The sequence below is a fragment of the Miscanthus floridulus genome, chromosome 15 (genome assembly GCF_019320115.1).
Source record: "Miscanthus floridulus cultivar M001 chromosome 15, ASM1932011v1, whole genome shotgun sequence".
In the NCBI taxonomy this organism is placed as follows: Eukaryota; Viridiplantae; Streptophyta; class Magnoliopsida; order Poales; family Poaceae; genus Miscanthus; species Miscanthus floridulus.
In genome coordinates this window covers 37,360,311-37,432,399 of record NC_089594.1, presented here as the reverse complement: position 1 = coordinate 37,432,399, position 72,089 = coordinate 37,360,311, and the positions used below count along the sequence as shown (strand labels likewise).

The following is a 72,089-nucleotide window of genomic DNA, read 5'->3' as shown; positions in this document are numbered from 1 at the left end:
GGCGCACCGCTGAAGCTAGGGTTGAATTGAGGATTCTAGCAACCAAACAGTCAACTTTATGTAAGTATACGTTTGGCTGGGTGCAGTGCTGTCCACATGCACGCTACCGAACACGCCCTAATTCGATGGGGTAGAACCTGATGAGTCCTCCTTAGTTCTTCAATGGGTGGTATATGGGTCTCTGCACGAGCGGCACCATGACAATTACGCGTTTTTCTATTTCCTAGTTGACTGGGTCAAGGGTCGATCTGGACCGTCCATCTAGGGATCCAACAGCTGAGATGTTTTTCTCCTTCCTCTAATCTCTGGGCATTCCTCAACGCAAGGCCATGGTGGCCAGATAATTTCACGTTCTGATTTCTGGATGGTGTGGAGACGAACTCTGATGGCTACGGAATTGTCAGGTGCGGCGGACGGGCTGCAGTCTGCGGACGCTCAGGGCCTGTTTGTTTGCCTGGACAAGGGTGGCTGGCTAGAGCCCGGCTAGATTGGGACATGCTCATCTCGTGCAACTACTCCTGTTTGTTTTTCCTGTACGAGACTAAGCCAGGTTGAGGGTAGAACATTGTTTGGTTGGCTGCGCAAGCAAATACGATTACCTTGCGTCAGCTCATAGGTAGAGTTATCCCTTTCTTCTTCCCTGCTCCTACCGCCATTCCTTTGAGACATTTGCACAGACACATTGTGGACATGGCACAGCTCTGCTCTTCCCTGTGAAACTGCAACCACGCCGGAGCTCGTCGTCGGAGAGGGAGGTGGTCGAGGAGCAGAGTGCCCGGAGGCCCAACGTGGCGGCGCCCGGAGGCGCCCGGAAGCTGCTCCTCTTCTGCTGCGGCGCGACAGAGGCGGCGCTGGCTGTGCGAAGCCCTACATGGCTGTGTTCCGCTTCTCCAAACCGTCTGGTGCCGGGTGGTGGAGCGGCATGGTTGTGGAGAGAAGAAGACGAGGTCGCAAAACAGAGGAGGTGACGGTAAGGGAGGTGATGGTAGCATCCTCTCATTCTTCGCGACGAGCCTGGCTCGTGAGAAACGGAAGAAAATTGGGGGAATTCTCTGTGTACCATTAAAAAGATCGCGTGCCATTAAAAAGATCGCAACGTTCTGTGTGCCCCTGGAAAAGTTCAGCGGTCTTCAACGTCACTGCTCTAATTTTTTTGTGCCCTCTATGCCACTGCCGTCAGGTTGGGCTCTAACGCCGTCAAGCTGCAGGTGTGAAAAGTCAAAAATACCCTTAAGTTTAAATATGTCATTAATTTTTTTTGAGTATCTTAACAACTTCAAATGAAAAAACTCAAAACTAGAAAGTTGTAGATCTCGTCGAGATCTATAATTTTCATATAAAAATTATCTTTATTTAATTCTGAAAAAAAAAAGATATAATTTTTCTAATATATGTTAATCATATCAAATCATATTTTTGGGAGTGACTGAGACACAATAACAACCGAGAGATGAATAGAAATTCTGTTTTTTTCCAGAGTAAAGGACAAGGCTGGGCTGTTCGGCAGCTGCTACTTGTCCGTTTGGGGGCAGAAGCGTCACTAGCATGTTGGCAAATTAGTGTGCACCAGCTAGCGTGAAGCGTGTTGGTTTGGCTATTGCTATCCTCTGTACAAGACGTAGGTTTGAACCTAGATTGCTATTTTTTTTTTGTGATTTTTGATTTTTTTTTCCATAGTGCTATCATTGGTTCGCAAATATTTTACCGAAAATTAAAATGCACATTAATAATTTGATGAATTTTTTAAAATATATATTTTTTTACCGAAAATCAAAATGCTTATGCTTAGATAAGTATTAGAAGCTTAACAAATATTTTTTTTACAACATCTCTACATCGCTACTGATGGATGATGAAGCTGCGTCTAGTTTTGTTTTACCTTAACTTGTTTTCAATATATATATGTATGATTATTAATACGCGTTGCAACGTGTATAAATTATGCAAACCATTTAAAGCATGTCTCTAAGTATCATTTTGAGATGGCTTTAGTATCGCCTCAAGAACATCTTTAATTGGCTATGGACCATTTTCTGATATGCATTGTGACTTGTCTAGATGCTATTGACAATTAAAAACATGACGTTTTCAATATCATTTTAAAAAGTATCTACAAATGCCTTTTGACACTAGAAGCGTTTGTAATGACATGCCATGCTGTTATGTTCACAAAATCATGTTAAAAAACATCTTTACACGACCATGTAGAAATTTTTTTAGCATGCATTACTATAAAAGTGTGTCTAGAGGCTCTTTTCCCATAGAAGCGTTTCTAATGACATGACATGCTGTTATGTTCACAAAATCATGTTAAAAAACATCTTAAATGATCATGTAGAAATGTTTTTAGCGTGCGTTACTATAAAAGTGTGTCTAGAGGATCTTTTCCTGTGGTACATGGACCCACTTTAGAGACTCCTTATTCTCGCCATTCAACACAGAGTACTCTCATAGCTACCACTTGCACCAATAAAATTGCGAACGTTGTTTTTTGCGGATGATGCAACACTATTCATCAACCCAAAACCAAATCGTCAAGAACATCCTTGAGGCATTTGGTGGGCCATCCGGCCTACGTATCAACTTTGAAAAAAAACAGCGCACCCATTCTGATGTGAAGATGTGGATCTTCCGCTTTAGTATTTCCTAGGATCATGTGGGAACTTTTCCTTCTCATTACCTTGGTCTCCAGCTTCACATCCTCTCCTTACACCTCGGCTTGGACATGAAGTGTCGCACAATTACATGGAAATGGATGCCGAATGGCATTTACTCAACACACTCGACATACTGCATCCAATTCAAAGGTGCTTATGGCAGAAACAAGTCCAGCTTGATCCAGAAAGTGCATGCAGAAAACAAATTCAAGCAGCCTGTTCAGCTAGTGCTGATACGATCGTATACGATCGTAGATTATTACTGCTGGCTGGTTTGGTGTGAGAGAAAAATACTGTTATGACTGAAAATTTACGATCGTTTACGACCAAGCGAACAGACTGGTATTCATGTGGACATTTATACAAGACAAGATCCTCACAACAAATAACTTAGCAGCTCGAGGTTGCCCACACAAAGTTTCTTGCATTTTATGCAATGGACCGCGCTGAGACCGGCCACCACCTGTGCTTGCTCTGCCCTTTTAATTTGCCGAATTAGTTTTTAGCCAGGTGCAAATTTGAGAGGGTCACAGCTTGGGGCAGCTCGTATGTCTATAGGACTTTGCTACCATCGGTGTATGGTGGGAGGAGGTAGCCAAACAAATTCACAAAGGCCAACGATGCAAATTTGATGGCACTGTGATCTCTTTTGGAATATTTGGAAGGAACAAAACCATAGAATCAGCTTCGAAAGCCAATCATAGTCGGGCACAACAAGTGACATTGTGGGTGAAGGGAGACATTGAGCAGCATAGAAGAGCGTTTAGATTCTTACCCATGCATGTAGCCCGCGTCTCTCCCTGGTCGTTTGTTTTGGCTCGGTTTCAGCTATGGTGTGTCTAGGCCACAGACTGGACTTGTGTGTGGTTTGAAAACTCTCTTTCCGATCTTAATTGAAAGGTCGCACCACTATTCAATTGGTGAATTTAGAATAGGTTTTATGTCGCAATAAAATTTACTCATATACAAACGAAAACTCTAGATGTTATACACACTAAAGAATTGTTTGAAGCAATTATCTAAAGAATTTTGATGAACATGCATTTTGAGGTATCATGAAAGTTACTCATATTAGACTAATGCAATAGACCGAAATGTAAAAAATTCACAAACTATATGGTACATAATAGACGGAAAAAATATCCCAAAAGCCAAAATGCCAAAACTATTCCGTCTAAAACCTGTTTCACAAATCTATAATTTTATTGGCATAGGTATAGCTGTATCGCAAACTACACTTCTAGAACCAATTTCACAAAAATATAATTATTTCCTTATCAGTTCACTACCAGAGCACAGGTTTCTCCTGACGGCCAAAACTACACCATTCCCACTTTCGAAATATTCTTACTGTGGAGTAAGTACAAAAACCAACAACCAAAGTTGTGTGCAGAATATAATACCATGTCAAACAAACTGTGTCCAAAACCGGAACCAAGAGAGAGTTGAGCCAATAAAAGCAACAATTAGCATTGTCGTAAACTCATTTAAGCAATCAGTATATATGTTTTTAACTTAACCTGATCACAACCTCACAGGTGCTGTAGCATTTGATCATTATGTCTAATCGAGATTAGGTTTAGTTCTCCATCAGTAGAGTAGCAAGGAGAATCACACACAACAATACACATCACAATAATCAGTTATGGAACCCAAGAACAGCAAGAGGCAACAGCCAGCTTCCTTGGGTCACAGTTCGCTTGAAAAGCTTCTCATGCATGCAGTTTAGAACTGATGAGGGTTATTGTTGGCAGCGTCAGAGCCAGGCGGCGCCAGTTGGTAGCCGAGGTTCAGCTCGGTGGCGAGCATCTGGCGTTGCTGTGCCGCCGCCGCCTCCAGCATCTGAAAGCTGCCAGGGAAGAAGCACTTCATGTCCAGCGTCGCGAAGGGACCGCCAGGGAAGAAGTATTTGGTATCCATCTCCAAGAATGGGTTCAGCTCCACGTTGGTGGCAGCAGCTGCTGCGACGGACCGGGCCACGGTCACCTGCTGTAGCTGTTGCTCTCCCTCCTCAATCTGACAAGACAATTGGCAAAATGTTCAGCTACCATACACGCAATGTATAATTCTCAAGATTATTTATATAGTATTTCTTTACTATTTCAAGGCTGGGTGGCTATATATATGCAACAAAAAGAAAAGCTTTGGTTCTAGTTTGTGACAGTTACAGGCAAGCATACCTTGGTCCTGAGGTTCATGTGGTCATTCTGAAGCTCAGTCTCCTGCAGACAAGATATGATGCAAACGAATGAATCCAAACCCGATTAGCTAAAATGAATGACAGCTGAGGTTTATGTAGGTGACATGTATATGTTACCCTTTTGGCCATGTAATTGATCTCCGCAGCCAGCAGCTCATTCTGAAATAAATTAATTCAGCAATAAGAGTCTAACAACAACTTAGCCACCACGAACTCACAATTAAATTTGCCTAAAAAACTCACATTACATCAGAACTTGAAGAATTATTGAAACAGAACCATCTTTTGGGAAGGAATTAATGGTCAGATTGTGTACTATATGAAGGATTAAATATCAGTTTGCTTGAAGATGGTTTGGCTAATGTTATACATTTCTTACCTTCCTGGCCCTGACCTTAGAGATGCCTTTCTCAAGGCGGCTCTCCAGCTGCTTGAGCTCCTTGAGTGACAGGTTTCCCACAGAATCACCAACCAAGTGCCTTCACAAGGGAGAAAAAAAAATCAAAATACAGGCAGTGCGTACTTTGAGTCACTTATTACAATAATCCTCTTATCAGTAGCATATAGAAAGTAAATACTGTGAAGACTGCGCAAGTAAGGCTCCTCTACCTGTTAGTGTTTTGCAGCATCTGGATTTGGTTGCGCAGTTTTGCGGATTCTTGCTGGTAGAATTGCTTCAGCAGATAAAACAAAGAGTTGGAGGAAAGGGTCAGACGGATCTCATAATTTGTACATTATCCAATTAAGGGCCAAGGCCAAATTAAGTAAAAGGAATATTCAGTTCCAGACAGTAACCAGAGGGGTCTGACAATACTTTGTTTCAGGTGTATTTCACTTTTAGAAATTTCCTTTTCATTCTATCATATTTCACTGTTTGTTCTGACACAAGCAGGCAGGCTCAGCATGATCATAAAAAAATGTAGATTTAGTAAATACATCAGGACATGCTAGCTGCACACATGTTTAATCTACTCATGCACTATATGTCTATATAGCATGCACTACATACAGGATACAGCCTAGTATACTAATGTCAAAGTTACTTTCAGAAGAATCTTATGCAAACTCTCAATACATACCTATATGGTTGGCTTCAGTACGTGTATGGAAAACAGTTGTAAATCATAAAATGACCACCATATATATTTTAATGTAAGAACAGTAAGGTATATATAGCTGGCATGAGTTGGTATTATTATTACCTGGGCATTGTGCTCTAAGAGCGGGGGCCCAGAGGAAGAGCCAACGGTGTGTGCCTTCTTGTACCTCTCAATCGTAGCCTTCACACTGCAGCCAACCAGATCAATCAATGGAAATTGAACAAAGCAAAAGGCATGGTGTCAGAGTATACTGAAGTGACAATGCAGCTTCCATCTGTGCTCTTGCACACTGATAAATAACAAGGCATATATATATGTTCACAAGACAAAAGACCACAGCAGTAACAGTAACACGAAACTGGTGAAAGCCATTAATTGTGAAGTGAAATTTACATGTGTATATGAAACGTGTACCCATCAGTCAATGCATGTGAACAAGTGTCCCGGTGCAAATTTGTGCAAAGAATAAAATGCATGCAGCTGAGCTATCATCATTGCTTCTGCTGTTGAAAAGCTTGCTTGCTTGGCAGAATGAAGCACAGGAGAGGAATGGAGCATCGTGTGCATTTGTTGTTGATTGACACTTTGCATCAGAGAAGGGAGAGCAAACACCGCGAATATGGGAGGAAGGGTGAGTTTGTAAGACCGTGCAAGTTTGCAGATCGACGAGGTGAGGCGTGTACGTTCTGTAGCAGGAAGTTTAGGGTCAGGTCAGTACTGTGTACGTTGCAACGTCGACAAAGTATAACAGGGAGACCTGCTGGGGATATGACATATCCTTATTTTTGGTGTTCTGTGTGTGTGAGAGACCGAGGAGCATGTAAAGGCATTTGACAGGGCAGAAGACGTGTGGACAAACTTTTTCATCTAGGCAAAATGCATTCTTGCCAATCGGATTGAACCAAAGGTGTGATAAATGAGAGACAGATTAAACTAGAGAGCATGGATGCTTTAGCTCTGAAAATGTAAATAACATTTTTTTAGATCATGAAAATTAAATATCTGGTTTTATCCTCTAGGAAGATCGAGGAATGAGACCAATTTATTACACAACACATCAAACAACTGGAGAGAGTTTACAAAACAAATCTGACTAAAAACACAAATCTGACTCAAAACTCAGTTCTAAAATTAAAATGTAAATAACAAGCATTTGAATAGTAAATAATGCATGAAAGGAACTTTAGTTTGCACAGTTCCAATTGATGCGTGAATACACGGGTACACGGTCAATCAAGTCCTTGTGTGTATGCACAAACAAGATATAACAGGACAAAATATAATTACCAATTTTATAAAAAGTGGTAGGTCAACAAGATAAACCATTATAACATTTGATGCATGGATGGTAAGAAGTGGCACAATCATAATAATCAACTTTATATTAGCTAACGCACAGATGAAAAATCCAGTAAGATTATATATGCATGTGCTAGTTTTTTGGTGACTTTGCATTGTAATAAAATGGTTGTCAGTGGGTATATTACTATATATATGATGAACGCTGTGCCCTTCCAGTCGATCACATAATTTTGAAAACATTATTCCTAAATATGGATGATCTGATCACTGATCACATAAGACATCTTCACACATGTATGAATGAACCAAAAAAAAACTAAAATGTGTATATCTTAGAGAAATCCTTACTAATCAATTTATTCATGAACTACCAAGGAAGAACTAAATCCTACGATCCCACGAGCGCCACTGCACTACCAATGAATCAGATTTGATTTTTCTGCTGATTACTCATCTCCAGTAGACATGAGGCAACAGTCAGCAAGTCGATCAACTTGAGCATGCATTGACATGCTAAAAAAAGAATCAAGCATTCACCAGGCTGCCTAGAGCCCGAGATGCAAGATCCGCAGCACCTCACGCACCTGTTGTTGGCGTACTCGTAGAGGCGGCCGCGGCTGGAGAAGACGATGAGCGCCACCTCAGCGTCGCACAGGACAGAGAGCTCGTACGCCTTTTTGAGGAGCCCATTGCGGCGCTTGCAGAAGGTGACCTGCCGGCTCGTGTTGTTCTCGATCCTCTTGATCTCAATCCTTCCCCTCCCCATGCTGGCCGGAGATCTCAGCTGAAAGCAGCCAGCAAGTTTATTTTTCTCATGAGAGCAAGAGAATTCAAGTTGTATATATATTATTATCTGAACTCGATCTGAAGCAGATCAAGGGACCGAGGAACTAGCTTGAAAGATCTAGCCACAGTAGTACACTAGGAAAAGGAACACGGATCGATTCAAGAATTAATCCGCCCGAGGCGACAAAAATGACAGAAGAGAATACACGCAAAGATGACAAATTTTCCATAATTTGACAAATGGACAGAAACTGAAGATATATACGAAAAAGCGGATGTTCACGACTGGACAGATCGATGCCTGGCAGACTCGATCAGTTAAGTTTCTCTCGAACCGGAAAAGAACACAGATGCTGGGCAAGCTAAGACGATCATGTAAACGAAACCAGCCACAAGAACACAAGATCTACGAGTTCGTTTGTTCAGTTCGGCGGGAAATATAGATGGGGAAAAGAAGCTAAAACAAACACGAAACAACAACAAACCAGCAATAGATGGACAACAATAAGGAGCTGCTTCTTTTTCCTTGAAGAGAAAGCTCATCTTCTTCCAGCTTCTTCAACTGGAAGAACTCGTGGATCGCTCAGAAGGAGATAAAGGATCAGATGCGAAAAGAAGCAACAAAATCTTGCAAACAAACTTTAGACAATTCTAGGTAGGCAAGAATATAATCAGGGCAAGTTGAATTATCATCACAAAAGCAAGAAGCAGCCGGGAGCCGGATATATATGTGTGCTGCAACTGCATATATAGCGTCTTGCCTTTTTCTTTTCCTCCCCCATGTATAAAAGATCAAAGATCTAGTCATCGAGCTGCTACTAGGAGGGAGAAATCTCTCATCAGAAGCAAAAAGTTGAAACCTTCCAAAGCTTAGTAACGCAGGGAAAGACAGCACAGATGCATACATAGAGCTAGAAAGCAGGAAAAACGGAAATCAAGTGTAAACAAAGAAGCATCATCCAAGTAGTCAGCAGAAGCCGGCATGGTTTTCGTTCCAAGAACTCGAAGCACAGAAAAGGGGAGTTCTTTCCTCAAAGGGAGAAAGTACAAACGACGAGATCGATCTCGATGGGCTAGCTGAAACTACATACCGGATCACAAGATGTATCACAGAACTGATGCAGAAAGAAATACGGCTGGAATTTTTAGCATGTAAAGAGATAACCTAGATGGAAAAGCGATACTACTCTACCTTGTTCCTCTCTGCTAGTTTCTTGGACTTGCAAGCAAGCTAGGAAAGGGAGCTCTACTCTTACTTTGGTTCCTCCGATCCCTCCCTTCTGCGTCGTCCAGCGTGAGGGGGGTAAAGTGGTTTAATAGCAGGCTGGCCAGGCCACAGGCAATGCGCGCAACGGAAAGAAAGGGTGGGAGTGGGATGGGATCAGAAGCGAAGCTGCAGCAGGAGAGAAAAAGAGGAGAGAGGAGCGAGAGAGATGGCACAGCAGGGGCAAAAGGCCAATACCACTGATGACCAGCGCCTGCTATCTTGCTTAACCATATATAGCCATTTAGACATCTTTACATATATTCTTAAAGCGTTTTTGTTTATGGCCTCTCCTTTTTTTCTATCCGTGTGTTTTGTGTCTCCAAGAACTGGTAATGCGCAGTTCGATCAGTATATATAAACTGAATATAAGAAACCCGTTCCGTTCCGGCCGTTGTATATATATCTAGGGCAGCAAAATCTGCAGTTTATTTGCGTTTTGGTCATGCCATGCATGGTAATTCCAGTGTTAGCGTAGCGCCGAAATGTGCAAGAAGCAAGTTTAGATGGATATGGATGCTTGTTATTCCCGTTGTTATCACATGTACGCGCTGTTACATATATAAACATGCATGTTTTCAGCATAGATAGAGGCAACAATTGTAACTAGCTAACAAACGGTGGTACGGTATATATAATCAGCCGTATATATATGGTCAAATTTAGTTAAATTATATGATGATGGGAACTTGCCGTGTTTTTAACAGGCAGATTTGGAGTTTCCTTATTGGTGGCAGAAATAAAAGGTGTTGATCTCTTAAAAAAAAGGTGTTGATGCATCATGAAACATACACAGAAAACTATACAACCATTTAGCATATACTATACTACTAGTACTTTTTGGTTGTATCCTTTGGCATGTGCTATGTATGCACAATTGCACATATGAGAAGCCATGATGATGGATTTTATTCTGTTACATCTATCCATGATATGTGTGCTATACATGCCATGTATGTATGGTAGTCTTCCAAGTCCCAATTGCCTAGCATTGCACACATGCATGCATGAAAAGCACTGGTACAGCAGCAGAGCAGCCAGCGCCTCTCATCTTATGAGGATGAGCTGCAAAATAAAACATGGAGAGTTCTTGTGCAAGGTAGCAGTCACATGCATGAATATGCAACGCAAACCCTGTTGCTACTCATTACAACTCACGCAGATGCAGTTATTGCATGCAACATCTGATGCACAGAGATTTGACTGCCCCCTGCTTGCTGATCTTGTGCTAATGCTGGTGGGGTAGGATGGAGCCATGGAGGAGAACAATTCCGCCCATGCTCATTATGCTTCAAGCATTCAGATTGGGCGCTGTGGTGGTTAAAAGCTACTCCCTCCATTCCAAATTATAAGACATTCCAAGAATCTTGGAGAGTCAAAGCATCTCAAGTTTGACCAAAATTATAGAGATAATTGTAATGATTTATGACATTAAATAGGTATACTATGAAAATATAATTGATGAACAATCTAATGATACTTAGTTGGAATTATAAATGTTATTATCTTATCATATAAATTTGGTCAAACTTGAGATACTTTGACTCTCCAAGATTCTTAGAATGACATAATTTGGGATGGAGGGAGTACTTTGGTTGAAAATTATAGTTTTTACTTTGGTTGTGTCAAAAGTCAAACTCCTCCATCCTTGAGTGTTAGTCGTTTCCGCCAAGAAAAATTACCATTTGCTTAAGTGTTGTTATGAACCACCAAGAAAATTGTCACTTCGTTGGCTGCTTATAGAAACACCCAAGGAAATTATACTTTTTCTTGAGTGTTGTCGCAAAACCTCCAAGGAATTTGCTTGTAACTAGTCTTTCCTGAGTGCTACATGAACAATTGTTTTCTCCTTTTAATCTGCAGCGAAATTTTATAACTAGTCTTTCTCTCTCATGCTAACTCCAAATGTGGTGATTCTTTTTGCTAAATGTTTCTAAAATCATGCTCTATCAATTCATGACGTTCCTGTTGCTTTTTTTATTATTTTTTATTGGTCATTTTATTTCTCAAGCAAATGTAGAATGATTGTAAAAATTAAGTAATAAAATTCAAATTTTTTAAAACGGTCTTGGATGGAGAAATGATCAATATAAAAGTTGTACATCTCAAAAAGTTATAGAACTTTGTTGTTTACAACTTTTCCATTTGAAATCATTTGCTACTTCAAAATGTTGTTTGAAATTCAATTTGTAAATTATTGAAGAACTCTTATTTCTTTTTTTTAATCTCTGGCGAAAACTTGTAACTAGTCTTTCTCCCTCATCCCAACTTCAAATTTGATGATTTTTCCTAAAATTTTCTAAAATCATGCTCTATCAATTTATTATGTTCTTACAGCTATTATGTTTGTCATTTTTTCATGTGATTTTGTTCTATCAATTCAAAATTTGAATTTCAATAAATAGCAACTTCAAACAACATTTTGAAGTAGTAAATGATTTCAGTTGAAAAAGTCAAGAAAAAATATTTCCTTGGCGGCTGCAACATTTTCTTGGCCATTCAACAAATTAAGTATGACCCTAGTTTCCTTGGCGGCCGGCCTCTAAGGAAATAATCCTTGAGTGCCAAAACCGCCAAGGAAACTAATTTTCTTTGTTTTCTATCCTTGAGTGAATTTGTTTGACGGTTTGTGGCCAAGTATCATTTCCTTGGCGGTTTACCCCCTTTCCTTGGCGGTTTTTGGCACTCAAGGCAATTCGGGACTGTGGTAGTGTAACACGTCTTTTTTTTCTTCTAAAAACTTGGTCAAAGTTATATAAGTTTGACTTAGTCAAAGTTTAAGTCTACTATAATTTGGAATAGAGAGAAGTAGCTTGGAGTTTAACTTGACCTCTAGAACACTCTTCTGATGCATGCATCCGATCCCCGCTTAGAACAAAATAAATCAGTCAAACTATCCCGAGCTTGAGCAGCTTGCTCTTTTCTATAAATTTGGCCAAACTTAAAGACAGCTCTAGAAATTGATTTGCCTGGAGCATTTTTTATGCATGATTTATTTTGATTTGATTGGTCAAAGTGACGTTGTTTATAGTAGAGGGAGGGGAAGTGTTTATGTTGAAGAAAGGAATAAACTTGTTCTGTGGACCGTATTGCATTGCTTGGTACGGTACGGTACTGCATTATTCTAGTGTTGTGTTTATATAGCCACAAATTAATTTGAAGATTAAAACACGTACTTGCGCTTTAAGCAATGTATAGCAGTACATGCTTAGCCATATACCACACATATTTCCATTAGCATTTGGAACAGTGGAAGGTCACATACTACTTACTGTCACTTGTTGATGGATCAGGGTGCGTGGAGGACAGAGAGAGAGAGGACTGAAGATGTCAAAAGATTTTTTGTTTTGTTTTTGTGATGATAAGCTAAAAGGTGGAGAGAGAGAGAGAGAGAGGTACAACAGTATGGGCCAGCAGGCAGGCAGGCAGGCACTGGGCCAATGGAGAGTGACGAACGGGCGGTCGAAGTCGAGTTGCCGAGTTTGGGAGGGCAGCACCTGATCCCGCGCCACAAGCCTTCCCCGAACCAGACACCCACTTCGGTGCTACGCATCCGCTCGCTTTCTTCTCCGTTGTGCAGGCAGCTGCCCAGCTGCAATCAACCACCACTACGCCTCTGCATCCTCTGCCTCGCCTCGGCCTAGCTGCCTGCTGGTGCTGGATGACGTGCCCGGCTGCCCATCACCACTACTACCTCGTCTGCCATGCACTTTGATGACCGGATCATGGACCGGATGGGGCTCAACGATCTCTTGCACTGCAGCTGCTGGCTGCTGCAACATACGCATCGGCTAGCTCTAGCATCACTCACGCACCGTACCTAGCAGCTAGACCACACGATACCACTGTTGATGATATATACAAATGATGACGACCCGCAGCCGCTGCTTAATTCTCCTTCTCCCTTCCATCAGAGACCATGTGAAAGCAGCTGCTTGCCGTGTTTATGTTAGGATGCAGAGCAATAATACAAATATATATATATATATATATATATATATATATATATATATATATATATATATATATATATATATATATATATATATATATATATATATATATATATATATAGACACACACACAGACACAAATCAGAGATGCACATTACTGAGGCCAGGGCGGCGACAGCGGTACTTTTAAGGAATTAATACATATGTTTTCTATAACAAAATGAATATGTATTGCATATACTAAAATGTTTAGTTCTACTGGTGCTTTTAGTTCTTGCTGTTATGGAGAAAATTGTTCTTAAAATACCCTAGGTAGAATCTTAGCTCCGCCATTGATTGGGGCCGTATTATCTTGCAAGTCCTAGGCGCCATGTTATCAGTCCGAGGCTAGAAGACCTCACCATACAAACATATATAGGCCCTGTTTGGCTTATCTTATAATCCACACTATTCAATTTGTTTTTTCAGTCGGAACAGTATTTTTCTCTCACAATAATTCAACCAAAACAGTGTTTTTCAGCCAAGTTTCAGCAAGCCGAACGGGGCCATAGTTGCATGATGAATGCGCTTACATTGCACCAAAATGGAAATATTTTTTTTAAAACAAAGAAAGGAGCTCTACACTTAATTAAGACGAAAAAATTTGTGTACAAGAAGGCTAGCTAGACGAGATGCCACACAGGGCACCCGAGGGGCTAGCCAACCGACGCAGCATGACTGAGTACAAACACGACACGCTGCCATGGGTTATCTTTGTTGAGCATGGAAGCAAAACTGCTAGCAACTCCGACATCCCATAGTAAGGCACCCACGAGCCAAGCAAACTGCCCCAACCATCAATGTTGCTAAGCTTAATCCCCCCCCCCCCCACACACACACGAAGAGCATCTCCTACTTCCAATTATGAACCCACGCGTTGCCCCCAGTGGTTGCAGACCCCCACTAGAGCCCCAGCCTACGATGAGGGGGGAGGGGGGACAAGCCGTGTGTCATCGTTGCCGAGCCACGTCCCCGACGCAGCAGCTCTGACTTCACGTTCCAATACCCGCCCCTACGCGTCAACCAGGCGCTGAGAAGCAAAGAGCAGCCGTCGAAGGGGGCATCGAAGTCGCGACGATAATCCAAACGCGACGCCATTAGGAAGGGAGCGACGCCAATGGCACCTTCGTCGCACATCCAAAGTGGATCGGGTTTTCACCCTTGCATGACAATACTAGAGGGGAAACATGACGCCCCTAATAGGGAAAGCGGCTCCCATCAACGTCGCTGCCACCAAGGCTTTCGCCCAAGGAACCCTCTAGTACGAACGTTCGGCCAAGAAATCGGACCCCTTGCCAGCCAGCACCGCCATCGTGTAGGGTCGAGATGGCGGATAGAGGGGAGTGAATAGTCATTTCTAAAATTAATTGTGCCAGCTAACCGAAACAAATACGGATTAAAACTATTAATCTAGCCAAGACTACACCCCTCTATCTAAGTTCTCAAACACCTTAAAAAGATCCTAATTAGGCAACAAAGGTGCCGGGCTAGCTAGAGCTCACCTAAACAATTCTAGTAGCAAGGTCACACAAACCTATGCAACTAGTACTTTGGCAACCGGGGAAGCTCCTACACAAACTAGCAAGCAAAAGCACAAAAGCTCCTAAGCTCACTAGCAATACTCACTAACAAGGCTACACAAGCCAAATTAGAGAGCTCAAATCACTTAGCTACACAAACTAAGCAAAGTTACTATCAAGGCTACTCAAGCCAATTAGTCACGCAAGAGAGCTACTTCTATGCTACACAAGCAAGAAGGTAACTAGCAAGCTACACAAGCTAACTAATTATAAGAGCAACTACACAAGCACAATATATATGAAAGTAAATACGAGCTTGTGTATGGGATCGCAAACCAGCGGGAAGATGATGACATGGTGTGCAAGGTGATGGTGACCATGACCTTTGTACTAACGGTTCATACGCTAAAGCGACGGTGATGTTTACCTCTACACAGACATCTCGGCCGTCGAAACGACAGTGAACCCGCACCGTAGACAGTTGGGTCAAAGTACAAGGCGACGGTGTTGGTGACCACTACACAGGCGATTGATGTGCCCACACAGCGGTGATGATAGCCTCAACACAGGTGGATCATTTTCCAATGCGGCGGTGTTGAGATTTGACGCAGTTGGTTCCTAGTCGTCCATGATGGCTTCGACTATCACTGTCGAGTGAATACTGTCGAGGCCAAAATTCGGCTATGATGGGGGGTTATGACATGGCTATGATAGGTCTGAATGTAGTAGTGCCTGGCAAAGGTGCTGGACCTAACAATGGTGCTGACAAAGGTGCTAAGAAAGATGGAATAGTTATGGCTTGTTCTGCTGTTTGGAACCACACGGATCAAGTATTGTCATCCATTTTAGTTAAAGAGTTTGGCTGTAAAACATCAAACATGGCAGAGGTCATAGCTATGTGCATACTTCTGAAAGATGGAATAAGGTTGGGCCTCCACGAGTCCTTCTTTCTAGGTTGCTCGGATAGAAAGCTCGTGTTTCGCATATTGTGTGGGCTTCTGCCTAGAGACCCGAATGATAGTAGTTTAGCTACACATCTAAACAGGTTGTTGAAGTACATGAGGAAGTACTTTGATAAGCTTTTGCCAAGATGGGAAAGTCAGGAGAAGATGTTTTTCGTTGATAGAGTCATGAGAGAAGCAAGATGTCATAACATGTTCGCCAATGAGGAGGCTTTGGAGATTCGGTCTCTTGTTGGCAAGACTGTACACTTTATATTCAGAAAATCTTGTATTTACGTTCATTTAGAAGTCAACCGTTGCCAGTAGTTTACATAAAAAACATCAAGCCCTCTTGATCTACAGTTTGAGAATGCTTGTTATGTGGAGGTAGATGAGGGGCACAAGATTGATGTGCTATGGCACATCACTTCTGCATTGCGTCCTATGAGGGTCCATATTGTGATGTTTGATTTGCAGTCAAGGGTGGATTGCAACAAAGATATCAAGTATTTATTTGGTGACTATGTTGTGAGGAGAGTTAGGAAGGAGGGGTATTCTTTTTATACCATTGACGTGATCAATACTAATTTCCCCGATTTCAAACCAAAGGGCCCCCAATGAAAACTTTTTGATCTATTTTGACGCAATAATACCGCAACAATAACCCAAAAAGTTGTTCTGGATCCCAGATGTGTTTACTGTGCTTCTTACAAATAGCAAGTGAAAGAGATCATCATCCAAGTTCCATGAGTTTACAAATAGCAAGTGAAAGAGATCATCATCCAAGTTCCATGAGTTTATCCCCTTGAGCTTTGTCTCATTTCATCAGGGTAGCTCAACATACAAGAATGGAGGTGGCAATGACAAAAGGTGCAAATTTTTTATCTCATTCCCATGACTTTTGCAATTTCTAAGCTACTCCATATTGCTATAGAATTAATAAAATATGCTACCTTTTCTAAGTCTTCTCCTAAGCATATTAAGATAGAACACTGACAGTGTTCAATCTGTTCTCAAGCAGGGTCGATGAAGTTCAAAATGCTGATGATCTGTCACTTGGACCTGATGATGAAGCAAAAGATATCCAGTTTATTCTGTCAGTTGGACCTAATGATGAAGCAAAAGATATCTAGATCATTCCCTATGTGCACCATGCTATCAAACTATTATAGTTGGATGGGCTAGTTGCTTAAAAGTTTAGATATGAACTGTGTTTTTCTTTTGTTTAGCTGTCTTTTGTCAGTCTTAGTTTGCCCAATGCAACTTTGCAATGTTCCACTAGATATATGGAATTGCGTTCTCCTACATTTGAAGGTGGATGGGATATTTCAATGACACATTCTCTCTTACAAAAGTGTTGGGTTTGTATTTTCTAAGCTGATGAGTCTCATTGTGTGCCAAAGCCCATGTGCTGCTGCATGCTTCGTTAAGTTATGAAATCCATTTGCAATATGTAGTCTCCTATTATTGTCTGTGCTAATGACTCTTTGTATATATAGTTACTACTACAGTATATGTTAATATGGTGTGTGGCTCCTAGCAGTAGGCAATGCATAGAGAGTTTTGGATTTTACTAACCTTGGGGATCTAAGAAGATAAGCACTCACTCCATTAGTCGAGAGGTATATATAGACACTCATATGGGCCATATGGGCCAATAGTAGATGTGCCTTCACTTAACACCCCCCTTCAAACTCAAGACAGAAGTGGAGGATCTGAAGTATTGAGTTTGAGCAAGTGAAGCCGATGTTGCTCTCGAGTCTGTGCTTTAGTGAAGAAGTCGGACAATTGCTGCTTGGATGACACATACTGAAGAGCAATGGTATGCTGGTTACAATAAGACTGAGTAAAGAAAGCATCGACACCAATATGCTTAGTAAGTTCATGCTTCATAGGTGTTGGTATAAATTAATGTACACAGAATAATCCGCAAACGCACAGATATTATACCAATGTAGCATTTCACCGGGAGTACCCAGTTTTATATCAAACTCGAGGAAACATGTGAGAATAACCAAATCTAACTTATCCCAACTTCACAGTCAAGACTAGATAATAGGAGCGTAGAGGAGACTGCTAAGGTCTTCTAGTTCTAACTTCGGTAAGCTTTGTCTTCTATTGTTCAATTTTAGGGATATTACTAGAGAAAACACAAGCAGAGTATGTCTCTTATAGTAACAATGTCCTGCTAGGCCTACTAATGGGAGATGGACTACAGAGGATTCAATGAGGCTATAAATGTCACCCTCGCGAGCTACCACTGATCTAGAAAATAGGGTATATCCATGAGTAACCAAGTCTAAGCACCACACTTACACTATGAATACTACTTTAACCTAGGAGTTACAAAGATTAAAGTACTTAAAAGAGAGTCGTAAACCTGAAGAACAATATGAACAAGATGCTTACTTGAATTAGAAGTCGATTATCAGAGAAATCTCAGAAGCAAGCTCAAGAAGAACATGATTCCGCTAGGGTACAAGCAGTAGAGAGAGAGCACCGATAGACCAGGACTTCTCTGAAACTCTTCCCTCTCACTCTATCTCTCTATCTCTAATACAAGACTAAATCCTATAGAGGACTAATCTTTTCTTGATTGCTAGCTCTGATCCTGTGGACATATGAATTAGGGTTTCTGGCTTCCCAGTTCTCATTATCAAAGGAGGCATGCCCTAGAGAGGGGGTGCAGGCTGGTATATATAGGCCGGAGCATCAATCCTGAACCCTTGGATCAAACCAGCTTGAATAAATGGTGTAGATGCATCCTAGGAGGCGGTGGAGAACTGACTTAGCAATGAGGCTGATAGGTGGGACCCACAGGCACTGGGTGGCCTACATGTGGGGCCGACCAGCCCCACATGTCAGTGACATGTGTCCTGCTTTGGTGGAGAGCCTCCTAGAGTCTTCCCACATTGATTACGCTACGGAATTACGTGATTTCCTTTGACCAATAGGTCCTCCTTGGTGGTTTTCTGATTAAATCCTGCTGAAAATATAGATTCACCAAAACTCGTAGAATTTGTGAGTTAAAACCCCTAAGTCTATGTTAAGCCAAGGCTTAGCATCTTTCTTAGTAAGGAGATATTTAAGAGTAGCATGATCAGTGTAAACAATAACCTTTGCTCCTACTAAGTAAGATCTAAACTTGTCGATTGCAAAAACAACAGCTAGGAACTCTTTTTCAGTTGTTGCATAATTAAGTTGAGGTCCTAACAGAGTTTTACTAGCATAAGAAATTGTATGATGCTTTTTATCTTTCGTTTGACCCTAAACTGCCCCCACAGCATAATCACTAGCATCACACATGATTTCAAAAGGTAGCAACCAATCACTAAGTAAGATCTAAACTTGTCGATTGCAAAAACAACAGTAAAGAGCTCTTTTTCAGTTGTTGCATAATTAAGTTGAGGTCCTGATAGAGATTTACTAGCATAAGAAATTGCATGATGCTTTCTATCTTTCGTTTGACCAAAAACTACCCCCACAGCATAATCACTAGCATCACACATGATTTCAAAAGGTAGCAACCAATCAGGGGGTTAGATAATTGGTGTAGAGATGAGTCTTTTCTTAAGAATTTGAAAAGCATTTAAACATTCATCATCAAACTCAAAGGGAGCATCCTTGGCTAATAAATTTGTAAGGGGTCTAGCAACATGAGAAAAATCTTTTATAAAACAGCGATAGAACCCCGCATGACCAAGAAAACTTCATACCCCTTTGACATTTATTGGAAGAGGTAGTTGTTCTATTACTTCCATCTTAGCTCAGTCTACCTCAATCCCACGTTCATACACCAAGTGTCCAAGCACTATGCCTTCTCTAACCATGAAATAACATTTTTTCCAATTAAGGACTAACTGCTTTTCCTCACATCTTTGCAAAACTCTGTGTAAATTTTCTAAGCAATCATTGAAAGTTTTTCCAAAAACAGAAAAATTATCCATAAAAACTTCCATGATTTCTTCTATCATATCAGAAAAAATAGACATCATGCACCTTTGGAACGAAGCTGGAGTGTTCCACATCCGAAAGACATCTTGCGATAGGCATATGTTCCATAGGGACAAGTAAAAGTAGTTTTGCTTTGGTGATTAGGATGGATCAGGATTTGATGATAACCCGAACACCCATCAAGGAAACAGAAGAAAGAATGCTTTGCAAGTCGTTTCAACATCTCATCGATGAAGGGTAAGGGGAAGTGATCTTTCCTTGTTGCCTTGTTAAGTTTTTGGTAATCAATGCACATCCGCCATCCTATGACTATTCGTTGTGGGATTAATTCATCTTTTTCATTTTTACCACTGTCATGTCCCCTTTCTTTGGTACAACTTGTACCGGGCTTACCCACTCACTATATGGCATAGGATAGATTATCCCTGCATGCAAAAGTTTCAAAACCTCTTTCTTAATAACTTCTCTCATTGCATTATTAAGCCTACGTTAGGGCTCCCTAGAAGGTGAATATGCTAGATCTATGGGAATGCGATGGGTGCAAAGGGCAGGACAAATCCCCTTGAGGTTTTCGAGTGAGTAGCCGAAAGCAGAGCGATGCTTTTCTAAAATGGTAAAGAACCGAAGGGTCTCGTCCTCAGAGAGTTTATCGCTAATAATCACAGGTGACTCCCTATCATTGTTTAGAAAAGCGTATTTCAAACCTAAAGGAAGGAGTTTAAGCACAATGGGGGGTTTAGCGGCTCTTGAGTTCCATATAGAGGGAAAGGATCTCGTGGTTTTTCTTTGTCTTGGATAAAATCCTGGGCATCTTCTTTGAGATGTTTATCAGAAGCTTCTAGAAGAGAAGCTGCCATAATCTCCTCCACTAGATCTTGCTTGGGACTCAACTCTATCTTAACATGTATTTAGCGAGTGATGGGAAAAGAAAGGTTTATGCTTTTCTTGAGACTTACATTGATACACCCCTTTTTTCCTTCATGTAGGAGTCTCTCTATTGGATGCCCTATCAAAAGATTGAACTCCCAAATATTGAAAACATAAAAACTAAGACACACCTTGGTTTCGTCTACTTTGATAGGGATAAGGTGAAAAATCCCTTCACTAGGAAGGATTTGCCCTGAGAGACTTTTTTAAGAGTGTGGTTGTTGGAGTTAATTGCATATTTTCACGAAGGGTGTGTGCAAAAAATTTAGGCATAAGATTTACTCCTACAACCGGATTATAAAAAGCATCGAAGGAGGTTTTATGAATCTGACAATGAATGGAGGTAGAGGGAGAATCTAAACGAATAACTTTAGGAGAAAGCTTGGATTCTCCCAACCACTCATTGCTTACAATTGTTGTCAACTCCTTCACAATCTTTTTAAGGAACTTCTCTTCGGTTGGGTTAGGAAGATGCTGGTTAGGTGCTGATGATGCCGAAGATTTCCTTATTGCATAATAATTTGAGGTGTTTCCAAAGTCGGAGAAAAGATCTTCCTCGAATTCAAACATATTTTCCAAAGGAGGAATTTCTTCCTCCTTCGGTGGTTCAGGAACTTGGAGGACAGTTGAGGCTTCAAGTGGAGTAGCTAAAGGTTCAAGCTCAACTATCATAGGTTCTTCCTCTGGAGTTTTCTCAACTACGTCTTCTGGGCCATCATCACAAACGCTGGTGTAGGGGGTGTTTTCTAGGATTTTTCTCCCTTCACTAGCGGAACAATGTAAGAAGGCACCTTTGAAAGCTGTATCAAGAAACTATGGATCTCCTCACTAAGACCCATATAAAAGTGTTGTAGAAGCATAGGGTCTTTAATGGTAAGGTCAGGGCCAAAATTGACTAGGTCATTAAAACACGCCCGTGCCACACCAAGATATTCTTTTGCTTTTTGTTTGAAAGATAGAACCTCTTTTCGAAGGCTAACCACTCCAGAGATGGGAAAGAAAGATAAGCAAAAGCTAAAACATAAGGCTTCCCAATCTCCTCGTACACAAGTTTGCTCAAACTCTCATAGGTGGGTATATGGGTTTTCATCGCCTTCTCCTGAGAACGATTATTTCTAGACCATGTTTATTAAACACGGATGCAATTCATAGCCAGGTGTAAGGATAGGTTTCGATGATTCTTGTGGCTCTAGTTGTGCGCCCGTGGGAGCAGCGAATTGATTAATAGACGTAATGTTATCCATGCTTAAAAATAAAAGATACAAGGACAAACCTGGTTCGACGAAATCATAGCAATCGTTTCCCCGGCAATGGTGCTAGAAAACTTGTTGACACCTGTGGTGGCACACAGAGACAAAATCCACAAGCGCACGGGTATCAAACTAGTTTTCACCTAGAGTATTATCGAGTATTGTATCCACGGGAAAACGTGTGTGTTGTCTATTTATGGTTTATCCAGGGATAGCAATCAAGGTATAAGGTATGAGTAGAGAGGATTCCTATGGTTATGACCCTATGCAAAGCAATGCTTATGATTCTAGTGTTTACTTCGGGACGCTACTTAGACGGTAAAGCACCGCTAATAGTTAACTCTACTGACACGACTATGATCCTACTAATTAGAGAACATGCTCAATTCGGAGTGGACTACGGAGGATAGATGGGGCTGTCACCACCCACTACTACCACACAACCAAGGAGCAGGAGCAAACATAGGTAGCTGATAGCCTAAGCACCACGCTTATGTTAATGATTACTACTCTAATCCAGCTAGCAAGAACTAGAGTACTCAAAAGAACTATGAACCCATGAACAAAAGAGCACAAAACTTACTCTAAATAGAAATCAATTACTAGAAGTATCTTGGATGTAGACTTGAAGAAGCCTAGATCCATCAAAGTACAAGCTGTAGAGGTAGCACCGACAGGCTGGTACTTCCTTCAAATTCTTCCCTCACTCTCTATCTCACTATTACTATTTACAAGACTAGATCATATAGAGGAATAATCTTCTCTTGATGCCCTAATCCTGAGATGAGGATATGAATTAGGGTTTTAGGATGGCCTCAGGGAGGGGGTAGGGGCTGCTATATATAGGGGAAACCATCAATTCTGAGCCCTCGGATCAAACCGACTTGATACAACAGTGTAGATTTTATCTTTAAGGCGGTGGGAAACCAACGTACTAAGGAGAGACCGACAGGTGGACCCACTAGGCCGGTCGGCCCCACTTGGTAGCCTCTTGGCTCGATCTTTGGTGGAGTCTTCTAGAGTGTTCTAGAGTCTTCCCAAGTTGGTACCATCATGGATAAACGTGATTTGCTTTGATGAATAGGTCTTCCTTGATGGTTTTTCTGATTAAATCGTCCTGCATTCACAGATTCACCAAAACTCATAAAATTTATTAATTTAAACCCTAAACCTATGTTTGGTGATGGAATTAAGTATAGATGCAGGTTATGTTGATGGTTTATTATTGATGTTAACCGTCAACAACCATGCAAGCAAATTTTTGATAAATAGTGCACAACTAAGAGCGATGTTTCATAAAGTAAATTCAAGTATATATCGAGAATGATCATCAACAAAAATGACATGGTATTTATGACCACCTTTAGTAGCAAAAGGTGCAGGACCCCATACATCAGAGTGAATAAGATCAATAGGTCTAGCCCAATGAGAATCACTAGTGGAATATGGGAGTTGCAGCTGTTTTCCAAGCTTGCAACCCTTAAATTGAAAACTAGACTCAATGGATGTAGAACCTAAACAACCCTTTGTTTATTAAGGTGGACAAATGAGACTCGCATAAATGGCCAAGACGATGATGCCACTTGGCGAAGGACAAAGTCAATGGAGATGTACTGGATGATGATGCAGCGGATGACACATGGGCGGTAGAGTGAGGAAGGTGCAAGGTGTCGAGAACATAGAGGCTATGAGAACCTCTACGGCAATGGCCAGTCCCAAGTACAATCTTGGTGTAACGATCCTGAATAAAACAAGATGAGTCATCAAATCCAACAAAACAGTTGTGATCATTTACTTGACCGACTGAAAGAAGATTCATGAACAACTAATGTACAAATGAGACTTTAGGTATAGAAAAATTAGAAGCGCAAATAGAACCCTGATGAGTAATGTGACAGGATGTACCATCTGTTGTCTGAATAGAGGCACCATCGATAATTGGCTTGCGGGCAAAAAGTTTTGACTGATCTGATGACATGTGAAAAGAGGCTCCTAATCAAGTACCCAAGAGGAAGGAGCACTAACAGGTGAGGCAACAACAACAGACACGAAGCTTGTAGGGGTGGAAACTGCGCCACGACCATGAGCGGCACATCATGCATGACAGCTAGCTTCTCTGGATACCAAACAAAACAATTTTCTGAACGGTGAGAAGTCTTCTTGCAATGCTCACAAGGCTCAGAAGAGCTGTTGTCCTTCCCTGTGTTTTTCTGAGTGGCTGCTAGAATACTATGAGGTGCTGCCATAGAAGGTGACAGAGAGCGAAGACGTGTCTCTTCAGCAATCAAGGCAGATAATACATCAGCAATAGATGGGGTGGTGGAAGCATTCAACAACTCTTTATGGATCGACTCAAAATCAAACCTCAAACCATGATAAAACTGATATATGAGGAATTTCTCAATGAACTTGTCCTTTTTAGCATAGCAACATGAACACCCTTGCTCACATTTCAGAACCATAGAGAGAAAAGGTCCCATCACGCGATCAAAAGCGGTGTAATACTCCTCAATAGACATATCATGCTGCTGCTGCGCATCAAAGTGAGTGGAAGAGCGCCACTATTCTAAATATATCACCCCTACAGATAGTCCCACATGTCCTTCGCAGTCTCATGGTGCTCAAGACTCATTATCAAAGCAGGCTTCATACTAGTCACAATGGCACTCATCACTCAGCCATCATCATTTGTCCAAGCCATGACTTCAGCAGCCCCAGAGCCATCCTCGGACTTGTCAACTAGAGAACCGTGTGGAGTGTGATGGAGGCACGATGAAGAACTAAACGGACGGAATGATGAAGGGCCACGAGGATAGTGCGACAAGGACCACACGGGCGGAGGGCCGTGTGGACTATGTGGCGAAGAGCCGAACATGTGGACAACGCGGCGACAGGCCGCGCGACAAAGACGACGCACGGACGATGCGGGAAGGGACGCACGGATGGCGCGAACGACGCGGCAACGGGCCGCACGGACAGAGGCAGGCTGCGTGTGAACTGAATGGATCCCAAAGGAAAATAAAAATGGATTGTGGGTGAATTAGAGAAGTCTAACCCAAACCCTAATCTATGGCTTTGTTACCACATTACTAACCTTGGGGATTTGAGAACATAAGCACTCACCCCATTAGTGGAGAGGTATATATAGACATGCACATGGGCCATATGGGCAATAGTAGATGTGCCTTAACTTAAACATTGGAGACCTGGGCAACTAGGTCGCCTGTGGTATTTAAAAATGTTTGGAGTTTCCAGAGAGCTCGGAGACCTTGGCAGTTGGCACTGGGTTTGTCTATGGTACCCAAAACATCTCTGCACTTTCCAGAGATTTTGGAGGCCTAGGGGATGTATGTGCTTCGCTTGCCTTTGCCTCCCACCGGCCAGTAGCAGCACGAATGCATGATTCAATTCAATGACCCACGAGGAGGGAGTGCACAATGTTAGGTGCATAACAGGATTACTAGCCATAGATCTAGCATATATGCTGACATTTGAATGAATAGCAAACTCTAGAACGTGATCTAATGTGAACAAAACAGAGAGAGAGGGATGCGGGTGGCAAACCATCAGCCGCCTTTGTAGAAGATGAGCTGGCCATCACGGTGCTCGGTGGAGACTTGGTCGAGGCATGGTGGTGAAAGGCGGCGGTGCAGTGGCGACGTTGACGGTGGCAGTGCTTTCCGTCGCTGGCAATGCCCCTCACTTAGATTAGCTTAGGGTTAGAGGTGTAGGTGGGGTGTCTGGTGGCGTAGGTGATTCTCGTACCTTGTGCTTCGGCCCCCACCTCTCTTTTTATGGCGTTGTGCGATGGAGGCCCACCAACCATGGAACGGTTGGGCGCCCCCGATTAGGGTGCGGATCAAGGGCCCAATTGGCCATTGGGCCAAGTTAGTGGAGATCAACTTAACATTCCCCCTTTGATCTCATCTTATGACTTAAACTTAACTTACTTACTTTATCTTGTTTCCATTCCATCATAGATCAGTGCGTAGAGCGTGCCTCATCGTCACGGTCAGTTGCTATTAGATTAAATAGCTACAATGCACCTCTCTGTTTTGAAACAGATTCTTAACTACGCCCTTATTGTCCAGGAATCATAGGCTTTCCCTTAAACCCATGCTGGCTAAGTGTTCTCTGAACACGCTGGGTGGTAAGCCTTTTGTAAGCGGATCCACGATCATATTTTCTGTTCTTATATGCTCAAGACTAATTATATGATCCCAGACTTTATCTTTCACAACATAATACTTTATGTCAATGCGTTTGGCAGCACCACTTGACTTATTGTTGTGAGCATAACATACTGCTGGATTATTATCGTAGTATAACTTGAGTGGCTTATGTATGTCGTCTACCACTTTTAACCCAGACATGAATTTCTTCAGCCAATTCACCTGCCCTGTGGTCTCATAACATGCTACAAACTTAGCATACATTATGGACGATGTAGTGATGGTTTGATTGGAGCTTTTCCACGATATAGCTCCTCCTGTGAGAGTGAATATGTATCCTGACGTGGACTTTCTGTCATCTCCCACATAATCAGAATCTGTATATCCCTCTATGCGCAGGGAATCAGATCTTCTATACGTTAGCATGAGACCCTTCGTACCTTACAGGTAACGCAAAACTTTCTTTACTAATTTCTAGTGTTCTATTCCTAGATTACTTGGATATCTGCCAAGTAACCCAGTAACAAATGCTAAGTCAGGGTGAGTACACACTTGAGCATACTGTAAACTTTCGACAGCTAAACTATATGGAACCGCTTTCATTTGATCGATCTCATATTGGTTCCTATGACATTGAAATTCTCCATATCTATCGCCCTTGACTATGGGAGCAGGTGAAGACTTACAATTTTGCATACTATATTTCTTTAGAACTTTTCTAAGTATGCCTTTTGTGATAATCCTAAAACCCTATTTTCTCTATCCTGGTGAATCTCTATTCCTAGGACGAACGAAGCTTCACTAAGATCCTTCATATCAAACTTCGAGGACAAGAACTTATTTGTTTCTAGTAGTAGATGAACATCACTGCTAGCGAGCAAGATGTCATCCATATACAAGACTAGGAAAATGTATTTTCCATTTTTGAACTTTCCATGAACGTAATTATCCTCTACATTTTCTTGAAACCCAAACTTTCTTATTATAGTATCAAACTTCAAATACCACTGTCTTGAAGCTTGTTTCAATCCATAAATGGATTTCTTTAGGCGGCATCTCATACGTTCTTTTTCTTCCACAACAAAACATTTTGGTTGTGCCATGTAAACATTTTCCTCTAGATCCCCATTTAGAAACACGGTCTCTACATCCATCTGATGTAATTCTAAATCGTAATGTGCTACAAGCGCCATTATGATTCTAAAAGAAATCTTATATGAGACTGGAGAAAATATCTCATTGTAATCTATGCCTTCTCTTTGCGTGAAACCTTTTGCCACAAGTCGTGCTTTAAACCTTTCTATATTCCCTTTGGAGTCATGTTTAGTTTTGTAGACCCATTTACAGCCTACTATCTTGGCTCCTTTAGAAATTATTTCTAAGTCCCAAACACCATTAGTTTTCATTTATTTCATTTCATCTTCCATGGCTAAGCCACTTTGATGAGTGAGCGCTTTTTATGGCTTCTTCAAATGATGTAACACCCTAAAAATTGCTATTTTTGAAATAGGGTTAAAAGATTTAATTTGGTATTTTTGTGCTCATAAAAACATAGAAAATAAAAATTTTCATTAAATTAAAATTTATCATAAGGCTTAGCAACATTTTTGTGCATTCATGCTGATGCATACTTATTTTTTGTGATGAGTGGTTTTGTCCAAAATTCAAAATAATTTCAGATATTTTTGAAATGGTTTGAAAATGGATTTGAAAATAGAAAAGGAATTTTATTTTCTTCTTCTCCCTTTCTCGGCTTTTGGCCCGAGCAGCCCACTTCTCCTCCATGGCCCACCTGCTCTCTCCCCTCACTAGCCCAGCATGTGGCCCGCTCCCCCGCTCGGCCTTTCCCCTTCGCCGCAGGCCGTTCCCTCCCCTCTCCAGCAGGCTGACCTAGTTCCCGCCACAGCAGCCCAGCAGGACGGCCTAGTCGCCCGTGCTGCAACTCTCCGTCTTTCTCTGCCACTGGCCAGCCAGACCCACATGTCAGCGTGCCTTCGTCTTCCTCACGACGTAGCCACCCATGACTCCATCGTCGCCAATAGAGTCCGCCTTCGAGCCGCCGCGTCATCTTGTCGTGTACTCCAAGCTCCCCGCCCCCATAAATATCAAGCCCGCACGTGTCGCTTCCATCCTGAGCACTGTGTCACCTCCCTATTCCACCCTAGCATCAGCCACCGCCTCTAATTGAGCTCGTAGCGCCGCCGCCGAGCCGAACCCTAGCGCTGCCGTTGCCGTCGCCTCGCCGAGCCGCCTGCCTTCGATTTTGTTCGTGATGAGTTCGTCGTGCCCTGCTCTCCATCCCTGTGCTCTTGGTTCACTCCGCCATGGCCCATAGGCCCTTCCCCATGTACGCCGGCAAGCTCCCTCATCTCCGGCCATGTCCACCATCGACTTCTCTTTCTGTTCCGGTAGCCAGTGACTCTCTCCCTCCCCGATTCTAATCTGAGCCGTCCATCTTAGATCTAACGGCTTAGATCTCACCATACCCCTTCGCCTGTCACATTTGCAAAAGAGCCCCCTCTTTTCTTATTATCCAACCCGCAGTCCATGGCACCTTTCGAGAATACGTTTTTCTATTCTGAAAGCGTAGTTTCTTTCTAGTAGATTCAAAATACGCTTTCATCTATTTATAGTTTTGCCACTAATCTTATTTTAGCCATAAAATCTTTATTTTAACTCCGATTTAATCCGTTCAAGTTGCGTTAGATTCGTAATTGCGTAATATACATATTTATACCACTGTTAAATATATTTTCAACTTTTGAAATTCGAGGTTAGATTTAATCTATTATTTTATTAAAGGAAATATTGTTTAATTCATAACTTTTTTGTTATAGCTCCTATTAGAGTGCTTTTCGCGTATGTGTGTTCGTAGCAAAATGTAGAACATCTTTAAAACCTTTTTACTTGCTAGTGTACTATTCTAATTTAGTCCTATTGTTTTCTTTGTGTATGACTGTATGGATGTTTGTGTGGTGCGTTATGATCATGTCTAGTCGGTGAGCTATGCGTGGTGAATCTAGAAGCAATCCTTTGAAGGTTTGGACTAGAAGAAGGATCAGAGTTTAAGGCAAGTATAGCATGGGATCTTCCTTATTGTCCTATACACCTTTAATCATTTAATTCATGTTGCATATGTCTACCTTGACTACCTCTAAGGATTTCCTAGTACTTTGTGCCTTGTTCCTTGATTCCTATCAGGTATTACATTGGGTAGTATGATGCTAGTGCTCAATTAAAGATCATGATCTTATAACTTGACTAATGGTATATGTAATAAATACTAAAAGATGCTTTTTACAACATGGAACAAGGGGGCTAGAGCATTGGGCTATTTTTATGGTGCTCTAGATTCATCTCTCTAAGGATTTATCTATAAGCGAACATCCAGGACTTACAGTACAACTGTGAGGGCTACATGGCTCTGGCTTTAGCTCAGTATGAGGACCTTTTATAGCTTGTTAGAGGTTACCTTTATGACGTAAGAATGGCTTGACAAATCGGGTATAGGACAACCTTTACTCTTATGTGTATAGCCATGATGGAATTGTGCCATTTCATAGAGGGGTTCCTATATCTGTTTGCCGAGTGAATCTAATGGCCCGAACTTGTTAGACAAACCTTTAAAAGGCTTCATAGTTAACCCTACCGACCTTCCTTGGTAGTGGGTCAAGAGGTTGGCCGCCTTAGGCGAAAGGGTAAATCACGACTCATAGTGAAAGTGTACAACCTCTATAGAGTGTAAAACTAGTATATTAGCCATGCTCACCAGTCATGAGTGGCCTTGGACCCTTACGGAATAGATGATGAACACTGATGGCACTGATGATAAAGACGCTCACTAATGATTACTATTTATTCTATTCATTATTCATGTTTACCTGATCATGTGCTTATATGGGCTTGTGAATAAACTTGTTGCCACCCAATTGCTAAAAGATGACTCATTAAAAGCTAATCGCAGTTAAACCAGTGTTAGCCTTTTGAGTCTCGCGAACCCCATGTTATATCTATTGAGTATGACATGTACTTACGCTTACTTTATTTTTTTCAATACTTTGGAAAAATCTCGGATGGGTACCAAATTGCTAGAGATTGGAGGAATTAGGCTTGTGATCAACCAGTCAGTTATTCCTGTGGAATTGGAGTCTTCACCCGAAGATCGGAGTTGTCTTTCCGCTGTTTGCTATCTAAGGTTATGTCCTTTATACAAAGTATGTTATACATTAAGTATTGTCTATTGATATTACCTTTATTCATAGCCATATGTCAGATTTGACTTCCTGGGCTCACATATCGTGTGTATCTGGTTTTGTCCTTAAAACCGGGTGCTACAAATGAGGTGGGATCACCCTCCATTTTGAATTTCCTCACATTCATAAACTTTGTAGTCATCAGGAATGGTTGATCTCCTGACTCTTTGAGACCTTCTATGGGCCTCATTAGATGACATTTGTTCTATATGAGGCTGTTGTTGCTCTTTCTCATGTGTGACAACATGTTCTAAGGGATCTTGAAAGACAGGTTCCTCATGTTCATTCATTATTGCCATAGGAGAACTAACAATAGGTGTTATTACTATAGTGTCTTGCACTATTGGTATAGCAATAACAGGTAGCATAAAGAATGGTTCCTGAACCATCGGAGTCAGCACGTATACCCGCTTCTCTTCAAAATTAATTTCTCACGCTACCAAGCTCCCCCTGATCATATCATCCTCTAAGAACATAGCATGTCTTATTTCTATAAACTTCATTTGTCTATTAGGACAATAGATGCTATAACTTTTTTACTTTTCTGGATAGCCAATGAAATGGCAACTGACTGTCTTAGAGTCTAGCTTCCCTATGTTTGGGTTAGAGACTTTAGCCTTAGCTAGACAACCCCACACATGAAAATAGTTCAGTGAGGGTTCCTTTCCTATCCACAACTCATACGGTGTTTTGGGCACCGACTTACTTGGCACTCGATTAAGAATATGAATGGCGGTTTTCAACGCCTCCATCCATAAACTTATTGGTAAAGAAGAGTAACTTATCATGCTTCTCACCATATCCATTAAGGTATAGTTGTGTCTTTTAGCTACTTCATTCTGCTGAGGCTCGTTCGGTGTAGAATATTGGGCTACTATGCCATTTTCCTATAAGAACCTTGCAAAAGGTCCAGGAACTTGTCCATTGGGGTGTGTCGACCGTAGTACTCTCCCACACAGTTGGATCTTACTATCTTAATCTTTAAGTTATGCTGATTTTCTACTTCAGCCTTAAATATCTTAAATTTATCCGATGCTTCTGATCTTTCCTTAATTGGATAAATATAGCCAAAACGAGAATAATCATCTGTGAATGTTATAAATGAATCATAACCATCCACACTCTTCACAGGAAATGGACCACAGATGTCTGTGTGAACTATTTCTCAAATTCCTGCGCTTGTATCATGAACTGTCTTCCGCTTATTACTTGTATTCATAGACGAGGAAGAATTCTCATTCTCGATGCTCATAGCATTCACATTCTCCGAAAGTGATAATAAATAAAGCTTGTTTTGTTGGTAGGCAAGACCAACACACTTATTACTATACACAATCCGACATTTGTCATTACCAAAATGGCAATCATAACCATTATTGTCAAGTCGTGAGACACTTATCAAGTTTCTACACAAAGAGGGTACATAAAGAATATCTGAAAGCTAAAGTCTAAAACCATCATCTAATTCTAGAGAGAGATCTCTAATGGCTTCAACTTCAGCTTTAACTCCATTTGCTACTTTAATTTTTTTTCTCCTCTTTGCAGGGTCCTCTTCGTACAGAATCTCTGTAATGAATTTGCAACATGAACAGTTGCACCTGAATCAATCCACCAAGTAGATTTTGCATAACTTAAATACAAGGACTCATCTATGAATGTAATGTAGTCCTCACCTCTCTTCAGAAGGATCTTCAGGAAGTCTGGACAGTCCCTCTGGTAATGTCCATGCTTCTTGCACCATTTGCACTGATCCTTTTCAACTTGGGCATTGTTGTTCTTCTGATGGTGCTTAGTCCGAGGGGCTTTCCCTTGGGGTTTGGCATTCTTATTGAAATTCTTCTTGTTGTTGTCCTTCACAAGTTTAGCAGAGTCACCCTGTGAGCTTTTCAGCCTCTCCTCTTCTTGAACACACATTGCAATGAGCTTCTCTATATCCCATTTATCGGGCAGCATGTTGTAGTTCACAATAAAAGTTTCATATTCTTTGGGCAAGGAAGCAAAAACCAAATGAATCAGGAACTTATCCTTGAGCCCCAAATCCATTGGCTTCAGCTTCGGAGCCATGTTGCTCATCTTCTGTATGTGCTCTCTAATACCGCCACCAGTGTATTTCTTATTGAACAATTTCTTGATCAAAGTACTGACATAAGCCTTTGAAGAGCTAGTGAACTGACTCTCTACTTTCTTAAGATACTCTGTGGCGGTATCACAATCTAGGATAGACCCCCTTATAGCATCTGAAATTGTAGACTCAGCCACCATCAAGCACTTGTGGTTTGAAATGTCCCATTTCTTACGTTCGAGATCATATTTCATCCACACTTCTGCATGATCTCGCTGCCGAGCAGTGAAATCAGCATCAGTCTCATTTTCTTCCCTTACCGGGTCCACTGGCTCAGTAGGACACCGGGAGGTAAGCGCTAGGTTATTTTCAAACAGCACAAGTGCTAGTTCATACTTCTCTCGCCATACCCTATAGTTGCCCCCTTCAAGAGGTGGTATGTGTGAGATAAATGCCATTGGGTTGTGTCCTGAAAAACACCATTAGAGATAGCGAGAAAATATGACTAAAAACTGCTCTTCAAAATAAATTCTCCCGTTGGTTTGAATTTAATTGGAAGATAATAAACTTTAGCATTGCAGTGGAAACATTAAAAAATTCTTTATCTACTTTTCAGAAGCATTTTACTGTACTCATCTACTCTGAAAAAATTATCATGTTGGTTCAAATTTTGACAGAGATTTAAACTGGACAAAAATCATCGAAATTTGCTTCTGAAAATAATAAAAAAAACTCGGAGTTCACAATTCATTTGACCCGGCCTTGTGAAACAGAGTGCGTCCGCGTACGTGGCCTAGTGGCGGCCTAGCGACATGCTTAACAGTGCGCGCCCGCTCCCCCGCCTGGTTAGTGAAACAGACCACAACCTAGGCCTGGGTCGGGAATCTACTCGCCCGCATGGGCTGATTCTGGCCCAAGTGACGCCGGCCGTCGGATCGCATCGGACGGCTATCCACACTCCTCGCGGGATCAAAATGCTGCCATGGCCGATTCACTCAAACCCTAAGTCCATTTTCCCCTTCCCTTTCTCTGTCTTTGCTACGGCGTCGACTTTCTCTCCCACTCTCACCCCGAACCACGATGGCCGAAGAGAAGCGTGGTGGTGGTGCCGCTATGGTGCCCTTCGCCAGTGCACGTGTTCTGCTGGAACCGCGCGCGGCGCAGTCAAGCGGCACCGCGGTGGTGCCCTTTGCTCCCCCACACGCGCTGTGGTGGTGTTGCCCTAAACCCTAGCTCAAAGTGCGGCACCGCCGTGGGTCCCCTCGTCGAAGCACGCGCTTCCCAGTGGGTGAGCGCGCCACCATCGAGCGTGAAGGGGACCGTGACGCCTAAGAGGGGGGAGTGAATTAGGCAACTTAAAATTCTAACTCTAAACTATGGCCTCTTTTTCTAACCTTAGCAAAACCTATGCAAAAGACAAACTATCTAAATGTGCAACTATGATTTTGCTAATGTGTTGCTATCTCTACCGCAAAAGGAGTAATGCAGTCAATGTAAAGTGGAAGCTAAAGAGCAAGGTAGAGATATGCAAACTCCCGTCGATGACTCTAATATTTTTACCAAGGTATCGAGAAGCGCGTAAGCTTCCCGCTAGTCCTTGTTTGAGTCCCTCGCAAGGAATCCCTCGCAAGGGCCAAGCTCCTGGTCGGGTAACTTCATGGATAGCCTCGGGCCTTCCCCATGCGCAAGTGGGTCTCCGACGTGCCTTTCGGCAAGCCTCTCCCGGATGCTCTCCGCCGTCTTCACTATCAAGCTTCTGGCCAAAATGCCGTGGGCCTTGTTCCCTCCGGTACACGGTGGTGGCCACACCACAAACGCGGTTGGTGTGATCTCGCAAGACTACAAGCCCCTCTGATGTACAACAATGGTGCTCGCAAGCACCAAGTGGTAAGAGGTATGCAAACCTCACTAAACACTAGGCCTAAACCTAGAGCAAGCGCATAAGCGGTGGTCTAATCAACCTAAGCACTTCACAAAGCACCTACGCTAATCACCTAATAAAACACTAAGCACTATGCAAGTGGAGATCACTAAAATGGTGTATCAACACCCTTGGTATGTTTCCTCAACTCCACTCTACTCAAATGGCCGGTTGGGGGTTGTATTTATAAGCCCCACTGAGAAAGTAGCCATTGGGGACGAAATCCCACTTTTCTGCTACTGACCGGACGCTGGAGTCATCCTGATCGGACGCGTCCGGTCGTCCCGACCGTTGGAGCCATGAACAACTGATCGGACGCTGCCAGTGTCCAGTCACTTGCCACCAGACGCGTCCAGTCGCAAGTTCACCGCTCTAGAACCTCTCTGTACTCGATCGGACGTTGCTGTCCTACGTCCGGTTAGTTTTGCCGCCAGCGTTCGGTCACTTGCTATCGACGAAATATGGTCGGTAGTCTACCTAGGGGTATGCCCAAGGTAGTAGATTGTCGGCAGACAGATGCGCAAGCCACAAACAAGACGGTGACGTAAGACAGACACGAGGTTTTATCCAGGTTCAACCGCCAAGAAGGCGTAATACCTACGTCCTGCGTCTGATTTGTATTGCTATATGTCAATGAGAGATGTTTTTTAGAGGGGTCCCCTACCCGCCTTATATAGTCCGGGGGGCAGGGTTACAGATCTGGAAACTAATTCTAGCCAGTTACAATTGCCATATGTGGCCAGATAAGGATTCCTATTCTAACCGACCAGGATCTTGATTGATCGCCAAATCCGCCTTGACTCCTTGCGCAGGACTCCGATCAGGTTGGCTGAGCCGCACGTCGTCTTTTGGTGGACCGAACCCACCGATCCGGGCCGGCCCAAGCTTAGCCATAAGGGTATAGGGGTTAATACCCCCACAGCTAGTCCCCGAGCACCATGTATTATGCCGCGACACGCCATTTTAACCTTCTCCAACAAGTAAGGCTTGAGTCCTCGACATCTCTGACCACCGTTGTCGCCGGAGAAGTAGGTTGTCCAAAGAATGGATGGTGCTCCTAAGAAAAAAGAAAAAGATTTCGTCCTAGGAAAGTGTGCCCACTTGTATTTCTGAACAGAAATGTAAGTGCGTCTTGAAGCGTAGCGTCCTTGATCATCAGAGGCATAGGGGTCGAAAAACAAACACATTCACCGCAAGGTGAAGTGTGCCCACTTAGTCCCCGAGCTTGGTAGTAGGTGACATAGGCACGTGGTGCTAGGGTCTAAAAAGAATTCCCAGTTAAGTTGAGAACCTAATTGTCGTACAAGCAATACGAGATGCACCGGCAGGTGCATCGTACCGATGTAGTCCCTGAGCTTGCTGGAAAGCGAAGTATGAGCCTTGTAGCAAGGTCTAAATAAATGTCTCTCAACTGTATGTGAGTACAAATCACATGTAGCCGAGAAGAACGATCTCCGAGCAGTGGTCGGGATAGTCCCCGAGCACGATAGTAATCCTTACAATCAGTCAAAGCATAAGGGTCGATTAAACAAACACATTCACCGCAAGGTGAAGTGTGCCCACTTAGTCCCCGAGCCTGGTAGTAGGTGACGCAGGCACGTGGTGCCAGGGTCTAAAAAAGAATTTACATTGAAGTTAAGAATCCAATCGTTGTGCAGGCGATACGAGATGCACCGGTAGGTGCATCGTACCGATGTAGTCCCCGAGCTTGCTGGAAAGGCGAAGTATGAGCCTTGTAGCAAGGTCTAAATAAATGTATCTCAACTGTATGTGAGTACAAATCACATGTAGCCAAGGAAAGCGATCTCCGAGCAGTGGTCGGGACAGTCCCCGAGCACATTAGTAGCCGGAGCAATCCCCGAATACGGCAGTGGTCGGAGCAGTCCCCGAGCACGGCAGTGGTCGGAGCAGTCCCCGAGCACGGCAGTGGTCTAGGGCGGTCCCTGAGCATGGCAGTGGTCTAGGCAATCCCCGAGCACGGCAGTGGTCTGGTCCATCATTGAGCACAAGACATGCAGCGAAAAAAAAAACGCCGCTTGTATTATTATTTGGTGTATTTATTTATCTCCTTACTCTGTCAAGTCCAATCTGCCATGTCTGGTCAAAAAAGCAGACGGATATAACACATCACTCTGCCTTCTTACTCTTTCTGGCAAACAGTCGCTTGGCGCCTGTATGGAGGTGCGTCAGTGTGGGCCCTCTCACATTATCAACGAAGAGGCGCGTACACTGGAAACGAAGAGGCGCGTTTATTGACGTAGATCTTCGAGGTTGTGAAAACAACCTGTCTACGGCGCGTGTGCACGTCTCCCAAGAATCTCGGGCGGATGAAACGATGGAGCTCTTGGTTATTTATAATATAGAACTGGTAAGTTACTTTTTACCGATCCCCATTGTCATTCACTGCCGCAACCTTCTTCTTCCTCTTGCCGAACCCTATTCCTCCGAAAATCACCAATCCCCCCTCCACCGCATCCACCCCCTTAGCAAGGGCAGATTAATGGCGAAGAGAGACGCCTAGAAGAAAGGCGGAGTCATGGCGAAGGAGTGGTGGAAGTCAAGGAGCAATGAGCAGACCATCGAAGACCTCGTCGCCATGGGAGTGCTCCACAACAAGGCACTCACGGGATGGCGTGTGCCTGGAAGGAGAAAGCTTCCCCGATCCACAACCAGGTGAGATTGTGGTTTTCGAGGATTTCTTCAAGCGGGGTTTTGGGGTTCTAGTGCACCCTTTCCTTCAGGGGCTCTGCTTGTATTACTGAGATTGGGATTTGCAATCTGCATCCCAACTCGATTCTTCTTGTCTCCACCTTCATCCATCTTTGCGAAGCTTATGGTGGCTTCTAGCCCCACTTCGACCTCTTTCGCCATCTGTTCTGTCTGCGGAAGAAAGGGAGCGGCGGCTCGAAGATAGCCGGAGGCGTATACCTCAATCTGCGTGACGGTATGAAGGCCCAATACTTGCACTGCCCCTGGAACACCTCACTGGACGAATGGTACAAGAAGTGGTTCTACATCTGCTAAGAGCCGAACACGATCACCCTATGCGACGTGGGGTTGATTCTAGAGAAGAAGAACAGCTGGTCGGAGAAGCCCGAGCACTTGGAGCAGATCGCAGAACTGCTCGGGATGATCCCATGGGGAAAGCTGGATGGTCCAAGTGTGGTCGGGAACTTCATCAGCCGAAGGATCCAGCCCTGCCAGAAGAGGGTACATCCTGGCTTCGAGTACCAGGGGAGCGCAGATCCAACGAGGACCAGAAAAGAGGCGCTCGACAAGATAGAAGTCAAGGCCAGGATTGGGGAGCTATTCAACCTAGCCGATCCCAATTATGTCAGGTTAAACGACATCGAGCACGCCTTCAAGCTGGCCCGACCTCCCCCAAAGGTAAATGATGCTTCCTTGTACCTGTAGAATTATGTTGTAACAAAAAATTGACTGTTGTCTCCTTTATGTTTCCCAGAGTAATGGTCGTGACCGGGCAGCAGTGTTCGTGTCTCCGCCCCCTGGTGTGGATTGGCCGCAAATTGCCGGCTCAACCGCCCAGACCAGTGCTAGGACCGAAGACTGTCGACTGGGCGGTACTCGGGGTTGGGGAGGATGCAACGGCCAGGGCTGCTGGCAAGCGGCCGGCTGCCAACAAACGTCGCCAGGCCATCTTCCCCTTTCAGACGATGAAACAGAGGATGCGGACATCTTCGACTCGTCCCTCGAAAGAGGAGGAGGCAAATGGGGTCGACGGAGCAGGGTGGCTCCTCTGTGCCAGCAGTGATCGCATCACCGACCACTGCAACGCAGAGGACAAGCAGGGGAAGTGTCGAGCACCAAACCCCGGCGCCAGTACCGGTGGTGGAAAAAGACCCGGTGGAACCCTCCGAGCACGTGGAGCAGGCGCGGTCGAAGAGATGCTCCTTCGCCATGTCATTCCGTGCTTCCAAGATGTAAGTATTGCTATACTTTGATGTAAGCTTATAATTTGTATTGAATACTATTGTCTTCTGAACTTTTCTCTGGTATATTAGGTCAGGCGTCCACCTGAAAATCCCGACCAGCTAGCCGGGTGTGGCACGCCTTCGCTAGTACTGGCGGAAAGAACTGCTCAGTAGCCGGCTGTGGAGGAACCTGTAGAAGAAATTCCACCGGAACCTCAGCAGACGAGCGGCCAGATGACAGTCCCCGAGCAGCTGGTCGAGAAGACAGCCGAGCAAAGTACAAGTGCTCTGAGCACTAACCCTGCTGAGGCAGGATACCTTGGCGCCAAGGGAACCAGACCAAGCCGAGGAGCAGGCAACCGGAGTTGGCACAGAGCACGCTTGCCGATGCTACGGCTCGTGGGAAAGCCATAGTGGTCGCGGAGACTACAGACTCCAGACCAGCGCCGCCCCCTGAACAAGAGGCCGAAGAGGACGAAGTCGAAGAGATCCTAGGCCATCCCCAAGACAAACGACAACATGTATATGTGTCGCGCTGGCGGAACGACGAGTGGGTTATGCATGAAGAAATCCCAGAGGTCGAAGAGACCCTAAAAGTTGAACGAGCGGCAAAGCGTCTGGTGACAGAAGTCCAGGTATGTTTGGCTTGACCACTTGACCCTGTTATGTAGTCGAACTGTCTGACTTAGCTTATTTATATGCAGGACTTGATGAAGACCGCAAAGTACCGAAAGAGGTGCTTCGACCAGATTGAGGGAATCACGGCGAACAATAGAGAACTGGCGGCCGAGGTAGAACTGCTTGCGCCGCCAACTTGAAGCCGCCTGACCAGGAGAGGACAGAGCGAGAGGCACAGAACCAGAACCTAGGTCGGCCAGCTCAATAACAAAGAGCGGGAAAAACAAGTAAGTTGTCATTTTATCACAGCAAGTGTATGACACGTGTTGTTGCGTTGTTGGTAGTGACAGCTGTAATGCAGGCTTAGAAGCTGAGGTAACCTGCCTCCAAGAGGAGAATAGCCGCGTGACCAGCAGAGTGTGGTCGCCTGAAGGAGGACAATGAGAAACTAGCGCACAACCAGTCTCAACTCCAGGACCACACCACCAAAATGAAGGAGGAACTGAAAGAGTAAGTATTCCAGACCACCTTTCTCATTCTGTTGCCCGCCTTATCTTGTCGTGCCATTACATTTGATGTCTTGTATGGTGTGCAGTTTTAAAAGTCAATGCCAAGAGGCATCTAGAAGCCATGATGAAAGAGCATGATGGCTGGAAAGCACGATGCCTCGAGGCCACCTGAGGATCGGGACACATGGAAGAACCAGGTGCCAGGAAGTGGCAACTGGCATTTTGCCCATCCTCGACCTTATCGACCCGGCGCTCACAGAGGAAGAGCCAAGGACGCCCTAGCTCGGACTGGTCGAGAGATGCAGACAAGCATGGGGATGGTTCCAAGAGTTCGTGAAGGAGGTGGGTGAGTACACGGGTGCCCATGTGCTAAGCATGGTGCGTGCCCACTACCCCCTGATCGATCTCAAGCGCCTGGAGGCTAGATACCCGAAGGAGGTAGACCCAGACAAGGCGGAGGAGCTTCGGATGGCCCAGCTGGACCTGTCGTCAAAGATAATTGGCGACATTAACCTATGTGGAGGTGGGACAGCACCTGTACAGGGTACGCCATCGACAAGTCAGCTGGAAACGCCATCAGTTGCAAGCCAACCGACGAAGCCGTGGTCTCGACCAGCCAGGCATCGGCGGGGCCATCCCCTTCAGCTCGACTAGCATAAGAGTCCCTGAGACTCGAGTAGGATATCGGAAGCAGCGAGCAGTAGGTGCCGCGCGCCCCTGACCAGCCAATGTAATAGGCTTAGAGCTGTAGAAGGAGGACATAGTTGTGTTATTGTAAACTTGGGCCTCTTCAGGCAAGCTTGTAATAACGTAACTGTATATCATTATAAGCTTGTTTGCTTTATATAAAACGTATTTAAGGCTTGAAACTTATGTTGGTGTAACTAAGTGAGAACATGATAACGTTCTGTTTAGTTGTACCATTTTGCTCGACACATCATCCCGAAAAGTTTGTGTGGCCCTAGTTTGCCATGTGGTCAGAGTGTGAGGTGCGTGACCTGTGCACACGCAGACGTGGACAAGTCAAACCAAGGGGGACCTACCGATCACCCATAACGTAGAGAGCGGATCCCATGCACGTGTTGGGAGGAACCGGAGACAGGTCCTGCTCCAAAAACCGTAGGAGTGGTGGTCGGCTTTTACTGGCTAAGTTAGAATAACCATAAAAGTCGAAGTGACACATTAGAGTGGTCGGAGAAATCATAATAGCTTTATTGAAGTAAATCAAAAGTACAAGAGGGGTACATATCTCAGTAGTTAAGCATAGAAACGTCTAAGCTTGTCGATGTGCCACGAGTTTGGTACGTCCGTACCGTCCAGGTGAGCTAACCTGTAAGACGTTGGTCGTGTGACCTCCTTGATCATGAAGGGCCCCTCCCATGGGGTTGCGAGTTTATGGACACCAGCCTGGTTCGTCTTCCACTTCAGGACCAGGTCCCCGACCACAAAGAACCGCTCTTTAACGTTCTTGTTGTAGTACCTACGCAAAACAGCAAGGTATTTGGCCGTACGTACACAAGAATCGAGCCGCTTCTCTTCTGCGCTATTCACTTCTAGCTCCCGTACTTCATTGGCCTTGCCTTCATCGAAGTTCTCTACCCTATGCTGATCTGAAAGCTATATCTACAGGGAGGACTGCCTCAGCGCCGTAAACCATAAAGTATGGCGAGACGCCGGTGTTACGACTGGGCTGAGTTCTGAGTCCCCAGACCACGGCTGGTAACTCTTTGAGCCATCTTCTGGGAGCTTTGTCATTTTCTCTATACATCCTCTTCTTCAACGCATCCAAGATCATGCCATTTGCCCGCTCGACTTGTCCATTAGCTCTAGGGTGCGCCACCGAGACGTATTTTACTACTATGCTCCTTTCATCGCAGAAGTCCCAAAAAGCAGTTCCCGGTGAACTGAGTACCCAGATCAGTGATGATGCTGTTGGGTATGCCGAAACGATGGATGACCTGGTCGAGGAACAGTGACAGCCTTTTCTGAGGATGCCTGTACCAAAGGCATGTATTCTATCCACTTAGAAAATTTGTCGATCAGCACAAAGACGCATGTAAATTTCCCTGGAGCCGGTTTGAAGGGCCCGATCATATCCAGTCCCCAGCATGCGAAGGGCCAGGAGGCTGGTATTGTCTGGATCTCATGTGCTGGTACGTGGATTCTCTTGGCGAAGAACTGACAACCCTCACAGTGGCGGACTAGCTTCTCTGCGTCGGCTACTGCTGACGGCCAATAGAACCCTGCTCGGAAAGCCTTGCCGACCAGCGTTCTTGAGGCCAGCGTGGTTGCCGCAGGAGCCAGAGTGGATTTGGTCCAGGAGATGTTCGCCATCCTCCTGGGTTATACACTTCATCAAGATTTCCTCCTTTGCGTTCTTGCGCCATAGCTTGCCATCGACGAGCAGGTACTGCTTACTGCGACGCATCAGGCGCTCGTTCTCTGTCCGATCAGTGTAACCGCTGCCATCTGTTAGGTACTTGATGAAAGGTATTCTCCAGTCGGGCTCATGAGTGGTCGGAGGGGGCTCGGCGGTGCTTGACGCCGGAACCGTAGCCACCAATTGCTGGTCTGGAGGCTTGTCTGCCGTGGAATCTTCCTCTTCGATGGAAGGCGTGAGCAGGTCTTGGACGAATACGCCATGTGGGATTTTTGCTCGGGATGATCCTAACTTTGACAGTGCATCCGCTGCTTGATTCTTGTCCCGGACCACGTGTATGTACTCGATGCCATAGAACCTGCCTTCCAGCTTTCTGATCAATTTGCAGTATGCATCCATCTTTTCGCTGGTTGTGTCCCAGTCCTTGTTGAGTTGGTTGATGACCAGAGCAGAGTCTCCAGTAGACGTAGAGACGTTTAACGCCAAGCTCAACCGCAATGCGCAAACCATGTAGGCATGCTTCGTACTCGGCGGCATTATTAGATGCTGGGAAATAAATCCTGAGGACGTACCGGAGCTGCTCCTTGGATGGTGACATGAAAAGGACTCCTGCTCCCGCACCGTCAATGTTGAGAGAGCCATCGAAGTACATCGTCCAATACTCGTCGGATCCGGGAGAGGCAGGCGTGCTTAAGTCTGTCCACTCGACGATGAAATCGACGAGTGCCTGAGACTTGATTGTAGTGCGGCTTGCAAACTCCAAGGAAAAGGGGCATAGCTCCATTGCCCATTTGACGATGCGCCCGTTCGCATCCTTGTTGCTAATGATGTCTCGCAGAGGGTACTCAGTCATGACCACCACACGATATCCGTCGAAGTAGTGTTTCAACTTTCGGGATGTTATCAGTATGGCGTAGATCAACTTCTGAATCTGTGGGTACCTGGTCTTGGACTCATTGAGTACCTCACTAATGAAATAGATTGGTCGCTGTACCTTGTAGACGTGGCCGGGCTCGTCTCGCTCGACCACCATGGCCGTGGAGACCACTCGATTAGTAGCCGCAATGTATAGCAGGAGTATTTCGTCTTCTCTTGGAGCAGTGAGGACCGGAGGTGACGTAAGGTATTGTTTCAGCTGTGTGAAGGCAGCGTCTGCTTCCTCCGACCACTCAAACTTTTTGGATGCTTTGAGTAGTTTAAAGAACGGTAATCCTTTTTCGCCTAATCTTGATATGAAACGGCTGAGGGCGGCCATGCATCCGGTAAGCTTCTGAACATCCTTCACCTTTTTGGGTGGCTTCATGTCCAAGACAGCTTTGACTTTCTCTAGGGTTAGGGCGTATGCCATCGTGACTGACGATGTTGCCGAGTAGTATGCCAGAAGGAACACCAAAGATGCACTTCTTTGGGTTTAACTTCCACTGGAATGTATTAAGGGCTGCAAAGGTGCGTTCCAGGTTGTCAACAAGGGTATGAGCTTCCTTGGTTTTGACAACTATATCATCAACATAAGCCTCGACGAGGTCATCTTTTATCTCGTCTTTGAGGCAAGCTTGTATAGCGCGTTGGTAGGTAGCCCCGGCGTTCTTGAGCCCGAACGACATGGTCGTGTAGCAGTAGGCGCCGAAGGGCGTGATAAAAGATGTCTTGATCTGGTCATCCTTTTTGAGAGCGATCTGGTGATAACCAGAGTAGCAATCGAGAAAGGAAAGGAGCTCGCAACCGGCGGTTGAATCTACGACCTCGTCTATGCGAGGTAAGCCGAAGGGGTCCTTAGGGCAGTGTTTGTTGAGATCAGTGTAATCAACGCACATTCTCCATTCATTATTCTTTTTGCGTACAAGAACCGGGTTGGCTAACCACTCCGGATGATACACTTCTTTGATAAATCCGGCTGCCAAAAGCCGTGTAACTTCTACCCTAATCGCCTCCTTTTTGTCGCGAGCGAACCGTCGTAGCTTCTGCTTGATAGGTTTGGCCTTGCCATTGACATTCAAGGAGTGCTCGATCAAGTTCCGAGGTACACCGGGCATGTCAGCAGGTTTCCATGCGAACACATCCACGTTGCTCCTCAAGAACCTGACGAGCGCGTCTTCCTATTTGGGATCCAGGTTGGCCCCGATAAGGGCCGTTTTGCTGGGATCACCGTCGACCAGCTGGATCACCTTGTGCTCCTTGGACTTGATGTTCTTGCGTGGAGCCTCGAGCTCCGGGATCTCCTGGTGGTCGGTCGAGGTCTTCTTGGCGTCGAGCATGGTCTCGGCCATGCGAATAGAGAGGTCGTGAGCCTCTGCTATTTTGAAACTGTCATCTTCGCAGGTATAAGCTGCGTACACGTTGCCTCGGAGGGTTAGAACTCCTTTCTCGGTAGGCATCTTGAGCACCAGATACCTGTAATGAGGTATGGCCATGAACTTGGTGAGCGACGGTCGACCAAGAATAGCATGGTAGGTGCCGTCGAAGTCGGCGACCACGAAGTTGACGTAGTCGGTGCGGAAGTGGTCCGGGGTCCCAAACTGCACAGGTAGCGTGATCTGCCCAAGAGGTGTAGAGCTCTGTCCGGGGAGAACACCCCTAGAACTGTGCCTCGTACGGCTTGAGGTCCGCCTGAGCTATCTTCAGGGCGGGCAGACTGTTCTTGAACAGTATATCGATGGAGCTGCCGCCGTCGATCAGTACTCTATCGAACTGAACCTTGTTGATACAAGGATCGAGGACCAGGGGAAAACGCCCTGGCTCAGGTATTGCGGCCCATTGGTCCTTTCTGCTGAAGGAGATTTCGTGGTGAGACCACGGAGGGAGCCGCGGATCGGTGAGGAGATTGTCGGTGTTGGCCACGTTCAAGCAAGCGCGGGCGAGCAGCTTGCGTTCTCGTTTGGTCTCGATGGACACTTTGCCTCCGATGATGGTGTGCACGCGATCGGTTGGCTTGACGTACTTGTGACGAGGGTCTGCATCATCGTCGTCGTTATCCTCGTTGCGCTGTTCCCCTGCGTCGTTAGGCTTGTCGGACGTATCCGGAGCCTGTTGACGCGTGTAGATAGACTTGAGGACGCGGCAATTCTCCATGGTATGGTTTGACTTAGGATGGAGCTGGCAGGGCCCTTTCAATGCTTTGGCGTAGTCGTCTTCATAGTTACGACGTCCGCCACCCTTTTTAACGGTGTTGACCTCGCCGTCGTCTTCCCGAGCACGCTTGCTCCTGTAATCGTCACGGCGGTTACGCCGCTGATTACGTTGGTCAGCGGTGGTCGCGGGAGTCGTTGCGCTGGTTGCGGCGGTCAAAATTGTCGTTCCGACCACGGTTGCCGCGGTAGTCGTCGCGGTGTGGGGGGTGGTCGGAGCGTGGAACCCTTGCTGCTTCTTCAATAATTATCTTCTTAGCGTCGTCGGCGTCCGCATATTTCTTAGCGGTGGCCAGGAGCGCTGTGACCGATTCAGGTCTCTTGCGGAGGAGCTTGTCCCTTAGGGCGTCGTGGAAGCGGAGGCCAGTGATGAAAGCCTCGATTGCCTCGTTGTCGGAGATTGATGGGACCTTGATGCGCATCTCCGAGAAACGCCGGACGTACTCGCGCAGTGGCTCATCTTTTCGATCTCGAATCCAGTTGCAGATCGTATTTGTTGCCTGGTTGTTCACAAGTAGCAATGAAGTTGTCGATGAAGGCTTGCTTGAGCTCCTGCCAAGAGTCGAAGTAGTTCGCCGGCAAGCTGACCAGCCATTGGTGACCCGCATGGCCAACAGCGACTGGGAAATAGTTAGACATGACGTGCTCGTCAGCCATGGCTGATCTGCACGCAGTCTCATAGAGCATGACCCATAATTTAGGGGTTTTCCTTGCCGTCGTACTTCTGAAGTTTCTCGAGCTTGAAATTCTTGGGCCATATGACTTGGCGAAGGTGTGGAGTAAACTGCTTCAAACCCGGCGGGCCGTGGGCAGTGTCATATTCCATACGGCGATAACTTTCGTGGGATGCTCGATCGTCGGCTCTCTGGTTGATGCGAGCGCGCAGATCGCGTCCACCGAGGTAATGGCGAAGATCGTTATTGCCATCGCGGCGATCTCGATTGCCATCTGGATTAGCCCTGCGACCGTGGTTATCGCGGCGATTGTCGCGGTTGTCCCGGCGGTTATCATCCCGGACGTCGCGGCGGTTGTCGTCCCGACGGCGGTTGTCATCCTGGCCACCATCATGGCCACCGTTTCCACCTTGACGGTTGTCTGATGGGTCGTTGTTGCGCGAGCCACGTTGGTTGAGTGGCTGTGAGCGACTTGGGTGCTGGCGGCTGTGGCTTGACTCGACTGAGACGGATGGAGCCCGAGCTTGGTTTACAATCTCCGCGGTCTGGGCCATAGCAGCCATCAGATAGGCTTGTATTTCATCGCGAACTGCTTGGGTTTCTCGGGGTGTTGGGTAGCCGTTGCATTGTCGCCATGGCGACGGCTACGTTGGCACTTGGAGTCCTGAAGACCTGTTTGTCCCCCACCCTGTCGAAAGCATCGTTGAGGTCACGTGGCTGGACCCTTATGCGTCGTGCCTCCTGGTCTGCTTCGGCTTCGATTTGTCGGCGATTAAACCGGTCAATATTGCGTGCTTCGCGTGCAGTCCTTTCTTGTTCTGTTTCGCCAACTGCTGGCGGTTCGTCATTGCTGACAACATGGATCAAATCCCCTCGTCTTGGCGGGAAAGATGGGAATTGTGAGAACCCCGGGGCGTGGTCTGGGATATCCAGATCAGTACTTGACGCCTTCATCTTCGTGATGCTGAAGCTCGGTGTGGACAGATGCATTAGATGCGGTGCCAGACGAGGAGCTAGGAGTCGCCCTCTTGGACTGTGTGGACGGATCCTTCTTGATAATCTTCAATCTCGGATCATGTTGACGAAGTTGCGTGGCTTCGGCCGAGGTCGGTGCATAAAACACAGATCCAAGCGGCGTTGTAGGTTGTAGGCGTAGCTGGAGGCAGCGTTTTGCAGGCCGTAGGGCTGGACCTGGTGGTTCTCCGATCGAGGCTTCGTACTCGGAGAGCCTGAGACCCGTCGCGAAGGCTGGCCAGCGACGAGCAGAGCGCCCTTCAGGAGTAGATGTGACCACGAGATCTGTACCAAGTCGTGCAGGACGACTGGTCCGAGCTGGTCGGGTAGATCTATTGTGGGGAGCGGTTACCTGCTCATTAGGTTGACTTTGAATCGTACTTACCAGAGCTAGGGTTTCAGCGAGTTTGGTGCCGACCCGATCGATGGAGTCGAGCAGGTCGGTGTTGTCGATCTGCTTCCCTTTGTAGCAGGGAAGCGGATGACGAGTTGTCGGCGTGGCTGAAGGTGATGCAGGCGTGGTCGGAGCCAGATGTACCGTGGTCGGAGCCAGATCCATCGTGGTCGGAGCCGTATCCATCGTGGTCGGAGCCGTATCCGTCGTGGTCGGAGCCGTATCCACCGTGGTCGGAGCCGTAGCCGATGCAGGTGAAGCAGTGGTCGGCGCAGACTGAATCCACGCCTCCTCCGGGGTCATGGCGATGAAGTCGTCGGAGCCGGTGGTCCTAGGTGATCTGGCCAACGGTGAACGTGAGGCCGTTCGGCGTAGCCATGGAGCCGGAGATGATGACCATCTTGTTTGCTTGGAGAGCAGTACGCACACCCCCTACCTGGCGCAGCCACTATCGACGAAATATGGTCGGCAGTCTACCTAGGGGTATGCCCAAGGTAGTAGATTGTCGGCAGACAGATGCGCAAGCCACAAACAAGACGGTGACGCAAGACAGACACGAGGTTTTATCCAGGTTCGGCCGCCAAGAAGGCGTAATACCTACGTCCTGCGTCTGATTTGTATTGCTGTATGTCAATGAGAGATGTTTTTTAGAGGGGTCCCCTGCCCGCCTTATATAGTCCGGGGGGCAGGGTTACAGATCTGGAAACTAATCCTAGACAGTTACAATTGCCATATGTGACTGGATAAGGATTCCTATTCTAACCGACCAGGATCTTGATTGATCGCCAAATCCGCCTTGACTCCTTGCGCGGGACTCCGATCAGGTTGGTCGGGCCGCACGTCGTCTTTTGGTGGACCGAACCCACCGATCCAGGCCGGCCCAAGCTTAGCCGTAAGGGTATAGGGGTTAATACCCCCACACTTGCTGAGTGTGTTGTCGGACTGATGAATAGTGTCATTGGTGTATCCAGTCGATTCACTTGTTCAGCGTCTGGTCGCTGCTTGTTGATGCCGAGCCACTGATTGGAGTTCCTGTCACTTTTCTCCAGCGTCCGGTCACTTCTATGAGCTTGTTTCTTCGTGATCTTGCGTATGGCTTGGTTCCTATCTTCGTGCTTGGACTTTGCTTGATATCTTGGGTCTTCTCTTGTGCTCCTAAGGTCTTGATTGTGGTGTTGATCCTTGGATCATCACATCGCCTTCATCCAAGTCACGTCTTGCACCCTATTGAACTACAAAACAAACGCTTGCAAAATCATTAGTCCAATTTTGTTGTGTTGGTCATCAAACACCAAAATCCAAAGTAAATAGGCCGAGGGTCTATTTTCCTTATAGAGCGGTCCTATGACGGTGCCCTCGGCTGGAGCTCGCACGCACAGCGATGAGCATAGCTCAACTTCTCCCCATGTGCCAGTGAGGAGGCGGCAGGAGTATCTTCGCACACGCGGCGGTGGCAACGGTGGCAAGAAACCAGGTAGGTCTTCCCCCTTCTTTGTCCATCCATCTAGGCTTAGGGTTAGGGTTAGGGTTCGATTCATTTCTTCAAATCGAATCCCCTTGTCGACAAAAGATGCTCGGCAGTCCTCCAAGGGGTATCCCACGAAGGTAGATTGATCAGTGGAGGTGCGCGAGATCAGGAGCGAAATGGTGACACAAGGCGCAGAGACAGCGATTTAAACATGTCTGGGCCGTCTAATCGACATAATACCCTACGTCATGTGTCTTTGGTGGATTGTATTGAATATGGAATGTATGTAGATGTCGACTAGGGGACCCCTGCCTCTCCTTATATACTCTGGAGGGATAGGGTTACAAGGAAAGTATCCTATTTGGTACTATACAATATCTTACGGTGCACGTTGACCAGTGCCATGCACGCCTTGATCTTGTGGGCTAGGCCACCTCTGATGGTACAACCCATGTCTTGTCTTATGGATACCGGGGGTCATATTCCTCACAGCTAGTCCCCGAGTGCCTTGTATCCTTTGAGCAATGCTGTCTTGAACAAGTCCGAGCACTTTGACGTGAAGCCGATCAGTTTAATTGGTGATACATGCAGTGGAAGTCAAAACCGACCAGTTTAACTGGTGACCTAGGCGGTGAAGGTCGAAGCCAACCAGTTTAACTGGTGACCTAGGTGGTGAAAGTCAATGCCGACTAGTTTAACTAGTTAGGAGACCTCGGACTTAGCCAAGTAAGGCTTGCTAGAAGGATGTAAGGGGCTCAAGAAAAAATTTGAAAATTCTTCCACTTAGGATAAGTGTAGCCACTTAGACTCTATCAATAAGGAGGGTAAATCAAGAAATAAGCACTATATTCACCACCATGTGAAGTGTAGCCACTTAGTCCCTGAGCCCACTGGAAGATGAAGAATGAATCTTATAGCAGGATCAAAGACAAGAAGTCTGAAAGCTTGCCGGTGTCATCTAACATGCGCATATCAAGACCCTAGACATGCTGCCCAAGATCAGCACTCTGATCCGAACAGCATGGAGCAGCTTGATAGCACACTGATGAGACGTAGCAAGATTCGACCACCTAGGGAGTCTCCAACTTAGCTGGCTATGCTTGCACGAAGAATCCAAACACTGAGGAGTCCCTAGTGTAGCTGGCGATGTTCGAGCACCGAGGAGTCCCCAGCGTAGCTGGCGATGTCCGAACACCGAGGAGTCCCCGGCGTAGCAAACGATGTCCGAGCATCGAGGAGTCCCCGGCGTAGCTGGCGATGTTCGAGCATCGAGGAGTCCTCGGCATAGCTGGCGATGTTTGAGCACCAAGGAGTCCCCGACGTAGCTGGCGGTGTCCGAGCACCGAGGAGTCCCCGGCGTAGCTAGCGGTGTTCGAGCACCAAGGAGTCCTTGGCGTAGCTGGCGACGTAGCTGATGATGAAGCATGAGCGACGAATAGTCCGGTCAACTGGTCGGCGGCGAAGTGAGCATTGAGTAGAAGCGACCGGCGAATAGCCCGATCAACTGGTTGGCAACGAAGTCCACGAACCTAGCGGTTCGACTAGTTGATCGGTGGAGAAGTCCGAGCACCAGATGGTCCAATCACCTGGACGATGATCCGACAATACAAATATGTAGAATGGGTAGTACATGATGTAAAAATAAATATATGAACTCGGCGATGAAGGCAACAGAGCGGAGTAGATAAACATTATATTTGTATGAAGTGTTCATATTTTAAATATGAGTAACTTCCTGTCAGTTGATTCTGTATCGCATCACCAGCCCCAACTAGCCCAAACTCTATAGCGCGGAGTGGCTGGCACCCGTGCACGTGTAAGAGTAGAGGCATTGCCGAGGAGCCACTGCCGACCACCCATAACGCAGAGGGCTGGCACTCGTGCACGTGTAGGAGTGAGATCGAGAACAGGGCTGTTTCTAGTAACGCAAGTGAGAACGTGGCTTATCGGCGAGTTTACGGAGAAGACATTGCATTATGGAGCATCTTAAACATGGAGATATTAAATGTGGAGACATTCAATTATGGAGAATAACTGGAGAAATAATAATTGGAGAAGCATGGAGAAAACTTAGAGAAAATAATTGGAGAAAGCTATATTAAATGCAGATATAGGAGAGGTACTTAGCTGTAGTCAAAACGTCTGATCGGTGGCGTATGACATTGCTCGGCCCTCGAGCCTTTCAGTGATTTGGGCGGATCGCTGGGTGGCTCGCTTAGCGGCTTGGATGGCTCGGGCGGCAACTTCTCGGAGTTCTCTCTGGTCGGAGTTGGAGTAGTCGAACTCAGTGGGTGAAATTGGCTCATCGATGATGCCACCGATGAAGTGGTTTAGGATCGTGACGAGGCGGTTGCATCTTCGTCCATGAGGCACCTCAGCTTGCATGCCTCACGGAGATATGCGAGCCAGACGGAGAGCTTGGCTATCTTTAGCTTGCATGGCACTGTGGATCATCGCGGTCATGCCTGGCTTGCTAGCCACTTGTGCATGCAGCCGTGATGATGAACACAGTTGAATTCTTAGCTTTGTTTGGGGTCAAGCGGAGGCGTCGCCCGATCAGCTGATGGAGAGTCTCCCCATGGATGACATACGTGTATATGCATGCATTGCTGCTCCACGTAAGACGTGTCTTGATTATTTGCCTTGGGATCTTGTTAGCTGATGCACGCGTGGTGCCAACGAGTACTCCGAACTCCGCAGCCTAGAGCCGCGGTTGATGACGCATCGAACCGAACGTAGATCGACAAGGAAAATTCGCTAGATCTTGCCGCTGATGCCAAGCCTGGTTAATCGGGTTGCTAGAGGACGCAGAGCCATGTACGCCGAACAGGACCTGCCGCTAGACTCCACGTATCAAAACTTGTTGCCGCGAATTCACAACAAGTTGCGCCGTGACGTCGGGTTGCCACGGGTGATGTTGACGTTGATTTTGAGATCTATCTCGTTCGCCATGGATCAGCACGCACAGCCCCACGGTGGGCGCCAACTGTCGACAAAAGATGCTCGGTAGTCCTCCGAGGGGTATCCCACGAAGGTAGATCGATCGGTGGAGGTGCGCGAGATCAGGAGCGAGATGGTGACATAAGGCGCAGAGACAGCGATTTAGACAGGTTCGGGTCGTCTGATCGACATAATACCCTACGTCCTGTGTCTTTGGTGGATTGTATTGAATATGGGATGTATGTAGATGTCGACTAGGGGACCCATGCCTCTCCTTATATACTCTGGAGGGATAGGGTTACAAGAAAAGTATCATATTTAGTACTATACAATATCTTACGGTGCACGTCAACTAGTGTCGTGCACGTCTTGATCTTGTGGGCTATGTCACCTCTGATGATGCGGCCCATGTCTTGTCTTATAAATACCAAGAGTTATATCCCCCACACCCCTCCTTCTACTCGGTTTGCTACCCCGGTTAGCTAGATCTACGTCTAGTTAGGCGCTCTGATACCATTGTCAGGCGCATAACAGGATCACTAGCCATAGATTTAGCATATATGCTGACAATTGAATGAATAGCAAACTCTAGAACGTGATCTAATGCGAACAAAATAGAGAGAGAGGGATGCAGGTGGCAAACCATCGGCTGCCTTCGTAGAAGACGAGCTGGCCACACCACGGTACTCGATGGAGACTCAGTGGAGGCGCGGCGTTGAAAGGCGGCTGTGCAGTGGCGGCGTTGGCTGGTGGCGGTGCTTCTCGTCGCTGGCAACGCCTCCTCACTTAGATCAGCTTAGGGTTAGAGGTGTAGGGGGGTGTCTGGAGGCGCAGGTGATTTTCGTGCCTCGTGCCTTGGCTTCCAACTCTCTTTTTACGGGGACCCATCAACCAACCATAGAATGGTTGGACGTCTCCGATCGGGACGCGAATAAGGATCCAATTAGTCCAATTCGTTGGGCCAAGTGGAGATCAACCTACGGCCGACGCCATTGGAGGCCGGCTGGCCGGATCGGGGGCAGATGTGACCGTTGCGAGGTCGAGGAGAAGTACTCTCCGGCTCGCCACCGTTGGGTCCGGGGCACCAAATCGACATGGCCGCTCAGCTCGACCCGTGCGCCTTGGGCCAATCGAGGTCGTCGTGGCAGAGCTCCCACCGCTCCCGACGTTCATCTTCGTCGCCAGGATGGGGAAGACAACGGGTGATGCATCATCGCACGCAGTGGCAGGTTGCAAAGCTGTAATCTTAGACTGCCTGGGTTTGCAATCAGTAAGAACTAATCGGCTTAATCACTTATCCTATCTGTTTATAACCTTGTGCTACTTCTGTATGGCTGATTAATGTTCCTGGGAATCATTCTTACAGGCATTTATTTCACTGATTTCGTGGCACTGAAATCTCACTTCTCTGCTCTCAGTTTTCTCTCTTGGAACTGTCGTGGAGATGGAGTGGCCGAGAGGGTGGTTCCTTCCCTCCATAATCCTAAGATGATGGACTACCTGAGAACACTACTCTACCCAAGGCTCAGGTAAATCTTTGTCTCAGAGATTAAGTCTAGCAAATATACTACAGAAAATCTAATTGCTGGTGGCTACAGTGAACTGAATAGAAACATACCTGTCTATTTGGCTTTGCTGAGTAGCTTCACCATCACCACTACTGCTGGTCACCTGCAAAGTGTATTGCTGCAACTATTTCCGCAAAAAGAAAAGAAGCTTAATCCAACAGATACAACTTGATTTTAGTGTTACACTGACTTAATAAGAACATGACATGGAATGTTTGCTCAGTTTGGCACCTGCCCTGGAATGATTATTTCCGCAATTTAATAGTTGATGAAATGGATCAGCACAATTGTAGACACAGAAATCAACACTGTACATTTCCACAAACTTTACAATAAACATAGTTGAGAGGTACATAGCCAAGGATGCCGTGCTATGGAGATGAATGGAGGGAATGGCCACCTTAGCTGACACAGGGAAGGGAAATAAGTCAGCATGGAAATGATTTCCAGAGCACATTTGATCTCACCTGTGAGCCATGTCTGGCTCACAGGGAGGAGGGGAATGAACACGAAGGTACCAATTGAGGAGATTAATGGCCATGGAGATATTGGTTGGTTCAAAACTGTTGTCTTGGCCACCTCCCATTGGTTACAGCAGAGGATATGATGAGGAAGGAAGCTAGGAAGGGATGTGGTGTGGAGTGCGGAGAATCTGATGTACAGCCAGGTGAAGGAATAATTAAACGGTTAGAGATAGATGTCTTGGGGATGAATCTGAGATGTATTAACTTAAAGAGTGTTCGGACGGCTAATGTTTACTTGATGAGTGGCTCAACGTGAGAGCAGCTTTATAATTATAGCGATTAATGATTGCTAGTGGCCTCCATCTATATAACGTGATTAGCCATGCTTTTGCTGTCTCCTTTAAGCTCATCATCTGTATGTATGGAGATCTCTATCATGTAAATGCTAATAGAATCCAAGTGTGATAATATACCTCCCCTTTCTAGGAAATCTAAATGAAATGCTGTCAGCTCATGAAAAGTTTAGTAATGCTTCTCCTAGTTTATCTGAAATTAATAATTTCTCCCTCTTAATTAAGAATTATGGCTTGATCTACTTTGGTTATCATGGCCCAGCCTAAACTTGGACTGACAGTAGAATTTTCACCCAATCCGACTTTTCAAAGGTTCGACATATAGTGACTCTCAGCATCTTTGCAGCCACCCACAAAAAAAATATCATTTGCCTCTTATACTCGGTGTCTCCATTTCTTCTATTAGATCCCACAGGAAAGGAACTTCAAATTTGAGGACTGGTAGCTTAATGAAAATTATTTTCAAGTGGTAAGCAAATATGTCTGGAACAAGTTCTCTGACCATCCTTTTCATAAAATAACCAGACAGCTAGGTTTTGATCTTCAATCTTGGTCAGGAAAAATAAATTAGCTAGCAATGATCAGCTTAAGCATATAGAGAATTTTCCCGTCGCTTCTGTTCTATCGGTAACTCGACAGAAACATTAGTTTTCGCATTTTTCTGTTGGTATCTCATATTTTTCTGTCGGTTTTGCACCGACAGGGAAATATTAGTTTCCAGTAGTGTTGAGATAGCTAACTCGCAAGGTCTTCCCTGGCTTTAATAACTCTTTAGAGGCAACTTACCTAAAAAGCACACTCATATTCAAAATAAGATCGCTGAGTATAGACAAAGATGTGAGGAAAAAATGGATTACTCAAGGTAATAGAAACGCCTCCTTCCATAGCTCTGTTGTAAGGTGAACAAGAAAGATTGGAATCAGTTTCATTGAAATTTTCGGGCAGGATGTTAGCTGACAGCTTTATCAATAATTTTACTGAACTCTTTGCTTTTAGCCTTCAGGGACCAAACAGAAGATACGAAGAAAGGCAACTGAAGAAACAAAAAGATGTTAGCTGACTGCTTTATCAATAATTTTACTGAACTCTTTGTTTTTAGCCTTCAGGGACCAAATAAGATATGAAGAAAGGCAACTGAAGAAACAAAAAGAAGACAGTCTCATGGTTGTACGAAGCAAAGGAACCTTTAATTCAATGAAGAAAAATGCGGCCCCGGGGAAAATGTTGACACATGCAAAACAGAATATGTATAAGAGGAAGGGCTAGAAACACAGTTCCAGTCAACACAACACATTATCTGGAAGTAGTTAGTTGTTAACTTGTTATAGAGTAATAATTTCTTTATCCTAGGCCTAGCTCCTTTACCCGTACAAGCTTTGTAGGCCAAAAAGAAAAAAACCAACAAGGCCATGTTTAGATTGTGAAAAATTTTAACCCGATGAATAGTAGCACTTTCGTCTTATTTGGTAAATATTGTCCAATCGTGGACCAACTAAGCTCAAAAGATTCATCTCGTGATTTCTAACTAAACTGTGCAATTAGTTATTTTTTTACCTACATTTAATGCTCCATGCAAGCGGCTAAAAATTGATGTGATGGAGAGAGAGTGAAAAAACTTGGAATTTAGAGGTGATCTAAACAAGGCGCAAGTTGCATCCTGGATGAAAAGAACTTGCAGCCGGAGCGGGCCTACTACTAGCTTCCGTGCGCCGTCCTCACTCCTCAGGGCCGCAGGTCAAAAGCAGCTACTAGTAGCCCGCCACGGCTGCGTCCCGGGGCCCTTGCCGCTGCATGCCATTGCCACCTCCGCCTCCGAGGAACAGGAATTATGCACCCAACTGAGGCCTGGTTTAGTTGGTCAAAATTTAGGAATTTAGCTACGGTAGTACTTTCGTTTTTATTTGGCAATTAGTATTCAATCATGGATTAATAAGGCTTAAAACATTCGTCTTGTGATTTTCAACCAAACTGTACAATTAGTTTTTTTTCATCTATATTTAATGCTCTATGCGTATCGCAAGATTCAATGTGATAAATACTGTAGCATTTTTTGGAAAAACTTTTTAAACTAAACAAGGCCTAAGCCACGCAACCTGCAAAGCGAAGCCGCTGCTGGTGCCATGGCCCATGGACTCTGCTCCACTGCTAGTTCATGTACGTACTGTAGGCGCGGCCAGCTGGGGCTGCTGACGTGAGCAGTACGAGCAGCAGAATCCATCAGATTTCCATGGACCAGAAGACCAAGACCTGCCTGTTGCGTTGTGTCTTGTGTGCGTTCAGGAACAAGAAGGGAACAAAAGCACATACAGGAGCTAGCCGTACCGACCTGATGGCAGATGTGACTGTACATCAGCTGATGGCCTCACTGGTCGCTGCAGTATCTGTCCGGGACAGAAGGAAGCAATTCTAGGATCTGTTTGGTTCTAAATAAGTCACTTATTTATAAGTTAAAAAGTAAAATAAGTGATTAATTTTGTCAAACACCACCAACTTATAAGTCACCTCTGCTTATAAGTTTTAAGTTGGTTTACCCCTGCTTAAAACTTATAAGCCACCCTTTTCCACGTGGGGCCCATAGCTTATAAGTCATCTACAACCAAACAGACCTGACTTATAAGTCACTGGTTTTCAGTCACCTGACTTAATAAGTCACCTGACTGTTTGATTTCTATAGGAGCTACTAAAATTCCTGTCACATCGAATGTTTGACACATGCATGGAGTATTAAATATAGACTAATTACGAAACTAATTGCACAACTTGCGACTAATTTGCGAGACGAATCTTTTAAGCCTAATTAGTCCATGATTTGACAACGTAGTGCTACAATAAACATGTGCTAATGATGGATTAATTAGGTTTAAAAATTCGTCTCGCAAATTAGCCTCAATCTATATAATTTGTTTTTTAATTAATCTATATTTAATGTTTCTTATTAGTATCTAAACATTCAATGTGACATGAATTTTAGTAGCAACTAAAGAACCAAACACCCCGACGATCAAGCATGTACCTCTAGTGATGTTGACAGTGAAAAGCTGCAGCCTGCCATGAGGAGTGCAGAAGGGATGCGGAGAGAGCAATACGTGGACAGACTAGCTATGTTTTCTTGGACAATAGGTGGAAACTCACGCCATTAAGTGAGCAGCTCATTTCTTTTACAGCAGCTACAAGACATTCTACACACTATGCACCGGCTACAATTGTATGCTTTTTTGACAAAGACAACATGCTAGGATTGCATGCTTTCACGGATGTAGGGAACATCAATATATGTAACCATTTAAAACAATGAGCTTGATGAAACAATAGCAACCATATGCAACAGTAAGCTAACAGGCAAAAAAAAAAAGTTCACAATTCACAGTAAGCCAACAGGCAACAGTTCAAATTAAAAAAAATAGTGCATATGAACAGGCAAGCCAACAGGCAACAGCAAGCGGCCACAAGCCCACAACCAGTCAACCACAAGTCTCCGGCCAGCAGCCACAAGCCCACAACAGTAACACAAGTAGTTTTCAATTCACAAGTCCAAATACGGACATTCAGTGGGTCGGCCGCCAGCGGACGGGAGTGGGCTAGGCTGCATCAATCAGTGATTCAGACATTCAGTGGGCCGGCGCGGGAATACGGGAATATCGTCGGGAATTTTCCTGTCCAAATACGGGAACCGTGAATACAGTCGGAAAAATCCCTTAACTGATTCCGTTCCCGTTCCTGCCTAAAATACAATGTTGGTTTCCCGTTTCCAGTTTTTCCTACAAAAACGGTATGCAATCGGTTAATGCGGTATACGGTGTCGGTCAGTACGGGAATTTCCCGTCCCGTTTTCATCCATATTCATGACCATACGTAAAACTCAGATCAGACCTTTCCGGTTTCCACCATGTAAAGCTGAAGGAAGAAAACTTCAAAAATATTGCTACTCCCTCGCTCCTAAAAAAATATAATTCTAGCTTTAAATCTGGATACACGTCCCAAAAAAAACACATTTTTAAATCGTTTTTTTTTTTTGACGGAGGGAGTACCTTGCTATGGCCCAAGCCTATCATAGACTCTGCGAGTGTGCAAAGCTGAGTTTCCAGATTCCCTGTTATTAGCAGATTCAAACCAAACACATGCAAAACAGATAATGTATAAAAGGAAGGGCTGGAAACACAGTTCCGGTCAGTCAACACAACACATTATTACATACTATATATATATATATATATATATATGATCTGGACAGCAAAAAGAAGCCACGCTCAAAACGTTGACAGGTGTCTACAACATTATTCTCCAATAATTAGGAATAGCATCTCAGATAGAAGTCATGGACACTTTTCACGAGATGGTGTGGTTGCGTTGCCTCCATACATGCATTCCGGTTAAAATCTTTTGACTCAGACCCGAGCTCATACAGCTTTACCTAACAACTGAAATGCCCAGTTTTTATTTTTTATGAAAAGCAAGCAACTTCGATGGCATTGACCCCTAGCTAACTTTAACAAGCAATGCTTAGAGAACGTGTCCCTCTGCATGCACTACAAAAATGCCCAGTTTTTATTTTTTATGAAAAGCAAGCTACTTCGATGGCATTGACCCCTAGCTAAATTTAACAAGCAATGCTTAGAGAACGTGTCCCTCTGTATGCACTACCAAAAAACACGCAAAAAGGTGCTCCATCCATTAGTTTTCCTAAATCAACACCCTGTAACTGTGACCAAATTTATAGCAAAACTGTCACCTACCACGCCAAATTAGTTCTATTAAAAATTCCACCACAAATATGATGTTTCTTGATAGTGCATTTGTTTAGTATTGTAATATATTTTTATTAGACAAGTTTGAGAAACCGTCAGAGTACACATTATCACACATATCAAATCAGCTGAGTGCAGAAGAGGAGTTCCAAGTCGATGCTGGAGAAATCAATACCTTCAAAAAGAGCAGGTGCTTCCAGCAGCACTGGTAAAAAATAATCCAGACGACAACAAGATCAACCAACCCCCATTGGACAACAAGGGAATACCTTTACAACAGTACCTTCAAAAAGAGCAGGTGCTTCCAGCAGCACAGGTAAAGAAAATCCGGACGATAACAAGATCAACCAACCCCCATTGGACAAGGGAATACCTTTACAACAGTCAAATAGTAAAATGAAGTGCCTTTTACATTTTATAAGGAATAACTGAATCTGATTCATCGAAACTTTATTCCAAATCCTAAATGCCAAGAAACTGTCCCATATACAGAATTAAAAAAAAAAAGAGTTTCAGTATATTGTAACAAAGAAAAGCAGAAAATATCTTTTTTTCTCTCGAAAACGCAAGAGAGCTGCGCTTCATTATATTAAGAAGATAAAGGGCAAGAGCCCGAACAACCCCACAAACACCAAACACACATCGCACACACACACTCACGCCCCAACAGAAACGTTACATTCGCGCCCGTAAGAAAACACAGAAGGCGACCACTACTAGGCTAAACATTTCTAACTACCGGGGAGGAGGGCAGTCAAGAATGAAAGCCCTCAAGCCCTTGCCATAGACCACAAACGGCGCTCCTTGCCGGCTATGATCAAAGCAGGAAATATCTTGACATCAGAGAACAGAAGCCTAAGCCTCAGACTATGGCTAGCTTCATCAATCAACTACTAAACGCTTAGCAAATATCTAGGATTTGCATGCTCATCACAAACAAGTCCCCACTTCAAATTTAATCACCATATAAATATTTCTAAAGTTCGTGAAGAAAGGCTCCAGTTTTTACTTCCATACACAAGCAAGTTATTAAAAAAAACATACAATGAATGGGGTCTGGGGCTGCTCAATCAGATTGTGTTCGTGCAAGCTTCAAAAACCCAGACGGAGATTAAATTGAGGAACTCTGCCAAGATTAATGGGAAGCAGACTAGTGGCGAAAATTATGTCTAGTTCGAAACTATTCAAGGGTCTCAAGTACAAGTCCATTAATCATATATGTTAGCCCATTGCACGAGAATAAGTACTGGCCACTTCCAGCATTAATATATGAAAGGATGATAGCAAAAAGAACTACAAATCATGACAAATACAAGAGATTTTTGTCAAGAATTTGTAACCAAACACAAAAAGTTCCAACATTTTAAATTTATTAAGACTGACTTGATCAAGTGCTCCTATGGTAGATGACTAGGACAGGCGAATACCAATCAAATACACCAGTGCGATGTAGATTTATCAGATAAATCCATTGTGAGCTAGAGTATAAACTAAAGAATACAACAACAACAACAACAAAGTCTTTTAGTCCCAAGCAAGTTGGGGTAAGCTAGAGTATAAACTAAGGAATGATTAACAATTTTAGAATATGTGATCTAAAAACAAGTCCTAAAGCTGGTACACTATCATGGAGAAAACAGCTTGAACCCTAAACTTCTACTTTTTCATCCACTTCTGACGAAAAGCTAGATTCTTATTATAGTACAGGAACTTGTTCAACCACAGAAACTGAAAACAGGGTTAAGAGTAGATCTTACACAAGAAAGGATGACTATTAAACATCAAATCTACTAACATGTCGCTATGTTCAAGGTAAGAAATATAACAACAAACTCTCCTTACACGCAGAACAGTGGAGCAGGATCTTACAAGAAGAGTTAACTTAATCATAACACAAATATACAAACTATATCATATTACAATATTCATGAGAATTTACAAGAGCATAAATAAAGATGTACAGTGACCTGCAAGGTGCTTTCAAGTGGCCCAAGGCGATGCAACCAATACTGCCCAAAGGTCATATTCCCTTCCAGGTGGATTGCTATATAAAAGCAGGCTGTGTCAATGCATGTGTATTCGACTTGAGAGGAAAGCAAAGTCAGTGTCTGTTTGCCACGAGTGCCATCTCTGCAACTTGAATCTGCAAAACCAATCAAAACTGTAGGTGCAGTCAGTGAGAAAACAATGGTCAGAGGGAAGGTGCAAATGCGGCGAATTGAGAACCCTGTCCACAGAAGGGTAACCTTCTCCAAGCGCCAGGAAGGACTGCTCAAGAAGGCAAGAAAACTCTCAGTGCTTTGTGGTGCTGACGTAGGTGTAATCAAATTTTCCTCTACTGGGAAAGTCCATGAACTAGCGACTAACGGGTGTGTTCTACAAAATTCAAGTTGTTATATAGTGAATCTTAAGTGCGACAGAACTTCTGAGATGTTTTCCTTTACACTCAAAATGCAAGAAATATGCAAAGCTTGGTTGAGAGGTACCAGACCATCACAGCAAGAGGTCAAACGGAAAGCAAAAATCTACAAAGCCAGGTCTACTTTTCACTTTGCATATTATGAGGAATTCTGTAACTACTTCATAGAGGCATGTCTATGAATCTTTTAGTGCTGTTATACTATCTCTTCAAGTGAGTATGAGATGTAACCAAGGATAGCATGAGTATGTAATTTGAGCATGGGTGGGGGAGCGAGAGAACGGATTAGCCTTTCTTTTAAGTAAAAAAAAAGCAAATCCCACCTTCTGATCTAATACTAAAACAAATAGCATTTTCCTTTATAAAAAAGGGCGTACCCAGTGCAGAGAGCTCCCGCTCTGTGCGGGGTCTGGGGACAAATATAACTGTGGGCATTTTCCTTTATAATGGTAGCAAATATAACTGTTAATATTTTTATGCTTAACAGGTAACAGAGCACTGGGTTTCCTTGTTAAAGGAAGAGATATGTCTACTGCAGCATGGTTTAAGGTAGGGCGTACCCAGTGCAGAGAGCTCCCGCTCTATGCGGGGTCTGGGGACAAATATAACTGTGGGCATTTTCCTTTATAATGGTAGCAAATATAACTGTTAATATTTTTATGCTTAACAGGTAACAGAGCACTGGGTTTCCTTGTTAAAGGAAGAGATATGTCTACTGCAGCATGGTTTAAGGTAAGGTTCATGTTCAAGATGACAAACCCATGAATGACTTGCATTGTAGATGGGCAACAGTGGCTTAACGAGATATCATGTGTAGCTAAGAGCCTAAGATATGCAGCTTCCACTGCTCAGCCCCAAAATATGACCTGTGGGCTGTGAAACTTCAGCAAATGCTCATCTTGCATTCTAATCTAACATGAACTATTGACTGTAATCTAAGTACAACTGCAACACGGCATAACTGTAATCTAACATGCAAAGTAAGACATACAAAGTGCTGACAAAGCTGTATGAAGCCTTTAGTAGTGGCACTTTGTTATCAATCTTTTAACTTCTGCACAAATAATTGAAACAGCAAAATCTTAGAAGTGACTGTTAGGAATATACGGCCTTACTGGTAATACTACTGTCTACTATTGCAGCCAAGTGTTTCAATGGGTAATAAAAGAGTTTTGAAACACTTCCTACGTGGTAAACCCAAGTAAACTACTCCCTCCATTCAAAATTATAAGACGGTTTGGCTTTTTTAATTCATTACTTTTGCTATGTATCTAGACATAGTGTATATCTAAGTGCATAATAAAATCTATGCATCTAGAAAAGCCAAAACGTCTTATAATTTGGAATGGAGGGAGTAGTAAACATCACCAAGACACCAACAACAGGAAGCTAATACTAGGAAAACGAAATAACATCCAAGCTTGCGTATTAGCTCTAACTGTTCTAACAATCACAAAACTTTCTATTCTAATAATCAAGAAACTTTGGAATTAAAATTTGATTGAATGAGGCATTTAGACTGCCAGACATGATGAACCATCTAACATATAAAAAAGCTGACAAATGAATCAAAGCAGATCCACTGGAGGGGGAGCAGAGGACATGAAACTGGATAGACTGCACGCGCTCGAGAAAGGTCTTGAACTCTGGTATTACTGGACACGCTCCACAAAGGCAAGACAACTTTATCCCCCTTCTTATTTCCAAACTCATTCAGATTAGGCAAAAAACTAATGTGATACATCTTTTATCAGATGAAGATCATGCAGCAAGAAATTCACTTTCTTAAAAATAAGTTCAGCATCAATGTCTCATAATCTTCCTTGATAACAACAAGGGAGTCTGACAGCACAAGAAGTAAAATAGAAGATAACAATACATTTTCTTGATGTGCAGGAAAGCATACTTAAATCAGCAAATGAAAATCTTCAACAGAAGGTAATAACAGGCAGGCATTTTGCAATATTTATTTGGAAAAATGAAATCCTCAGCCTTACATAATAGCATAAACTGCAAGCACAAATTTAAAGTGCATATTTAGGCAGGAAATATGTTAATTACATTAAAATGCAATTTCAAAATCCTGAGCTTTCAATGTTACATAATTTTTTTTTTATGTATACAGGAAGGCATCCTGAAAGCAGCAAATGAAGTTCTCCAACAGAAGGTAACAATAGATAGATAGTTTGCAGTATTCCCTTGGAAAAATGGTGATAGCTTAGCCTTACATATTATTGCTTCTATACATAGCTAGCATGTACTGCAAATTAAAATTTTAAACCTACAATTAGGAGGAAGAGATAAATAACAAATTTGAATCTTAAATTCAGGCTTTAGTGAAAACCACCGAACTTCACAGGTAGTAACTACCAAAAACAAACTCCACATTTATAAGAGAAGTTAGATCACACTCCATTTTATTGCAAATATAGGACATAGTTTCAGTAGAAAGGTACAAGATGCTAATGGTGCAGCTAACTGACTACTTCATTTCCTACTGCCAGGTGAATGAACAGAATGAATTTATAAACAACTGCTTGGCCTTTTCTGGATCTTCATATTCGATGCATTACAACACAAATGAGAGTTGCTTATTCACGATATAGTTGTTCTGGAATAACTGGTGTTGATGTTATTTAGTGTGTTTTGTCTGTATTGGACACACCTGTATTGATATTTTCATCATTCAGGTTTCAGACAGCACGTTTGTATTAAATAAACATTTGAATTGAGCGGTACTGTACTCTGGTTTGTTCTTCTCAGGTATCCCATGTTTGCTGAGACTACTACTTTGCAATCCAATTATCTTATCTCAGTGTGCAGAAAAACTTTAAGCACCTGGCAGGCAAATATTTTCTACTGCTCCATACAAAAATGAAAACATTTGAAATCCTCTGTTTAGCCCTCTCCCTGAACTTCCATCGAAATGCTTCGTGCGAATTCACAGCGTTATGATGTTGATGAAAATTGCAAGGTATATGTTAAGCAGCAGTAAGACAGGTGTGAGGAATACAGAAAAACAAGTGGAAATTTAAGAGGGGGGAGACGGGGCACCTTGGGCGGGTCGATCACAGCAACGCGATAAGGACGAAGAGCAGGAGCGCGGCAACAAACGAGTACTTGATGGCGGCGGCGAAGATTGCCGCGGAGATGAGCGCGAGCTGCAGCAGCAGCGAGGCGCCAGCCCACGCGAGCGCGCCCGTGAGCACCACCGCCGCGGCGTTGGCGGGGTCCGGGGATCTCCGACAGCGCCGGGAACGACGAGGCTCGCCGCTCCTTCTCCCCCTCCGCCGGGGGGCCGCCGTCGCCGTCACCGTTGCCGCGGGAGGCCGCACGGGCGACCGCGAGGCGGGGGAGGCGCGGGCGGAGGGAGCAAGAAGCCGAGGTGACGGGTCTGGGGTGGGCGACCGCGAGGCGGACGGGGAGGTGGTGTGGAACTAGGGTTCCGGCGTGTGCCGCCATGGAAGGGAGGAGGAGCACAAGCGAACAGAGGAGCAGAGCAGCAGAGGGGAAGGGAATGGGTGGGTGGATGACACGTGCGTATCTGGAGGCTCGTTTCAGCCGTTAGATCTGTAATCGACGTTTTGGGATCGATTGCGCCAATCTCCTGTCCGGATGAAAACGGATCGGATACGGACGGATATCATCGATATTACATTTGTTTTCATATTTCTATCCGGATTCGAATTTGAATATGGATAGTATCAACTATGTCGGATAGGATACGATTGGATATCGACATCATAAATATGTGATTTGAGTATTCAGATACGGATACGGTATCGGATGTTAGATATCCGGACTCGGATACGGACAGATCTTAACTCCTCTAAACGGATTCGGTTTCGAATACGGTCGGAAAATATCCGTATCGTTTTCATCCCTACTTGTGAGCAGCTAGGCTGCTAGCAGGCTTGCTAGCTCCCGCACGTTTGGACAGACTGGGTCCGCACGTCTACGTCTGGGGTCATATGTTCACGTTGGGGGCCGTGTTACTCCGAACGTCACCTGCATCGAGAAGAAAGAGAAGAAAATGGATGCTCTGTCGGCATCAAGAGAGGCGAGGAAGCATAAGGCGAGGAGGGAGATACAACATCCGATCTACTTTTAAAACATTCAGATGCAAATACTTGCAACATACATCTGAAGCAGATGAAACACTTGAAACATGCATGTGAAAACACTTGCAAAAACACTTGAAACCATTACAAAACATATGCGCGCAACATCCAGATAAATCACTTGCAACATATGTGTAAAACATATGCAACATCCATATAAACACACTTATAATATACGTCTGGAAAAACAAATGAAACATTAGGAACAAAAGCTTGCAACATACGTGTACAACCATTGCAACATGTGAAACATCTCGATCTACTTTTACAACACACGTATGAAACACTTGCAACATACCTCTGAAACATCTGAAACACTTGAAACATACGTTTGCAACATGCGCTTTTAAGCGCAATATCTACTTGTTGCTTGGACGAAAATGGAGGCTCGTCGACACGGAGCTCGACGCCAGCGTGGATCTTGATCCTACGGAGTGGCAAGGAGGTCGTCGATGTGGAGCTCGTCGGTGGCACAGACCTCGACATGGGCCACGACAGGTGGACGGAGCGTGACCGCAATGGGAGGCGCTAGTTTGGGAGGGGCACGCGGCGCGAGCGTGGGCGGCGCAAGGTGGGGCGACGCGGGCGAGGGTGGTGTCCGTCCCGCAAGCAGGGGCGACGCAGAGCGAGCAGGCGACGCGGACGGGGACGGGATCCACTCCGCGAGCGGGCGACGCAGGTTAGATCCGTTCCACGAGCAGTTGACGTGGCACAGGGTCCGTCTGTCCGGATGGGCGCTTTATCAGGAGCATTACTGGGCTGCTAGAGGCGCATGTGCCAAAAAAAATTATTACTCCCTCCGTCCAAAAAAAATGCAATTCTCATATTTTATGGAGTCAAAGAGTTTAAACTTTGACTAAAATTATATGAAAATGTACTAACACCCTGAGACAAAATAAATAACATTAGATTAATTATAGAATATATTTTTATAATAAGTTTATTTAGAGACATAAATGCTAATACTATTTACTATAAATTTAGTCAACCTAAGCCAGTTTGATCGGCACAGTTCTCATAATTATATTCTTTCTTGGCAAAAAGAGTACAAGGGCATGTTTGGATGGACAACAAGTGTCGGTGCAGAAAGTGACCAATAAGTAAATATTTATAGTTTTGCCGTACGTTACGATCGGTGGTGGCCTAGCACTTAATAACACAGGGTTTATACTGGTTTAGACAACGTGCCCTACGTCCAATTTGAGTTGGTCGGTGACTTTATTTCTGAGACCAGGTGCTCGAAGTTTGCAGTGGGGTTACAAACGAGAAGGAGAAAGATGGGGGTACAAGAGATCCGGTCGGACTCAAGTCAAAAGGGCCAAAAGTGACGGGAGCCCCGCTATGAACTAAGTATTCAAACGTGTGCTTGTGGTTCGAACCTGGCAGTTCTGTGGTTGTGTACTAGTGAACTTGATCGATCTAATGAATCTGGAATGACTTAATGTTGGGAGAGAGCGCATCCCCTTTTATAGATAAAGGGGATGGCTTTACAAGTGAGAGGGAGAGAGTACGTATGCTTCTAAGCCTTGTTGCCCACATCGGCAGGTACGGGATGATGGTGGACGCCCACAACACTGTTGGATGTCAGATGCACGTGGGAGGTTGCGTCGTCTTATTCAAGTATGGCAGATGTCGGTACCTGCTATACTGTTGATGCCCAGAGGCATATGAGAAGGTTCAGCTTGTTCACCTGGTATAGTAAATACCGACACCCACAACACTATCGATGCCTAGAGGCATATGGGGGAGCCTTACCGTAGGGGAGTTAATCACGCCCATAATACTGTAGGGGAAAATGTCGGCACCTACAACACTGTTTGGGCTCTATTGTGCCAGGGAGGTTGCAGAGTACTATTTTTGCAGGTGTACAGAGCATGGTCCCTGGTATCATGGTTTGACTTATGCGCCCTACCTTACTTTCTCCGTTCGTTCCCTGGTCCTTTCTGAGCGGGCGTCCCTGGTCGGTTGGTCCTAGTCGGCTCTAATCGCGCTAGTCGGAGAAGAGTTGTGAGCAGGGGTTTGGCACATCCTCGGTCGAAGACGCGGGTCAGATCGGAAGTAGTGCTTTGGCCAGGCCTTTCGGTCGGAGAGGCCGTCCAGAGGCGGGCTAGAGACCGAAGCGAGTGCTCCAGTCGGAGAGGTGGGCCAGAATCGAAAAGCGGGCACTATTCCTCCTCGGTCAGGCCTCTCGGTCAGAGATTCGATCACCCCTTTGGCCTGTCATTTAGGTACTTGGGTCGGCCCATGAGTTGTGCGTTTGTCTACTTGGGCCGAGCCTTTGGTAGGGGTCAGTTTGAGTTGTATGCGTTACCCCATCCTCGGCTTCTCACAACCGAAGGGGCTAAGTTTTGTCACTTGTCCCGATCGCTCAGGTTCGAGTGACGCGCTCGGTGAGCTCGCTAACAGGTATGATCGAGTGGAATCCAGATCCATCATTCGTGACGGGGTCGGCATAGCCCTCTTGTGACATTTCATTGCTCCTTTACCTGCAACCCGATAGATGCTTGGGTCGTTCTGGAGACTGACCCGGGTGGCCTGACGGCCTTCCCTCGATGGAGATTCTGTGGGCTTGTCAGAGGTTTAGGATCGAACGAGAAGCTTGAGGCGGCAAAGGCCCGCCAGGCAGAGATCGAAGCGGGGTTGCGGAAATCTCTGGCAGACACCGAAGCGGCACTCCAAAAATCCCTAGAGACCCTTGAGTCAGAGCAGAGCGCCTTGGTATCAGAGCGGAACGCCCTGGAGTTGGCGCGAAAGGCCCTAGAGTTGGAGCAAAAGGCTCGGTCGGAGGTAGACCAGGAAGTGCTCGTGCTTTGGGGCCGGGTGATGGGGACGGAGGAGGCGAGCACCCGGCTACGCGAGCAGGTGGCCCGACAGGCAGAGAAATTCTCCACCCTTTTCTATTTTTTGTTGGGTTGGTTTTCTTCCTTTAGCCTGTTTCTGAGCTTGTCGCCCTTCTTCTAGAGCTGGGTAGAAAGGTGAAGTCATTGGAGCAGGACCTAGAGACGGTCAAGGCAACTTTTGGTCAGAATGCAGAGGAGCTGGCCAAGCCCCTTGAAGAGCGACGTGCTCTCGAGGGGGAACTTGACCAGATCCACAATGTGCCTAGCTTGTTGTCTCGGAGGTCTTCGGGTCGGCGCCAAGTACTAGCGCGCCCGACGTCCAGCTGGTGGAGGTTCCGGATAAGGTCCGAACCCTTATCACAAGCGGGCTATTCTACGGAGCATTAGGGGTGTTGACTTCGGTGGCGACATGTAACACCCTCGGTGTTACATTGTACTGTTCTTGTTAAAGCATCACATGAGCATCATATTTATGTGCATAGGTGTACAACATGAATTATAAATCAATGTTGGGCACTTGAAACATTTATGCAAAACATGAAACAATATTACGTGTCATGTCACTTGATTGAATTTTTGTCGAGCAAATGTATAGAATGTTTTGCGAACGACGATGTAACAGGTGCGGTCGAGGACAAGGATAACTCGCTAGTACATCTCGTAGGTCGGATTTGGGTTTCGACGCGAAATCGTTCGAACCGACGTCGTTCCGCGTAGGTTTGAAAGAAGGTCGACGAAGCCACCTTTGGCAATAATTTTAGAGCAATCGGCTTAGGAAGTGGTACGATATCTCGACTCTGATCAATAGCCCAACGTACCCTCTTGTGCATCGAACAGTTGGTTTGGCCTTTGGAGCATCGAGTACAAGTTTTCTAACTACTTTAAAAAGCGTGCACGGCACATGGCCTAAGCTCTAGGCGCGGTCACCACTTAGCCTATCACCGCTGCTGGCTTGCCAGCGCACTGCCATGCCGGCCATGTCCCGCTGCCACGCTGGCTGCGCCCCACCGCCGTGCCTATGCACGTGCATGACCTTGCACTGCGTGCCAGGGGCGTCTGCCACCGCGCGCTGACCGCAGCCATCGCCGCTACTGGCCGTGTCTACCGCTGCTGGCTCGCCCAAACGCGCGTGCGTTGATGCGCCGGCCACACCCACACTACCACCGTGGAGGCACGCACGTAGGGTCTTGGTGCGGCTGCCTTGTCCGCTTGTTGGCACTCATTGGCACGCGGGTCGCAGCACCGCAGCTGACGCGCTGCGCCTAGGCCACCAACCAAGCTCTGTCGAGCCATGCCCTGCCCTACTTTGGCCGGAGGTGCGCCGGGTCCCGCGCTACACGCTGCCAGTGGCCATGCACGGCACTACTCTACTAACTCGCCTTGGCTGCTCACGCGAAGGACGATAGCCTGCGCCACCATCACCTCCGCGTCACTCGCACTGTGTTTTTCTTGTCTAGCGCTGCCCGCTGTGATGCCATGCCGAGCCTCGTCAACCTGCAGCCGCAGCCATGTGGACAGTCGCCTGGAGCATGCCCTGCTGTCCCTCATCGTGGTGTGTGTTTGTTTGTTGTGTTGACATCCACAGCCGGACCGAGCCAAGCCATGCCAGGACCCCCTGCCTCTGCTGTAGCCATGACCGATGGGACCTCCTTCATTCAATTTGTCGTGACCGCAGCAATCTAGTCAAATTTGTCGCAGCCTCGGCTCCATTGGGTAACTGGCCGCGCAACCGTCCCCACCTCACTGCCCGTGTCCCCGTGCTGTGCCCCAATTTGAAATGTACCGCCATCGGGTCCTTAAGACCGGGGTAGTCGGCGTCGTCGGCTAACCATACGACCAAGGCATCCTGGTCCAATTCCTCACTCTACTAGCCTCTCCTCCAATTAGGTGTCACCATGCTCACCATAGTCTAAGCCCTACCGCCGTGTAGCAGTCCCTGGCACAGCCGTGCCAACGCCGTGCACCGCCGCGCCACCTCGCGCGCACGCGGCCAGCTCACCTCGGGCTTTCTGCGGCCAGACCGTCAACACGAAGGTATCCGTGGGTAGTCCCTTGAGCTCTCTAGCTTAGTTGCTTGCTCCGTCTTCGCTGTCACTCATGGGAACACGCCCGCCTTCGTAGGGAAGGGACCACCGCTGGGGAGGGGGCTCAGCACGGCGCCCCTGTTCACCGTGAAGCCTCTAGTCGCTGCGCTTTGTCACCAAGGTAATCATCAGCCCCTTAGTTAGGCCTTAGTGGCTCGGGTGACACCGGTGTGGCCGCCCGGTGCCCGGGCCGTCGCTCCAGTGCGTGCACGGGTGTCGGGGGACGTCGCCGTGGTAAAGAAGGAGAAAGGGGAGGGTGCAGCTGTAAAAGCATAGACTAGCAAAATAGTGCCTTAGAGCTCGCTGTAAATACGTAGTAGTTCTAGGGTGTCCTTGCATATTTGCGTCGCACACGGGCCTTTCCCGTCGCCTGTTCCTGGGGTCATTCGGCTTGAGAAGGCCACGTAGAAGCATTGCCGCAGCGACGATGTTCTGATTGGCCCGAGCGAACTGTGGGGGATCGTTCCCCCTATCCATTGTGTTGCGCTGGACCCGATGGGCGTGACCCCGGGCGCCGCTCGCTGGTTTATGCGCATAGGGCGCAGTGTGGTGCGCTGAGCATATTGGCGCAGTTGGCGGCTGGATCAGCCGCTGTTGTTGTAGCTCCTCGTCATGCTCTCGTAAGAGCTCGTGGTTCTTCGCACGAGGGTCTAGAGGGGCGTGAGTCTGTAAGGACTCCGTTACCACCGGTGGCTGTCCCGGAGCGTCCGCCATAGCGCACTCCCGGGATGAACGGTGGCTAGGCACCACATCGCCAATGCTGGAGCCATCACTCTCAACATCGTCATCCATGAGGTCAAGGAAACAGGTGGGAGCATAGCTCGCCATCCCCAGGAATTCAAACATGAGAGGCGGCGATGCTGGCATCCTTCGGAGCCCCCGGGCGTATGCGTCCGCGGGAGACGCGAGACCATAGGGGAACCGGTCGTATGGCGGTCGCGGCGAGGACAACGGGGTCCCTTTGGATAATCAGCGGAAGATAGAGAATAGTAAATAGATAACAATATGTACATTACTTACAGTGAGGTTTGAGTAGAGAGTTTGCTCGGAATGAAGCGGAGATGCCTTGTCGTTGAAGTCGTCGTACGTCCCGGAGCCGATAGAGGGTGCCCCTCCGACGGGCACCAGAACGAGTGCCTCCTCATGGAGGTATAGTATGCCGAGCCAGTCGGCGATGAAGTCTAGGCTTCCAAAGAGGAAGACCTGGAACCGCTCGAAGACGGGTGGAACCCACATATCAACAGGTGGGAGAGCGGGAAACTCGAGTGAGCCAAAACGAGTCGTATCGCCTAAGCCCGTCATGGTGAAGGTGGCAGAAAAAGTGGGCCATCCGATGACCAAAAAGTGTTGAACATACAACGTCTTCCCCACGGATGGCGCCAACTGTCGATGCAGAAGGTGACCAACAAGTAAATATTTGTAGTTTTGCCGTACGTTATGATCGGAGGTGGCCTAGCACTCAATGACACAGGGTTTATACTGGTTCAAGCAACGTGCCCTACATTCAGTTTGAGTCGGTCGGTGACTTTATTCCTAAGCCAGGTGCTCGAAGTTTGCAGTGGGGTTACAAACGAGAAGGAGAAAGATGGGGGGTACAAGAGGTCTGGTCGAACTCAGGTCAGAAGGGCCGAGAGTGACGGGAGCCCCGCTATGAGCTAAGTGTTCAAGCGTGTGCTTATGGTTTGAACCTAGCGATTCTATGGTTGTGTACTAGTGAACTTGATCGATCTAATGAATCTGGAATAACTTAATGTTGGGAGAGAGTGCATCCCCTTTTATAGACAAAGGAGATAGCCTTACAAGTGAGAGGGAGAGAGTACGTATGCTTCTAAGCCTTGTTGCCCACGCCGGCGGGTACGGGATGACAGTAGGCGTCCACAATACTGTTGGATGTCAGATGCACGTGGCAGGTTACGTCGTCTTGTTCAGGTATAGCAGATGTCAGTACCTGCTATACTATTGATGCCTAGAGGCATGTGAGGAGTTTCACCATGTTCACCCAGTATGGTAAATGCCGGCGTCCACAACACTATCGATGCCCAGAGGCATGTCGGGGAGCCTTACCATAGGGGAGTTAACGGCGCCCACAATACTGTAGGGGGAAATATCGGCGTCTACAACACTGTTTGGGCTCTGTTGT

General features: G+C 45.5%; 1 protein-coding gene and 1 pseudogene across 2 annotated transcripts; both read right to left on the bottom strand.

The window, feature by feature from the left end:
• Positions 1-4,129: 4,129 nt before the first annotated feature.
• LOC136508041 (MADS-box transcription factor 13-like) lies at positions 4,130-9,413 on the bottom strand. 2 transcript variants are annotated; one of them, XM_066502649.1, is made up of 8 exons: positions 9,238-9,413; positions 7,844-8,043; positions 6,060-6,144; positions 5,467-5,531; positions 5,237-5,336; positions 4,975-5,016; positions 4,838-4,879; positions 4,130-4,673 (listed from the first exon to the last, which is right to left on the bottom strand). In XM_066502649.1, the coding sequence occupies exons 2-8, from the start codon at positions 8,023-8,025 to the stop codon at positions 4,383-4,385; spliced, it is 807 nt and encodes a 268-aa protein (XP_066358746.1). In that variant the 5' UTR covers positions 8,026-8,043; positions 9,238-9,413; the 3' UTR covers positions 4,130-4,382. The 2 variants fall into 2 exon arrangements, with proteins under 2 accessions (XP_066358746.1, XP_066358747.1); XM_066502650.1 differs by lacking the exon at positions 9,238-9,413 and adding an exon at positions 8,531-9,162.
• Positions 9,414-60,196: 50,783 nt separating this feature from the next.
• On the bottom strand, positions 60,197-64,439 carry LOC136508422 (uncharacterized; annotated as a pseudogene).
• Positions 64,440-72,089: the final 7,650 nt, after the last annotated feature.

Bases quoted from the DNA above. Each gene is read 5' to 3' on its own strand.
- LOC136508041 (XM_066502649.1), bottom strand. From the start codon at position 8,025: ATGGGGAGGGGAAGGATTGAGATCAAGAGGATCGAGAACAACACGAGC. The intron at 5,532-6,059 runs GTAATAATAATA...TATCTGCTGAAG, and splicing joins TCTTAGAGCACAATGCCCAG to CAATTCTACCAGCAAGAATC. The intron at 4,674-4,837 runs GTATGCTTGCCT...TTGTCTTGTCAG, and splicing joins ACATGAACCTCAGGACCAAG to ATTGAGGAGGGAGAGCAACA.